Source organism: Hibiscus syriacus, unplaced genomic scaffold (assembly GCF_006381635.1).
Source record: "Hibiscus syriacus cultivar Baekdansim isolate YM2019G1 unplaced genomic scaffold, ASM638163v2 tig00117048_pilon, whole genome shotgun sequence".
In the NCBI taxonomy this organism is placed as follows: Eukaryota; Viridiplantae; Streptophyta; class Magnoliopsida; order Malvales; family Malvaceae; genus Hibiscus; species Hibiscus syriacus.
In genome coordinates, this window is record NW_024063538.1 from 1,263,641 (window position 1) to 1,335,729 (window position 72,089).

Sequence of the window (72,089 nt, forward strand, 5' to 3'; positions counted from 1 at the left end):
ATTTCTGAAATATACCCTCAATTTGTCATATTTTCTTCAGCTGGATCTCAATCGATTTATGTTTTTCTTCTCGTCGATCATCTGCAATCTGATTGAAAAGGTAATCTTCTCGAAACCTGTTCTTGTTATCCCGGAAATCACCATTAAACACATTGAATCCCCTAATTCAATCTCTATGTACTATATTTGTTTAGAAAAAAGAACATGAAGCTTGACACCACTGGTCTAGAATCGGCGGCGCCGGTCTGGAGTTTCCTAGTGAGCTTGTCGATGGGTTTTTGGCTGCTCCGTCGTTCGAGCTCCCGATTACTACTGATGTGAGATAATATGTTGTGCTAATTAATGACATTTTTATGATTGGAAAGGGGAAGGTTCGCGGCTTATTTTTATGATTGGTCGGTTTTTGTGTTGCAGTTTGATGGGTTTCAAAAGGAAGCTATTCAGATGGTGAAACCTGCTAAAGGAACCACCACGCTTGCCTTCATCTTCAAGGAAGGTGTCATGGTTGCTGCTGATTCTAGAGCTAGCATGGGAGGATATATATGTATGTGCAAGAGTTCTTTAAATTGCTTTGCGTGATGTGTTTATTGTTTCTATCTGGAATATCTTTGTGGGTATCATAATCAAAGGGGTTGAACTTTGTAGACCTCAGTCCTCATCCCAGCAGCCCATAACGTGACCACTATTTGTTTTCCTACCAATGACGCAAAAAAGATAAGGGTGCATGTTAACTTTTATCTAAACATATCACAATTGTATTATTTTAAGTGTAAAGTTATGAAATTAGCTATAAAAACCGAATGCATGTATGAGCCAATGGGAGGGGAGGAAGGGAAACAATTGTAAGGAGAGTCCTTTGATTTTTTTTAGAGGAAATAAGAATCATAACTTTATCGGTATATTTTTTGTGTTTATTTTCTGATATTCGAAATATTAGTAGATAATATTTTTTTTGTTCAAAATAAACAAAAAACCATCATAAATAAATTTTAGTTTTATCCTAATTTTAAAGTTTATTTGTTTAAATTCTTATATTGCAACTAAAAAATCAGTTAGTGTAATTTTTGTTCGTGGTTTACATACAAAATTTTCGTTTTCTAAAAAATATATATATGAGTTAGGGATTTAAAATTACCTAGATGCCATGGTGTTCGTCGGGTGGTGTTGACGTCGCCGGAGTTGAGATGTCATCGTCGTCGTGTTTAAGAGTCGAAGCGATGAAGGTGGATTTGTTGGGCATGCTGTCGTGACGTAGATTAGCAAATAAAGAAAAAAGGAATGAGATATGGGGGTTTTGGAAAGCCACGGCAAAAATAAGAATTTGGGGAAGAAGTGCTTTTAATTTAGATTTTGGGTTAATCTCACTAAGGGTGCCTATATTTTGTCATCTTTTACTTTGGTTACTTAAAGTATTGGTTTATTCACATTCAAGTCCCCTCAATTCCTGTCGTATTTTGCATAATGACCCCTAAATATATGTGTAAAAATTACATTAAACCCCTTGAAATGTTGTCTTGTTTTTACATTCCAGTCCCTAAAACTCCACATTATATTTATTTCATTTTTGACACTTTAATTTTATTATTTAAAATTTAGTCATATTCTTGTTTTGTTTATTTCTAATTGACACTTTATTTTATGTCTATTTTATTTTAGTAACTATTTATTTTTAATTTGGTATTGCTTTTCTTATTTTTTGCATCTTTATCTTTGCTTATTTTCATTTTTAACTATTATCTTATGTATTCTTGTATTTTATATAGTTATATTTTACTATAATTTGTGTCACCCTGCTATTTTAATTCTATGTTGTATCTACTATTTTTTAACCTTATTTTAGTTTGATAAGTAATGTTTCAATACTTTTATTTTATTCCTGTTATTACTTATTTTGCTATTTTTTTATTAGAACTCGACTTTGGTCATTATACTTTCAAATGTTTTATTTTAGTCATTATTCTACATTTGGTTTAATTATTGTTTGGCCTTTTAATTTTTTATCTTTTTTGTTTAGCTATTTTAATACTTTAAATTTCTATTTTTTTTAATTTAATCTCTTAATTTTATGTTTTTATTTTGCAGCCCATTTTTAGAATTAATTTGATCCATGAATTTTAATTTTTTCCAATTTAATCTTGTTTTAATTTGAATTTTTTTATTTCCTTTTTATTTTTTATACTACCTCTTTGTCTTTGTTTGTTTTATTTTTAACTTTATTTATGATCTTTTTTTAGGATAATTTTAATCAATCAAATGTAAGTAATTTGAATCGAATCTCTAAATTTTAATTTTAATTTCAAATTTCTCAATTAAGACAACCGACAAATTAAATGGTACTGAAAGGGCAGTTCAAGGGTGCTAATCATTCCTTGACCGTAACCGATTCCCGAACTCAACATATTTATGGTAAAACGCAGATCATGTAAGATGATATCTGATCAACCAAATTTTTTCACGAAAAATAAATGATCGGTGGCGATTCCCAACATATTTTATTCCAAGTCGAAGCTAAATTCCGGGCCCACCCGAAAGGCGGTTGCGACAGCTTGGCAACTCTGCTGGGGACAGGTAAGTGAGTCAGGCCAGAATTAATTTTCGGTTGTCTTTTTATGCGAAAATAATAACTTTTAATTTTAATTTATTTATTCGATTCCAATTATTTACCTTTGATTATTTTTCAAATAAATAGTTGTACTGACGTTTTTTTCAATGATTTCAGATTTTCAAAATTTTCATCTCAGACTCTATACCCGAGCTCCAAACCCTTTTTAAGTGGGAGTGAAAGCGACGCCTTCGTGAGAATTTATTCTCCGTACGGGCCTAGCAAAGTAACATTCAGGATTCATATGCCTTATGTCTTTGTGTGGATTTATTCACCGTATGGGCATAAGGGAATGTTTCCTCTCGAGTTTAACTTAGTCCACACAAGCTTGTAATGGGCTTAGGACTAAGGGTCTGACAAGCCCAAGGGGGCACCATCAAGGAGAACTCGGATACTGTTTTTTAGAACCTAAACCGAGAGACTATAGAGAATTACAGCCTACCCCGAAACCTCATTCCAAACCCTAGGCTACTTTCTTTCTTGCTTTGCTTTCTGTTCAAAGCATGCGAACTAGACAAATATGCGGTTAGGATTTGTTTGAAATTAGCATGCGGGATAGAGATCATGTCCGGGTATGAATAATAAGCATGTGGGGTAGGACTTTTATTTTCATGATTGTTTTGATTATTATCTTTACCTCACTAACTCTTTTATTTTTGTTATCTTTTATTTTATTTTCATCATTTGTGTCATTTAAAAGAGGTGTTGATCCACAAAAACGTGTTTGTTAAACGTAAATAGTTTGCATTAATGGACAAAGGGGTTGTAATACAAGAGATGAGAATACAGAGGACAGTCTACAAGGTGACTATATGCCACATTCAATCCAGAAGACGTGGTACCCACAATTGAAGAGTATATCACTTTGTTGTATTATAAAGGACTCAGAATAAACCGGATCTACATCAAGCACAATGAAAGTCTATCTTTCAAGAACTGACTGGCAGAAGTTACAGGGGCAAGATAAAGGTTATTGATCTTGGGAGTCCTTTCAAAGACAACAATGGCAAAATGATAGCTGAAATTGGAGACCATTGCTGACGAATTCAAGAAACAGACAAATGAACTTCACATAGTTCCTATCAATTGAGGGCTCCAATGACGTATCTGTCGGGAACAGGTTCATCAATGGATGAAAGTCAGAGATGCAGCAATTTGAAACTTCTTGGACCAGTACAAAAAGCAACTCAACATTTGCACGGTTCATCCAGAGAAGCCAGAGCGGTTCAACAGGTTGTTCAACCGGTGACAGACGAAGGCAGAAGACTAGTCAACATGTTAGAAGCTGTCAGGATATTTTTGTCTCTTAAAAGATAAAATATTTTTGTCCCTAATAAGGATTATTTATAATAACAAACATTCTTTCGGATCAATGCCTCGAGCATTTCTTGCATTTTTGCATATACATTTTATATTTTAAGCATTTTCATAAACATGAAATTTCTTCATGGAGGATTCGAGGTAGTGTTCTTAATCACGTGACACCACATGGAAGCAAGATTTGAACAATTAAAGAAAAAATTGAAATCAGTACAGTTGGAGCTTGTTCAGATGATTGTAGGACTGAGCCTTCCAGAATGATTTGAGAAAAGAGTCCACATATCTCGAGGGTTATGATGTTGTCGTACACAGTTATCACATAGGAAGCTCCAGATATTCCTATGAGAACTATTGTAACATCCCAAATCAGGGTCAGTGACTAAATTGCAAACTTTGAAAGTTTTGTGTTCAATTTAGAAATGAAATTAAAAGTCTCGGGATTTAAGTAAAAAATTTTAATATTGGATTAAATAGCAAAGATAGATGAACTAAAGGGGCAAAGTGGTCTTTTCATGGGAAATATTTTTATCTTCCCTTTTTGAGTATTATATAAACGTGGGAAATATGAGAGAGTTCCAGACTTCTCTTCTTCATTCTCTTCTTTTCCACCGTGAAGCCATAAGCAAAGGTAAGATCTCTTGTTAGTTGATATTTTGCTGAATTTAGGATTTGATTATGATTATTGGATGATAATTAAGCTCAAGGAAAGCTTAAATCATCTTAAAAACAAAGGATGGTGGAATTAGGAGAGATTAAAGATTTTGAGTTTTTGAATGAAATCTTGAAATAAAGTTGATAAGTTGAATTTTAAGTTGAATTTGACTTGTCAATAGTTGAATTAAGAGATTTGGAGTGATAGAAAAGAATTTAGAACATGTTCAAATTTGAGTATAATTATTGAATTTCATTAAGAGGAGAGGATTTTGAGAATTAAGATTGGTTAAATGAGTACAAATGGGCTTAAGTATGTGTGTTTGAGTTTAGCATATGAAAGAGGTTGAAATATGAAGTGTTTAAGATGAAATGAAGTAAATTTCGTGTTGAAAATATGATTTCTGGGCTAGGAGAATCGGTACCCATTCAAGGGGAATCAATACCCCCTCAAACGAACCAGAAATTCCAGAATCTCATAGGGGAACCGATTCTCCCACAGGAGGGAACCGATTCCCCCTAAAGGAAAATTGTGAATATGAGTTTAATAAGTTCGTTTAAGTTGCTAGTATCCAATTAAAAGGTGTAGGTATCTAATGATTGCCTCAAAATGTACATTTATGTAGATTCTGCGCGTAAAGCAATTCCGAAACATTTGGCAAGTAAGATCGATCAAGGGAAAGATAAGAGATTGGAATTGACTAGTGAGGCCAAGGTGAGTGCATACTAGTGACATGTAGTGTTTAATGGAAATAAGACTTGCGATGAGTCTATTTCCTAGAGTAATATGCATGAAGTCATAGATATGATTATGTGTTGGTTATAACTATATGTGATTATATGTATTACATTGATTGTATGTATGCATGACTAAGATAATGATATGCTTTGTATATGCTATATGATTTATGTAAGACTTTTATGTAATAATGGAAGAACATGGAATAAGTTATATGATAGAGTCATAAGAAATGAAATGAACATGAGAGAATAAGATAATCAAGTATAAGTCATATGATATGGTATAAGTGATTATACGAGAAATGTTAGGATACTCTAAGAGAATAGTATGAATTCGAGGGCATAAATAAGGATACATAAGTTATATAGAGAAGATTGATAAATTAAAGGAAACTATGGTTTATGTATTAAAGTGAAGAGCTACAAAGTTTTATTAAAGAGTATTGTGGAAGTCATGAGAAATTGAACTAAATAAATAGATGGTTTATGTGAGTGAAAAGGGAAAATGATATAAAATAAGTGGAAATTATTTATAGGATAGAATTATACTAATTGAACCTGTAATATAAACTTTATAAAGGAGTACTTGGGTAAAATCATTATATGATACAATTATAGAATTTACTATACAAATTATATTAAAATAGTATATATGAGAATATGAGTAAGTTTATAGGTTATTGATAGGACATATAAGAGTATATAAATGTATGATAATATGAAAAAATGAACTAAGTTTAATAATGTTGAACCCTATGAGTAGAAGTTATGTGATTATAAGTAACATGATTATATGATGATCACAAGATATGATACATGATATGAAATATATGAAAGAGAAAATATATGTTATATGAAATATTATATGACTATGCGATTATATGAAAATGTTCTACGCGTAAGTGAACCATGTGTTTATATGTATATGAGATATGTGATTTATATGACGATGAGCTATGTGAAAGAACTACATGACTATGTGTATATGTGAATGTATGTTAACATAAATATTAATGCCCATGTTATGTGTCATGAGAGCTAGGGGTATAGTTGGCATGCCAAGAGTCGAGGGTCTATGTGGTCATTCGGGACATATATGTATTCTTTGGAATATGTGTAAAGTCTGGTGAGACACATACTTGATCCTTGGCATATGTATATGATTCATAAGGAATGATATGTGGTCCTTCAGGACATATATATATGTATTATTTGGAACATGTGTGAAGTCTGGTGAGACACATACTTGATCCCTAGTATATGTATATGATTCTTAAGGAATGATATGTGGTCCTTATGGACATTATTATATGGCACTACGGTGCAATTCTACGCGGCACTCCGGTGCAATTCTACGTGGCACTTCGGTGCAATTATACGAGCTGTGGTGACAGCATAGTGCACAACCTCTATAGACTCACATATCTATAGTTCTCACATGTGTACATGGGCTTTGAAAAGAGAACATAATTTGATATAATGATATGTGTATTTCTCGTGACATGGTAGAAGTGCATATATGTCATGGTGATATGAGATGCTATGCGTTTATGTATTATATGATTATAGAAATTAGTAATGTATTGTGGCATAAATATATATAATATGTTTATATTCATTATATGCTCATATGACGGAATTGAAGTAATGACAAGGGAATTAGTAAGGATAAACATGTTGGTGATATGAGAACAATGTATGTGATATATGTATATGATGTGTGATATGAATTGCATGATATGATATATGTGTGATAGGGGTTTTGGTATCTGTTACATAATATACATGAATATATGTTGATGTATATGTAAATGAGTTGTATAATTTGATAGCATAAAACAATCATGCATGATTAGTGGGTATGAATTCCATTAGATGTGTTTTCTTTATGCCTCACTAAGTCATCGACTTAGCGTGTGAGTGTTTCACCCGCAGGTTACCGAAAGTGAATATAGAAGCTGTGAGGAGCAATACAGGTAAGCATCTCCCTTATAAGATTTCAGATCAGAAAATAGATGAGTTAAATGATTTTTGTTATTTTTGAATATAGTTGGCATGTACTAATTGATTGAGTTAAATATGCTCTGATCGATTTTGGTTATTGTGGTCAAATTATGTAATTAAACTGCTTTTACTTTAATGAAAGTTTTAAATTTTCTTTGAATTTTGTCAAGAGTCAAAGTTTGAAAAGTCAATGTGATACCTCGGACTCGTATCCGGGTCGGGTACGGGTTGGGGGTGTTATAATTATAAGGAACTGAAGCGCAAAATCAAAAACCTGATAGATTCAGGGACATGTACAATCGAACAAGGGGGCATTGCATCTACCATTTGCACTGAGAGCATTGTTTTGTTTGAACACGTTTTTGATCTTTCATGTTCGCTTAATCTTTTAAACGACTGAATTTATGCTACCTTCTATGGTCAAATAATTGAACGAGTTTAAATCTTTAGTTCTTTGAATATTAAATGAATTAAATATTCTTTTAATTCTTCAAAAATTATAGATTTTTGACATATGGCGTGATCATACCTTTCTTATCCTGTTCCAAAAAAAAAAATCCTTCGATTTCTTATCCATTGTCCTTTTAGACGTAAACCCAACATTTTTTTTACCAATAAAACCTAAGGCATTAGGTACAAGATGTTCACTTGAACATGAACATTCCTACCAGAAGACACAACTTGGGGCATCACTCATCAATTTTCTGAAGACGACCTTGTACAATTGAGGCATGCTGGGAACAAGAAGCAGAAAGGAGAATTAATTTGAAATAATTCTGTCATGCATTAATTACATTGTTTTCATGTGAATAAAATTAATCCTGAAAATCTATCCGCCTGGGGATACCTTTTCTGTGAGGACTTCCATGTATGAAATGATGAACGACTTTATTTCTTTATCCATTCACAACAGAAGAAAATATATATCCCTTGTGTCCCCTTTTGAGCCTATAATATTTTTGTTCTGATTCAACCCTAACTAAGGATCACCCTCCACACTGGGGGGCAAGGTTGAAGAAATCTGCTCACATAAGTGAAGATATCAATCCAAAGGAGATACCAAATGCGAAGATCCAATCAGAACAAAAAAAAAAGAACAAAAACAAAAACAAGTAAAGAAAAAAATAAAGACAATAAGCACACATAAAGATTCCCTCGAGTCAAATGACACATCGAGCATCAAACTATGAGATTGATCAAGCACAATTATTCCAGAATCACTTCACTCGAAGATCATAGAGCATCAAGAGAGAAACACATATGAGCAGATTCAAATTGCGCAAGACATGATTGAAGGCATCAGAATGAATTGATCTTTGGTTCAATACCCTGAGACACTTGTTTGGGCCTATTTATCCTTTTCTTTCATAACCATGAACTTTGGCCTACGTTACGTACTTTAAAAAGTCCCTTATAATCATACATGGATTTCTAAACATAAGAGACTATCTTCAGATTTCATTCAGCCCATCAGGATTAATCTTTATTTGCAAAAGGTTTTCTAAAATCTTTAATGCATGATAGAGAAAAATAACAAAGGGGGGTTCATGACGTAAATTCTGAATGACGTCTTGAAACCAAAGGAGGATTCGAGTTGAAAACCTGAAAAGGCGGCTCGAATGTAAAAATTGTATAGCTGAGGCGATCGCACAAATTCCTTGATAAAGCATCGCACAATCCAAGCTTAACCTTGAAGGCTGGGAGTTGGAAAACACTTCCAGTAGAGAAGCATACAAGCTACCCCATCAAACCTTTGAGCATCAATGTCAAACCTTCGACCAAACACAATAACCTGAGATTTTTTTTATCCTTTCCTTACTTAACCATTTCCCAAAGATAGCTTTGATCTTGACACTTGTCAAATAACTATAATTTATTGAAGGATTAATAGTGTAATTAATTCTTTGATGTCTAATGAACTCTAGTTTTATGATTTGTCTCAATTATGAAATCGAAAAAGGGGCAATATTTTCAAAACTTTTGATTAAACATTTTTCAAAACTCTTCTAATACATTTTCAGAACTTTTGAAAATAAAAAGAAAAACACTTTTCAAACAAGACAAGCTCTCTACAGTGGATTTTGGTGTTTGACATGTGGTTCTCAGACGCAAAGCTCATGTTTGAAATCAGTGCTGAAGCAATAGAGGGCATCTTTGAGATTCAACATCGAATATTGGGCATCGTTGGAGATTCAACATCCTGATACAAACAATCAGACCTTCTGAAGGCATTTCCTCCACATGTAGGAACAAGCAGACAAAGCACGAGAAGATAAAACTAATTCATGTTGTAAGCATCTTAGACATACTTAAGATCATAACATTCATCAATTTTTATATACATATTTTTTTGCAGCTTTTAGAGTCAAGTTTTAACTTCAAGAAGAAAAATACTCGATTCAAAAGCACATTCAGAAATTGATGGTGGATACTCGACTTCACAGCGAAGGAGCGTCTGTTAACAAACAACTTTATAATTTCATTCAGAGTCAATTTCAACTTCACAGCGAAGGATATTGTACTCAACAAACAATTTTCCAGTTTCATTCAGAGTCAATTTCAACTTCACAGCGAAGGATATTGTACTCAACAAACAATTTTCCAGTTTCATTCAGAGTCAATTTCAACTTCACAGCGAAGGATATTGAACTCACAATTTGCTCGAGAGAAGATTTCAACTTCACGACGAATGATATCTAACTCGAAGCCAAACTTCACAACGAATGGGTCATCCACAGTTTCAACTTCACGACGAAGGAAATCGTGTCCACCCACAACATATAATACTTGGATTTCAACTTCACGACGAAGGATATTCAAGTCAAGGCTCAACTTCACGAGGAAGGGGTCATCCACGATTTCAACTCCACGATGGAGGATATCGTATCAACGAATCCACAGTTTCAACTCCACGATAGAGGATATCGTACCAACAGATCCATGATTTCAACTCCACAATGGAGGATATCGTGCCCATACATCCACGGTTTCAACTTCACAACGAAGGGAATCGTATACACGAGCAATATTCATTTTTTGATTGGATTTTAACTTCACGAACAAGGATATCAAACTCAAAGAATGAGTGTCTGTCAATAAAATTTCCAGTTTCAGAGCCAATTTCAACTTCACGGCGAAGGATATTGGACTCGAAACAACACAAGCTTGGATTTCAACTTCACGACGAAGGATATTCAAGTTGCTCAACTTCACGACGAATGGGCCATCTATAATTTCAACTCCACGACGGAGGATATCGTACCCACGAATCCATGATTTCAACTCCACGACGGAGGATATCATGCCCACACATCCACGGTTTCAACTTCATGACGAAGGGAATCGTACACACAAGCAGCATCTATCTCTAGATTGGATTTCAACTTCACGACGAATTATATCCAACTCAGAGAGGGAGTGTTTGTCAATAAACTTTTCAGTTTCAGAGTCAATTTCAACTTCACGACGAAGGATATTAGCCTCGAAACAATGCAACTTAACTTGGATTTCAACTTCTCGATGAAGGATATCCAATTCAAGGTTCAATTTCACGACGAAGGGGACATCTACGATTTCAACTTCACGATGAATGATATCCAATTCGAGGCTCAACTTCACAATGAATGGGTCATTCACGATTTCAACTTCACGACGAAGGATATCATGATCATTTACAGCTTATCTTAAGGCAAGAAGGGCTATCTTCTAACAAAAGACCTTCGAGTTCGATTACACTCAGCTCAAATGCACATCATTTACAACATAACTCAAGGCTAGAAGGATTATTTGTCAACAAAGACCTTTGAGTTCAATTATACTCAGCTCAAAGGCACATCATTTGCAGTATAGCTTAAGTCGAGAAGTGCTATATGCAAACCAAAGACCTTCGAGTTCGACTACGCTCAGCTCCAAGGCACGTCATTTGCAGCATAACTCAAGGCTAGAAGGGTTATCTGTCAACAAAAGACATTCGAGTTCGATTATACTCAGCTCAAAGGCACATCATTTGCAGTATAGCTTAAGTCGAGAAGTGTTATCTGTCAACCAAAAACCTTCGAGTTCGACTATGCTCAGCTCCAAGGCACGTCATTTGCAGCATAACTCAAGGCTAGAAGGGCTATCTGCCAACCAAAGACCTTCGAGTTCGACTACGCTTAGCTCTAAGGCACGTCATTTGCAGCATAACTCAAGGCTAGAAGGGTTATCTGTCAACAAAAGACCTTCGAGTTCGATTATATTCAGCTCAAAAGCATATCATTTGCAGTATAGCTTACGTCGAGAAGAGTTATTTGTCATCAAATACCTTCGAGATCCGATTTTATTCAGCTCCAAGGCACGCCATTTGCAGCATAACTCAAGTCTAGAAGGGTTATCTATCAACAAAAGACCTTTTGAGTTCGATTATACTCAGCTTAAAGACATATCTTTTGCAACATAACTCAAGGCTAGAAGGATTATCTACCAACATCAAGACTTTTGAGTTCGATTTCATTCATCTCAGAGGTATATCAACCGCATGGTAGCAACGATGAGCTACATTCTGGAAGAATTTTCAAGTCGAAATCTTCAAACCAAGAAGAAGACCAAGGCCCAATTCTAGGTTCAAGCTGAAGCCCAATTACAACTACTCCCTAACAAATGTATCAAGTCTCAAAACAAAAAAGGACCGGACAAAAACTGGTTGTCTTTTTCATCTTTGCCTTATTCTTGTTAACACAAGAATGTGCAAAGAGGGGCAGTTGTAGACCCCAGATTTTGTCCTCATCCCCAGCAGCCCATACCTCGCCCAGCCTGGCTACCACAAGACCACAATCACTTGTTTTCCTGCCAATGCCAACGCAAAAAGGATAGGGGTGCATGTGAACTTTTATCCAAAGCATCATCACAAATTGCATTATTTTAAAGTGTAAAATTATTGTGAAATTGGCTATAAAAGCCGAATGCATGTATGAACAAATGGGAGGGGGGAGGAAGGGAAACAATTGTAAGTAGAGTCCTTTGGTTTTTTTTAGAGGAAATAAGAAGCATAATTTTACCGGTATATTTTTTGTGTTTATTTTCTGGTATTCAAAATACTAGTAGATAATATTTTTTTTGTTAGAAATAAGCAAAAAACCATCATAAATAAATTTTAGTTTTATCCTAGTTTTAAAGTTTATTTGTTTAAATTCTTATATTGCAACTAAAAAATCAGTTAGTGTAATTTTTGTTCGTGGTTTATATACAAAATTTCTATTTTCTAAAAAATATATATATGAGTTAGGGATTTAAAATTACCTAGATGCCATGGTGTTTGTCGGGGTGGTGTTGACGTCGCCGTAGTTGAGGTGTCGTCGTCGTCGGTTTAAGAATCGAAGCGATGAAGGTGGATTTGTTGGGCATGCTGTCGTGAGGTAGATTAGCAAATAAAGAAAAAAAGGAATGAGATATGGGAGTTCTGGAAAGCCACAGCAAAAATAAGAATTTGGGGAAGAAGAAGTGCTTTTAATTTAGATTTTGGGTTAATCTCACTTAGGGTGCCTATATTTTTAGTCATCTTTTACTTTGGTTGCTTAAAGTATTGGTTTATTCACATTCAAGTCCCCTCAATTCCTGTCGTATTTTGCATAATAACCCCCAAATATATGCGTAAAAATTACATTAAACCCCTTGAAATGTTGTCTTGTTTTTACATTCCAGTCCCTAAAACTCCACATTATATTTATTTCATTTTTGGCACTTTAATTTTATTATTTAAAATTTAGTCATATTTCCTGTTTTGTTTATTTCTAATTGACACTTTATTTTATGTCTATTTTATTTTAATAACTATTTATTTTTAATTTGGTATTGCTTTTCTTATTTTTTGCATCTTTATCTTTGTTTATTTTCAATTTTAGCTATTATCTTATGTATTCTTGTATTTTATATAGTTATATTTTACTATAATTTGTGTCACCCTGCTATTTTAATTCTATGTTGTATCTACTAAATTTTTTTACCTTATTTTAGTTTGATAAGTAATGTTTAAATACTTTTATTTTATTCTTGTTATTACTTATTTTGCTATTTTTTATTAGAACTCGACTTTGGTCATTATACTTTCAAATGTTTTATTTTAGTCATTATTCTACATTTGGTTTTATTATTGTTTGGCCTTTTAATTTTTTATCATTTTTGTTTAGCTATTTTAATACTTTAAATTTCTATTTTTTTATTTTAATCTCTTAATTTTATGTTTTTATTTTGCAGCTCATTTTTAGAATTAATTTGATCCATGAATTTTAATTTTTTCCAATTTAATCTTGTTTTAATTTGAATTTTTTTTATTTCCTTTTTATTTTTTATACTACCTCTTTGTCTTTGTTTGTTTTATTTTTAACTTTATTTATGATCTTTTTTTAGGATAATTTTAATCAATCAAATATAAGTAATTTGAATCAAATCTCTAAATTTTAATTTAAATTTCAAATTTCGCAATTAAGACAACCGACAAATTAAATGGTACTGAAAGGGCAGTTCAAGGGTGATAATCATTCCTTGACCATAACCGACTCCCGAACTCAACATATTTCTGATAAAACGCAGATCAGGTAAGATGATATCCGATCAACCAAATTTTTTACGAAAAATAAATGATCGGTGGCGACTCCCAACATATTTTATTCCAAGTCGAAGCCAAATTTCGGGCCCACCCGAAAGGCGGTTGCGACAAACTTAAAGCAATTCCTGAAAGTATTGTATTCTTTTTCTCCATTGCTCGGACTCTTCATTTTGCTTGAATTATGTGGTCCAAAATGTTTTTGTTCGGATAGGAGCATTAGAATATGAATGACTATGCTACTGGTGCTTGTTGGGTCTAGCAAGATGAGGTGTTAGGTCTCTTAAGCAAGGTCAGTGATTCGGATCCCGACATTGTTAATAGAGCAAATTTGATTGGGAAGGTCGCCTTCATAGTGGGACTCTGCATTAATTGAGCTAGATTAGTCTACCAATAGGTTGAATGTTGGTGGTTGTACAAAAAAAAGGAATATGAAAGAGTACACTCATATCCGTATCGAGCAAGTCACATTATTGTCCGAGTAACTTTGTTCTTCTACCTTTCATTTTGCTTAAACTATCCAGTCTAACACATACTTGGGACGGGAGTATTAGGATATGAGTATGACCCTCCAAATACATATGAACAAACTTAGGAAAAATTGAATAAAGTCATCTTGGACAAGTATTTGTATCCGACGCTCGCATCCAAGTTCTAGGAACATAGTTCTTTTGTTTCTTTTTGTTGTTTTTGGATGGTAGTGTTATCATCATATATTTTCCTTTAACTTGGCAGCCTCACATTCGGTGAAGAAAATTATTGAAACCAATCCATACATGCTTGGAACAATGGCTGGTGGAGCTGCTGACTGCCAGTTTTGGCACAGAAATTTGGGAATCAAGGTACTGATAAAGAATTTGCCCTCTTTCTGATTGATACCATCCGGGTCCTATTTTGCGTTAGCTTTGTTTTGTTTGCTATGTGCTGTATATTTTTTGTACATTGCTTGTTATGTATGGAATTGTATATCCATGGCTTTAATGCTGAACAGTTTATATCAGCGTTGTTTTCTCTCGTTACCTGTTATGTATGCAATAGCATCTCAAAGGTTTCAGATGATGAGAAAATGGCGTTTTCCTAACACCGTTATTATTCTAACCTTTCATTTTTCCTAAAGCACTAGTGTCTTCCGTATATTTGGACATGGATATGGCATATGACCCTCCAAATACATAAAAAAAACTTGGAAAAAATGAATATACTCCTTTCAGATACATACCCCATCCAACATTCACACCCAAGTTTGAATAATCTGATGCCGTTGACCATGACCTATATGAAGTGCTAATGGATTACCGTTTACCATGACCTAGTGCAGGCTGCATGAACAGGCAAACAAGCGCAGAATTTCTGTTACAGGGGCATCAAAACTGTTGGCAAACATTCTCTATTCTTACCGAGGAATGGGACTATCAGTTGGAACCATGATTGCCGGATGGGATGAAACAGTAATTGAAACTAGATTTTACTCTTTTTCCCTCCTCCCACTCCCTTCCCCTTGCATTCTACGCATATTGCCGCATGTTTTAATATGCCACCTAATGTGAATTCTATAATTCTTAACCAGTTTATTACGTGGGATCAAATGGTTGGAAGAAGCTTTCCAGTGATGATGTCGGAAAACTTCACTACAAATACTATCCAGTGATGCCGAGCACGGTAGAATAAGAAATGGTTGAAGTAGCCGGGGCCTAAGATGTAGTCCTGGACCTAGACCTAGACCTAGACCTAGACCTAGTTGAAGATATTTGTCATTATTGATCTTTTAACCGGGTTGTCATTGTTCGTGTTGAATTTTCTTTCTTAATGAATCAAATTCCCCACTTATGAACAACGCTTTAATCGGTTGAGCTCGAGTTGGTTAAGTTTTAAAAGTTGAACTCGAATCTGAATTGAGTTAATCTCTAATTATGAAAACTAAACTCGATTCATCAAGCTTCAAACAAAGCTCGGAATTTGAAACAACCAATCAAATACCCATTGAAATCCACATGTCGATCACTTCATTTTCACTTTTCTGCTGCCACTTACCACCTGACTGCCACCTCGTTATGATCTCCGCTAAACAGACCCAACCCAACAAGTCTCGTAGAAAAACAACTACTTTTCAGCCCCCGTCTTTGGCCCTAATGAGTCCCCGCCCTCTCCAATTCCAATTATAGATTAAAAACGTATATAATAGTTAACTCTTTATCCTTTAATGAGTCCATAAGAATCTCCGGTCCAGTGGCAATCCCTAATCTATGTAATCTTTAATGGTGATTAATACGCATTCAATTCCTTAAGTTACCGGGCGTTTAGTTGTTCAATTAGTGCTATTAAAGCTCAATAAAACTGCACTCTGCCTGGCATTTAATCAAACAGCAAGGCCGTGATTTATATAAATAGCTTTACAACGACAGCGAATTGTACCTGAAATAATTTTGCAATGGAAGTCTCGAGCTTGAATCATAAGTCCCTCATCGTTGATGCCCCAGTTCTAGAGGTTATTTCAGACAATTTTTTCTGGATTTTTTTAAAAAAGAAAAAGAGTATTCATAAAAATTTATTTTATAAAATATTCACGTTCAACATTTTTTAGAAAAGATTATTTAATATTATTCGAATTCAAATAACAAAGAAAAGGCTGATGAGTATTTGTTTTGTAGTACATCTTGGAAAAAAATGCCTACCCTAAAGAGCACGAGCAACTCAAGGAATTAAGAGAAATCACTGCCAAGAAGTGTGAAGAGAGGTATGTTCATATCTCTCATTTAAGTAAGGATTATGTTATTCGGATTCGAAATATGAATCGGATACCGATTTATTGTTAGTGGTGATATCTACAATTTCACCGTATCTAAATATGCATCGAGTGTCGATGAAGCCAAAAATTTAATTTTATTTGACTTGTATCGTAGGAGCTTCATGAGTGTACCAGTTGATGAAGCGCAATTTTTATCTATGCTTTTAAAGATTATGAATGCCAAGAAAACAATGGAAATCGGAGTTTTTACCGGCTATTCTCTTCTTGCCACCGCCCTCGCACTACCCGATGATGGTCAGGTATTTCAAAGCTTCAATCTCTCTCGAGTTATGATTCAAATTCAATAATCTTGATCAACGAACAAGTCTACTTCGTATGAAAAATGTTCTTCTTTATAGATAACCGCAATCGATTTGGACAAAGAAGCTTATGAAATTGGATTGCCATTCATACAAAAGGCTGGAGTTGAGCATAAGATTAACTTCATTCAATCAGATGCCTTCTCAATTCTGGATCATCTTATTAAGAATGTAAGTATACCATTAACTTGAGATAACGCTGACAGATGGATTTGAACAAATAAGGGTATGGATCTTAATGGGTGAGTCCGGCCAACTCGAATCGGATCTAAAGTAGCATTTTTGAAATACGAACAATATAGGCAAAAATCATTTTTGGGTCTTGTATAGTTTTAATCCCTCTACGATGTTGAAATATAAGAATTACTCATCGTACTTTAATGTGACATAACTTCATATTTTATTTTTATAACGTTATTAGTAAGTTCAAAACAGATGAAATAATTGGATGGCAGGAAGAAGAAGCGAGTTTCGATTTCATATTTGTTGATGCCGAAAAGGAAGATTACATGAGATTCCATGAGAAAGTGATGAAATTGGTGAAAATAGGAGGGATTGCAGCTTACGATAACACATTATGGCTTGGGTCTGTGGCTTACGAACAAGACGACGACAAATATAGCGCAATGCCCGAATCTATATGGAAAAATAAAGATTATGTAATTCAATTCAATGACTTCATAGTATCTGATCCTCGAGTTGAATCCTCTCTTCTTTCCCTTGGTGATGGTCTCACCCTCTGTAGGCGCCTATATTAATCAATTTGAGATCTTGAGAAGCATAACACGTCGTCAATTTGAAATTTCATTCTCTTCGATTATAATATATTGGGTAAATTACGCATTTAGTACCTAAACTATCAGTTTTGATATATTTTAGTACCTAAATTTTCAAAAATTTCAAATTCATACCTAAAGTTTACTTTTAGTTTCTCGTTACAAAATTAACGCGTTTAGTACCTAAACTATCAATTTTGATCCGTTTTAGTTTCTAAATTTTCAAAAGAAAAACTACAAAACTTAAGTATGATTTAGGTACTAAACTTGTTTTGGTACTTAGACTTTTATTTTTTTCAAAACTTAACGGTGGGAACTAAAATGAAACAAAAATTAAACTTTAGATATGATTTTTAAAAAAAGTGAAAGTTAAGGTACTAAAACGGATCAAAACTGATAGGTTAAGTACTAAATGCGTAGTTTACCCTAATATATTATTCTTTCGGAGTCTTTTATAATTTTGATACTTTAAATATATTATTTATACTACCATTTCCTATTTTCAAATGAAAAAAATTATTTATTATACTTAAATATAGTACGAGTGATAACACTTTCTGCTAAGCGTAAATCTTTGTCATTTATCGTGAATTGATTACGATAAGTAATGATATTTTTCAAATGAAATAGCTGAATAATCATATCGTTAGCTAAAGAAATAAACTAATATAAAAATTAATTCAAAACTATAAAATTAAAGGATCAGTTATTCCATTAAGAGGTTGTAAATATCAATTATTCTATTCACGGATGATAAAATATTATAAATAATTATAATTAAATTTGAAGAGAAATTCGAATAACTAGACTCGATTCATCAATTCAACTGATTTATAAAAATTTACCTCAACTCGACTCTATTAAATACTCATCCCCAAACAAAACTTAAGCACATGCATTAAACTTTGTATAATTATCATTTTTATTACATGTTTAAACTTCGTATGATCACATCTACTATATGCTCCACTAAAATTAGAGTAAATATCAATCTTTTATCAAAGTTTGATATCGTAATATATACAAATCAGAAGAGATGCAAGCCTTCCTCATGCATTGGATATCATATTTTATACAAATCATAAGTGACTGTAATGATTCGTTGGACCATTCCTCAGCCTTCAACTTGACGTCTTTAGACACACTCTATTCCATTGAGCCATGAATTGTGCTTAATGGTTGACCTTCGGGTTCATTGGAAGGACTTTTCATTTGCATCCTATGGAACTCCTAAGGGCATCCCAATACCTACAACTTTTGTACATTATAAATAGGCCTTTTATGATACAAGTGGTCTACATGTTTAATTTTAGTGGTCGAAACACCGTTGGTAGAAAATGTTCATTGCAATAAGAAAGATAAGAAGAGCACACAGATTGGCATATAGAATTCTAAACCATAAAAATCACATAAGAGAAGATTTCATTGTGGTGGGTGACAAATTATAAAAATATTATATAAGAGTACATCAAACCCTAGAGTATTGGTTAATATCTTTAAATTTAATTAATTAGGTATTTAAGAGATTATATTTAGTTTAAAAATGTAATAAAAGAACATTTTTCAAACAAATATATAAGGAATGTATATATTAAACTAAGGCAAAGCTAACAAAGCATTCCACTTGATATATAATATTATATACGTGTATATATATATGTATGCATATGTGTGTATGTATTGCCAAATATATCATCTTTAATTGGTTCTTTTGCTAATTGATATTCAATATTATTTTATACAAAGATTTGCTTTATAGACGTGTATACAAATGTATGCATATGTGTGCTATTAGATTTGCTTTCGATAATCTAATATGATCATTGTTGGTGATATATAATCAAAGAGTATTATCTATTTTTCTACATATTTGGATTTTATTCATTCATATAATATTTCGATTTTATTATAAGAATTATTATCTGTTGTAAATTCCAAGTGGAGGTAGATAGACATTTTATAGATATTCATTATCAGAATATACATATTTATTCGTACATAAATTTAGATATTTGGATTCGATATTATAATATGTAATTTGAAATTTTATAATGTAAATCTATTTGAGTCTTGATAATACAACTTGTAATTTTAAATTTTACGGAATAATTAAGGACAAACCCAAGATTTCACGCTAGTTGTGAACCTATAAAATTTTAAGATTAACGGATTTATAAAATTTTAGAGAAGATAAAAACGGCTTTTCAACTGACGGAGATTGGTTTAAGTGGTAAACAATTTTATATCATTTAAGTAGGTCTCGAATTCGAGTCTTTGTGCATGCAGAAAATCTCTACTCAGAGGCTTACTCACCAAAACTAAGTGTGTAACATGGGTCGGTTCGAATTAATCAAAATGATACCTTAAAAACGGAAAAAACAATAAAACAATTAATAACAATATTATATAAATTTAAAATTTTCAATAACGATACACCTATCCAATAACAATAATAATGAAACAAACGGGTGGTCAAAAGGTTGAGACACAAAAGACTATTATGTCTCAAGCAAGTGGGTGAGTTTTATTATACGGGTCGATGCGCTGCCACCGTTATTGACTACCCCTCTGCTCACCAATCAGTCTATATTTTGGTTAAATCCCATACAAGTTCCTCGTATTATGTATTTTTACTATTTTCATCATTCATAGTCTTTCTAATTTTTCAAATATTTATTTTCGATCCTAAGATCAACTCTTTATATTCATATAAATAATATAATATATTTTATAAAAAAATATGGAAATAGGACATAAATATACTAATTTTTATATAAAATCAAATAAACATTATATTTTTTTTAATATTTTTCTCTCCTCTTGTTTCCATGAAAAAAATCAGGTAATCGTATGTTTTAATAATTAAGTCATATCAAATTATTTTATCTTAATTCAATGTAATAATTAAACTTGTGAATGAATTAGATCGTAATTCGAGTAAGGGCATATGGCAACAAGAGTTAAGGGAGTTTTGGCACTCTAAAAATTTTCGAAAATTTATATTATACCCCTAGAATGTTTTTTAAAAATTTTAATTAAATCTCTTAACATTATTAAAAATTATTTAATTAGACCTTAAAATTTCTTCAATTTTAATTAAATCCTCAAACTTTACGTTCAAAATCCGCAACTAATTATAAGAAAAAACTAATAATTTAGTCAATAGAGAATTGATGATTCCCAACATATGATAATGTTAGTGAATTTTGTTTCTAAATTAAAAATTGATCTCTTTCATTTTCAATGTTTGAACATAAACCTTCCACGACATATTTTCAAATATATAAAAAAAAAAGGAAAAGCTGTAACCTAATGGTTAAGCATGCTTTGGTCCATTAAATTAGGAATTCTTTAATTATTGACCTTATAGTGTGCTCTTTTAGTGGCTCATAGGCTACCTTCAACTCATTTCTAAGTTATTTAAATATTGAAAACGTATCTACATTAAAATAATACCATCCTTCCTCAAAAACGTTATTATATTCTTTGAACTTTGTGTTTGTTTTAGTTTATGTTTGAGATTTGTAATAAAGTTAATTTATTTTAGAACCTATGTTGAGTACTTAAATGTTATGTATGTCAGACAATGAACTTGTAATGTTTTAAGTTTGTTGGATAAAATTATTATGTTTTATGGTTATTGGATATTAAAATAATTATGTTTTTAAGTTTGTTGTATATTAAAATTATTATGTTTTATGTTTACTGGATATTGAAATAATTATGTTTTAAGTTTGTTGGATATTGGAATTGTTATATTTAAGTTTGTTGAGTTTTGGAAGTGTTATGTTCTAAGTTGATGGTTATAAAATTTGTTCTAATTAGAGTTTTGTATTTTTTTGATATTACAAATTGTTGGTTGAAGTTTTAATTTTATATTGAGTTTGGTGGAATTTGAACTATTTGAGATATGATATTATTATTGCATTTGTTTTAAATTTTTGCTGCTCATATACTTACTCTTTTTATACGATCATTAATGTAGATATGAGTAATCTTAAATCAAGCAAAGCAGGAGGTACGCCAAAACAATTCAGATGGACTATACCAATGGAATGTGTTTTCCTTGAAATACTTGCAGAGGAAGCTCAAAAGGGAAATATGTCGTCTAATAATTTCTGACCAGGTTCTATAGGTCGAGTAGGCACAACTATTTCTGAAAGATTTCAAGTTCAATGTGACACAAAACATATGAAAAACCATTTGAGGACAGTGAAAATGCTTGGAAAATCACATGTCAAATTCGAGGAGAGAGTGGATTCGGGTGGGATGACAACATGAAAATGATAACATGTGACAGAGAGACATACGGAGTTGCAGTTACGATAATCTTTACATACTCTTCCTTTAATATATTAAGGTTCTATTTTATTTGTTATTATAATTGTGTATGATACCTAATAGGCACACCCAAAATATTCATCATTTTTTAACAAAAAAAAATTGACAATTATGATGAGATGGTTGTGATTGTCGATCAAGATATGGCAACAAGAAGTTTTGCCAAAACATTTATCGATATAGACTTGGATAATGATGAATATTCAATGTCGGTTAAAATTGAAGCTGAAGATTTCGATGAGGAAAGATCAAAATTTTCTTCATCTGGAACATCAAAGCGCAAAAGAAATTTTTTTTGAGAAAATACTGATGATGATCACATTCAGTTTGTGGGTGAGAAACTTGGTGAGATTGTTGAAGCATTAAAAAAATTTACTGAGGATAAGTCGCCACTTCTTTACGAACAATAATGTTGATGGAGAAAGAAAGATTTGATGACGAATTTCTTTGCAATGTATTTGATTTTCTAGCAACAAAATGAGTCTGGGCAAAAGCTTTATTGGCTAAGAAAACGGATCATAGAAAACTTTAGCTTCAAAAGTTTCCTCAATGTTAAATATATGTAGTTTTAGGGTCTTTTTTTATTAACAAGTATGCACTTAAACAAATATTAATGTATTAATATGTTGTAGTACTAACTATATACTTTGAAATTATCTTTGTATTATTATGGTGTACTGCTAATTATGCATTTCGATAATATTAATATTTTAATATGATGTAGTCTTAATTATGCACTTGAATAATATTATTATCATTGTGTATTATTAATTATATAGTTAGAGAATATTGTTGTTTCTAAATAATATTGTTGTTTAACATTGTGTATTCGCGAAAAATATTTTACACATCATCAACCATAAAATGATTTCTGGAATTTTTTTCCATGAATGTAATTTATGTTCCAGAATTTATTTTTTAGAAAATATTTTCAGTCTATCAAACACACAATCATCATGAAAAAAATAATTAATCGATGATTTTTTTATTAAACTATAAATTAATTATTTTTATTCTTAATTGTTATCAATGGTATCGTGTTTATTGTGATCATAGACATAATATCATGATATTATTGATGACAGAGGGAAACAAAATGACAAAATGGTGTTTGTAATATTATATTGAGATCTCTAATTAAATCCTTAACGAACAATCGGAGTTTGTCGGCTGTAATTTGATAACTTTACACACCTAATTGATTAACCTGTCATTGAAAAGTAACTGTATTATGTGTCAGTAAATCATTTAAAACAACTACCTTTATTTTCAAGTGGAATCCAAACATCTATTTGAAGAACAATTGTTTAAGATTATTTCGTGTTTGTCTGTTTCGATTTTGGATCATTTTGAATTAATTTGAGTATATAGGTCATTTTAGTTTTTTTTTTATTTAAGGTTGATATTTGAATTAAATATGAATATTTGATTCGAATTCAATGGGTTTGGACTTGATGAGTTCTATTTTTGTATATAAACATTTGAGTTCTAATCATAGTTTCAAAAAAGAATAAGGTAAGAGATTAGGTTTAGATCATGTTTATGATGAAAAATATTTGACCCAACTTAGAAAATAATGATATAATTAATTTTTATATACTTAGGGATAATTGTTATAATATTTCTTTGTCTATATTTTCTAATAAAAATGAGAATTATATGTGTTGGGCCGATATGGGTGCTAGTGATGGTTCTTACATTAAAAATTGGGTTAGATGAAACTCATCTAAACTCAAATCAGATCAGAAAACAAAATAAGGAATATTATATTCGGGTGCACCAAAAATTTAATTCCAATCCAAACCATGATCATCTCTAACTTGAACGTAAGTCTTTTCGAGGGTAAATTAATTCAGATAATTTAATCAGGGTTAGCATCTAACTAAACCCTCAACCACAGTCACACTCCCACTACCCTATATATACAACCTATCCCAAATGCAATCCTTTCATAACAAACGTTCATTATCTACACAATTCCATTCACTTTCCTTCAAAGATGAAGCTTTTGATGCTGGGAATTAACCTCTCTTTGTTGTTGTTTTGTTACATTTTCACAATGCACCAAATCCCATGGTTTTTCACCCTTATTTTCTTCTCCTTCTTCTCTCTTTCACCTTTCTTCTTCGCCTACTGGGTCGTCCCCGGCGGCTTTGCATGGAGGAACCACCACGTTTCCTCTCCAAACCTCCACGGTCCAATCGGTTGGCCTTTGCTCGGAACTTTAGTATCAATGGGTCCGCTCGCGCACCGTAGCCTAGCTGTCACGGCAGCATCACTTGGTGCAACGAGGCTCATGAAGTTCAGCCTCGGCGCCACCCGGGTGATAATCACTAGCCACCCAGACACCGCCAGAGAAATCCTCAGCGGGTCCGCATTCTCGGACCGACCGGTCAAGGAGTCGGCGCGTTCGCTCATGTTCGAGCGCGCCATCGGGTTCGCACCCTCAAGTACGTATTGGCGCCACCTACGTCGCATCACCGCGAACCATATGTTCTCCCCGAGGAGAATCTCCCACCTCGAGCCGCTTCACCAACAAGTAGCTGACTCCATGGTTGTTCAAACCCAGCTCGCGATGGAAACCAAAGGGTTTGTCGAGCTAAGGGGAATACTTCAAAAAGGATCTTTAACAAATATCTTAAACACAGTACTTGGGAGCAGTTTGAGCTCGGACATGGAGGACAAACTAGGGTTAATGGTGAAACAAGGGTACGAGTTAATCACCATGTTTAACTTGGAGGATCATTTTCCAATGAAGTTTTTGGACTTTAATGGAGTTAAAAGAAGGTGCCATAAGCTATCGAGCAAAGTGAGAAATGTTGTGGATCAAATCGTGAAGGAAAGACTAAAACCTTCGGATCAGAGCATCAAAGGCGGAAATGACTTTCTTTCTGCTTTGTTAACTTTGCCTAAAGAGGATCAGCTCAGTGATTCCGACATGATTGCTGTGTTGTGGGTAATAATTCTTTCCCTCCATCAAATATACATTTAGAAGCTAACATATATTATAAAAAAGCCCTAATAAAAAGATTTAAGTTACTAAACTATTTTTTTGGTCAATTTAGGTGTTTACCATTATAAATGTTACTATTTTAAATGCATAATCGTAACGGTCGTTATGTAACATTTGTCATATTTTGGTAATTTTAAAGATTTGTGAACGACCATTACGATTGGACACTTAAAATTGTAATATTTGTAACGTTACATACATTAACCGAAATATAGTTTAGACACCTAAATAGAAAAAGAGTATAATTTGAACCCTTGTTTTATATTAAGCTTAAAAGAAACCTAAAGTATCATGCACCGGCAATATATAAATTTTGCGGCTTCTTTGGATGTAATACACACAATTTATAATATATATATATATATATATATATATATTTATAACCGAACCTAAAAATAATTCCTAAGATCATAAGTAAACTATAAATTTTTAGTGAATTAAAATATAAGTTTATAATTTTTAAAATAATTAAAAAATAATTTATCTTACATGATTATAAGATAGTATTTTTTTCAAAATATTTCTTAGCTATCGATAACGTACACACTCTAGAAATGTAACTACTCAAACTCGAAACATTTATGAAGAACAATACTCTTTTCTATATTATAAGAGAATTTTATGAAATTTAATTCCTAACATGACTTCAAAAATTTTAATAAAAAAATAATTTTTCTTATGTAAACTTGATTTATATTTTTGAATAAAAGAATATATATGTCTGTAACTTTATTTTATAAAAATTAGATAGAATTCAAATGATTTACTGAAAAAATAAAAGATTTTATATCGAAAAGACTGGATTTTTGTAACTCAAAACAATCATATTCTCCTTTGATAAAAGTGACCTTAGGTTTCAATGATTGGGATAAAAGAATGGTAGTGATATCACTGCAATGCTTAATTCTTTTTCAAAGTAGATTTTTCCCTTTACAATCTTTAGATACTTCAGTCTTATCGATGAAAAATACGATAATTTGACAACTTTATCTTTTAATTTTTAAAAAAATTAAATTATTTAATGAATGCTATTGTAACTATTAAACATAGAAATTTCATAATAATATATACATACTAAAGAGTTTTACATTGTGTAAGTGGATCCTAAATTATATATATCTTCCTTTTGTATAGGAAATGATATTTCGAGGCACTGATACGGTCGCTATACTACTAGAATGGATCATGGCGAGGATGGTTATGCACCAAGACATTCAAGCTAAAATTCAAGAAGAGCTTGACGATTGTATCGGTCGACATTGTGACCGTCATGTTTGTGATTCCGATATCCCGAATTTACCGTACCTTCAGGCGGCGGTGAAAGAGGTCATTCGATTGCATCCACCGGGTCCTCTACTTTCATGGGCTCGTCTCGCCACCCACGACGTCCACGTCGAGAAGTCCTTCATCCCAGCTGGCACGACAGCAATGGTCAACATGTGGGCCATAACTCATGACCCATCGATCTGGAAAGATCCCTGGACTTTTAGGCCAGAAAGATTTTTAGAAGAGGACATTTCCATCATGGGTTCAGATCTTAGGCTCGCGCCTTTGGATCGGGTCGAAGGGTGTGTCCCGGCAAGGCACTAGGTTTGGCTACCGTGCAACTGTGGCTTGCACGGTTGCTCCATTGTTTCAAGTGGCTTCCGACGACGACAACAAAGCAAGTTGATCTATCGGAAATGCTGAGGCTTTCTCTTGAAATGAAGAAGCCATTAACGTGTCGAGTCATTCCCCGGACAACACAACACGCTTCGTGATTACAAGAAAATATAATTAATAATTATGTAGAAAAATAGTATTATAAATTATGAATAATAATCAACCAAAACTATGTAACAAAAGGGTGTGGATTCATGGAAAGAACTAAAACCATGAGTTAATTATAGTTATTAATTTGAGTTTTATAAGTACTTATTTTCAGTTAATTATTAAAACCTATATATATATACATATCTCTTTTTAATAAAAGAAAAAAAATATATAATAAAATCACACTCTTACAAATCGAGAGATGTACAATCTCTTAATATCATTTTCAAGCAGCTTTAGAATTATTGACGGAAGATCTATGAAACTAATACTTTCATATGTAAGAATTTAGTAATATATATATATATATATATTATGATATCATTTGTCGTCACATATAATTTTTTAAATCGACCATTGTTACATAAATATGATTATTTTATAAAAAGATTGAACTTGTTACGAATAAATTTTGATGTAATAATGGGACAAGTTACATTTTAATTCATATTCAAATTTTAAATGATGTTATCAGAAAAAAAACGAATATGAATATACTGCAAAATAGATATAAAGAATATATATTTTTTAAAAAAAACAACAACTTTAAGCATGATAGGTATCCTAAGATATCGGCTTTTAAAAGGTCCATAATTCCAATATCTTCCTATGCTTTGCACTATACTTCTAAATACTCACGCAATGTCAAATGCAAAAATCCCTTTAACTTCTTTTTCTGTGATTTTAAACGAGTAATATTGAATAATATATAAAATTTTAATAGTAATCATTTATTTATATTTATTCAATTATTCTATTTTCTTGTAAAATTAATCAACTTTATATAATGCAAGGGGATCGTGTATGTAAAAATAAAAATAAATATTGATTTAGAATCATCGGGTGAGTGCAAATTAATGATTGAGATTACTTTTTTTTTAAACTCCGTTATTTCTAATTTTTAATCACATACATCAATTTACTTTTATTTGATTCTATCATTTAGTCTTTTTTTTGCTTTTTTTTTAGTGAAGATGACTCCTTGAAAAGCCAAATAACATTAGCAAGAACCAAACTAATAATTTTGTGATTGGGGATTGGTATAAACTTTAAAAAATTGAAGGTTAAAGTAAAAATATATAATAAAACGGATTTAAACCTTATTATTAATATTTAAGAGGGATCAAAAAAATATAATTTTATGTTTAATAAAAGGAAAACAAAAGAACTAAATCGAATTATTTTCATTTTAATATGGATAAAAAGGAAATTGCATCATCAACCAACACTCGTGCCTTCCACTAGTATGGTCCGCAACATATATGTTTTCTAAAAAGGGTTTCCTTTTCTTAAAGATGAACTCAAATGATTTCAATTATCAATCAAGTCAACTTTAAAATTAATTTGTTTTTTTTTTTAATTATATTCAAATTTTATTCATATCGATTCTTCTATATAGTCATTCTTATAAATTATCAATCAGTTTAGTAAAATTTAGATTTTAATATTATAATAAAGGATATTAAATTATAAGATTATTCTTATAATTAATATTGATTTAATTTAAATTAATTAATTGAATATTGATAATTGTTGAATGAAGTAGCGTGTAGGTGAAGGCTTAACAGCTCAGCAGACTCTGTTAGTGGACTGTAGGTTGTTATGAGGTGCTTATCGCCAACTCGTCATTGTATTTTGTGTATAAAGCTGAGTTTTAATGAATGAGAAAAGCACCCATTTTCTGTAGCATTTGTTTAAACCCTCTGCTCCACTTTCTCAACGTTGATAATTATATGCGCATTTAAAAATTGATTTGTTGGCGGCTTGACAAACATGGCCATCCTCTTCGGACATTTTGCCCTTCATTATCATATTGACATGATTACTTTTAAAATATGAAAGGTGAATTGTTAAAATATAAATAATATAAACATATAATTGTGTTTAAGTTAATTAAACATATAAATATTAAATTTATGTATAGATTTTGTTTCAATTGTAATTCCATACATGCATTATAATTATGTATAATCATGGAGGAGGTGAGGGGAAAAATAGTGAACACGGAAGAATTAAGTAAGGGGAGTAAGTATAAGCACATATGGCACGAAAAAGAAATTGGATTTCAATAAGATTTGAGAAGAATCGTAGTTCATATTCAAGTCGATTCAATGAGGGTGATCGCGAAAGTTACTGAATGGGTCAGTCTTTTCCTTCTGCTTGTACTATTATATAAATACAATAAAAGTTTTACTTTAGTTTAAATATATTCATAAGATTTTTATTTTAAGTCAATTATATATATTTAAATAAATAAATTACTAAGGTTGGGTTATTTTTCCCACAATATTGATGTGTTGCAGTTTTTTTTTCATACTCGGCGGTTGTAATATTCCTTTACATTAAGAGTAGTGATCGTGACTTTTCCGGCCACTTCCCTATCATTTATTTCCTTCATTTTATCATTTTCCGGTTAATTGTAGTTTGATTTTTTTTAAAATTTTAGTCATATTTTATTATATTTATAGTAACACGTTATTTTGTTCCTTTATCTTGTAAAAAGTATCATGGCTACTGGTATTTTTAGATTTTTGGTGCAGGTTTCCTCTATTGGTCTTCTTCTTGGTTTGTGATTCTATGAAATTTCTTGGTTGCTTGCTTTCTAGATGTATAGTTTCTTCGTTCATTTGTATGTGACATTCCGATGGTTGTAATATAAATGTGTCAAATGATACTACAATTATAGGAGGATTGATTTTTCATTCATCAGCTATGGATACTCTTCAAGTTTTCCTTCTCTATGTTAGGTGCTCAAGAATGTCGGAGTGTTTTGTCTCTGTGTGTTGTTGGTTCAACTGGCTCTTGCTCATTAGATTATCATTGGTTGCTCTTTGTTATATTTTATTTATGATAGTTATAAATGTGTTTATCTCATATGTATATGGTAATAGGTTGTTATCCTACTTTATTTGGCTAATGAATATATTGTAGTTTTATTTTTTTAAAAATAAAAATAAATTACTCAATTTTTTTTATATATGATATAAATATAATTACTTAATTTAAGTAAAAATTCAAATGATGTTACATGAATAATAGTATTTTTAGTTTTAGAAAAATTAATTAAATAAAAATTTATGTATAAAATTACGCAATATTAAAAATTCATAAGATTTTTTATATTTACATTTTTACCATATTAGTTAATTAATGACAAGACATATTTGCATAGAGACATATTTAATTAATTAATATAAAGAAATTCAATGAGTAATCTTAATCTTTAAAGAGAGTTTGTTATTTTTTTGAGATAATAAGTTTGAATAGTTGTGTCAGTAGTATGTGTGTGTTGTCAATAATTAAGAAAGATTGTGAATAGATATTATCTTGTAATCACGTCATATTTTTCAAAAAAATTAATACAAAAAACTCATCAAGAGACTTCAGTGATAAAAAAGAAATTTATTCTCCCTAGATAATCTGAGTTCGAACAGTTGATTCTGTATAGTACATACACATTGTCAATAGACTAATAAAATTCTAAATAAATATACCTTATAATTATTATAAACTATTTAAAAAATTAGTACAAATTCATAATATATATATATATATATATATCAGTTTTAATTATATTTAAATTTATATATATATATATATATCGCTTTTAATTATAATTATTTGGATATGTGTTAATCTTATATATCGTGTCAAACAATATGGATAAACGTCTTATAAAAAATATTTTATTTGATTTTATATTCTCCAGCTTTCCACGTGTCCATCTGGAATCCTCTATTTCTTCTATAGAACCCCCACTTCACTCTGAAGATTCCCCCATCATCCTTAAATCCAATATTGGCCGTTGGATCTTATCAACTACCCCACATTAATTAATCTCTGTGCGTACCTCTATAAATTAATGCAAATTTCATAAACTTTTTTAAGAAGAAAAAGAAAATCTACCAAGAATCATAGCTGAAGAAGATGGTAAGCACGGAAACGATGGTATTTCTATTTTGTTCCTTTTTTTTATTTTCTATGATTGGAATAGTTAAGGTTATTGTTTTCGAACTTTTTTAAAAATATTTTTTAATTTTTAGGAGGTAGAGTTTGAGAATAAGGAACTGAAGCACCTAGGATTCGTGAGAGTGGCTGCGATCCGCACCCTGGTTTACGTTTCGTACCTTTACGAGTTCGCCAAACAGAACTCCGGTCCGTTGAGATCCACCGTAGGAACCGTCGAGGGCGCCGTTACGACCGCCGTTAGTCCCGTCTACGAGAGATTTAAGAATGTTCCTGATCTTCTTCTCGTCTTTCTTGATAAGAAGGTAATTCAGTTCTTTATAATTCCTTGTTCTGGATTTAAAGTGTTCCTGGAATTCACTCTTTTTTCTCTTGTTTAATTTCATTAAGTAATTGAATGATTGAACTTGGTAGCTGGATTTTTAACCTAATTTAGTTTAGGGTTGAGTATGAAAATCGAGCTTTATCTTAATAAGTAAATGAATTTGATCTAGTCGAATGAGTTTTAAACCTAGTTCAAACATTAAAAATAAAATTAAATCAAGTTTGAACTGAGTTTCGATCTTCGAGATACGAATTTTGAGTTGAATTCAAACTTCTTAGAACTTCAGTTCAACTTGGTTTGATTAAGCTTAGTAGTAAACCTTTTCTGAAACTGAATTTGGGAACTGTAAAAAGAAATGTGAGCCAATCTGTTTCCGACTTTGAAACGAGATTAATTAAAATAACTGCATGTAGATGAGGTTTCACATGATTCGAAAATCATTTTCGATCGAGTTTGATTCAAATTTTGAATCAAATTTGAATTTTAAAACTTTAGCTCGGCTCGATTATGCTCTTGGTAGTAAATCTTAGCTAAAACGATATTAATTAAAATAATTGCAGGTAGATGAGGCTTCACAAAAATTTGAGGATCATGTTCCAGCAAAAGCGAAGCAAGCGATTTACCAAGCCCAAGATTTGGTTCAGAAGACAGCACAACATGCTCGGAAGCTAGGCCACGAGGCTCGAACCAATGGACCGCGAGGAGCGTTGTGCTGCGCCGCGGGGGAGTACAAGCAGCTCGTTGTGGTATACTCAACCAAGTTGTGGGTTAAACTGAATCACAACTCCGCTTTCCACGCGATGGCTGAGAAGGTTGTTCCGACGGCGGCTAATTTGTGCGGTAAGTATAACGGTTTCGTTAATGACATGAGTGGGAAAGGGTACCCTTTGTTTGGATATCTGCCGTTGATACCGATTGATGAGTTGAGTAAGCAAATTAAGGTAGCCGAAGCAAAGGAAAAAGAACATTTAGATGATGATAAATCAGATTCTACTTCTGATTCAGATTAGGAGTTCTTTTTTCTTATTTGGAAAATAGAAATCTATGTAATTTTGTGGGGGGTTTTGTTGACGTGTTGATAGAGGCAATGCCAAGTTTGCCGTTGTACAAACTCTTTCCTTATGAATCTGAGTATAATATGTTTAATAGACACGAAAAGTGATACATACTAAATACAATGATTGGTAAAATATTATTTGTTAGATAATTGATTAAATTTTGGGTAAAGTACATAAATAGTTAATCGATTATAGGGTGATGTTTTATTTAATCTTTTGACTATTAAAAGTTGCAAAATAGTCCCTTCGATTATAAGATATTATTTTGTTGAGTCTCCGACTATTAAAAGTTACAAAATGATCGTTCGACTAATTAGTATGTTCTAAATTCGTTCTTTTTCGTTAAAAAATTGACAACAGTTTGGGTTGGATGTTAACTTGTTATTTGAGATTATGATATAATATTTTATCATATCTCAGTCATCAGGCTATCATCTAGCTCAAACTGTCATCAATTTCTTAACGAAAAATGACGAGTTTAGAATATACTAAATAGTCAGTTGACAATTTTATCTTTTAATAGTTAGATGACTCAACCAAGCAATACCTTATAATCGAAGACCATTTTGAACTTTTAATAGTCGAGGGGCTCAATAAAACATCACCCTTATTTGTATACTTTACCCTTATTTTTTTTTACAATGAATCTTGTTTTTGATCTACCTTGTATTTCTCAAATTCTATCGAGAGTCACACAAAAAAGTAAAAGAAAAATTAAAGGTCACATCGAACGAACCGATAAAATAAAAGATCAAACACATTTAATTTTTAAATCACTGACCAAAATTGGTCAAATAAAAAATAAAAGTAACTATTCATATAATTTACCCAAAATCAAAACACCTCTCATATATTAAATTAAAGGGTTTATATTTGATGAGACATGAACTCTTTATCTTAAGACATTTTTATGAGCATCTAAGAAATTTCAGTTAGGATTCAATTGTATACTTCAAAAATTAATATATTTGTTTTCATATTTTATAAATATGACTGTTTAAATAAATAATAAGTAAACATGAAATTAATCAGTTGATTTAAGTAACATAAAGAGCTTAATAATTCAAATACATAACCATGCATGCTAGATATCTACAAATTCGAGAAAAGTTTGATGTGTGCAAACAACAAATTAAGTTAGTTCATGTAACATCCCAAATATAGGGCTAGTGACTAAAATATAAATTTTGGAAACTTTGTGTTCAATTTTGAAATAAGTTAAAAGTTCAGGGATTTAATCGAAAATTATGTGAGTAGGATTGATTAGTAAAGATGGAAAGAAAGAAGGATAAAATGATCATTTAACAAGAATATTTTTATCTTTATTTTGTGGGCTATAAAACACGTGGGGATTAAAAGGAAAAAGGAAAAGAAAAGTCAGGAGATGGGTGAAGCTATCTTCTTCTTCTTCCCGTGTCACCATGAATAAGGTAAGTTGGTATCAAGTTAAGATTTCCTTTCATTTTTAAGTTGGTTTTGATTCTAGAGATGATAGAAAAGCTTAAGGGAAGCTTTAGATTACTTAAACTTAAAGAATGATAAGTTATGAAAGATTGAATATAAGAGTTTTTAAGTGAATTGTTGGAAAATAGGTTGTTAATGGATTTAGAAGTCATATTTGACTTGTCAAAGGTATTATTAAGAAGTATGAAGTGATAGAAATGAATTTAGAACATGTTGAATTATTGGCTTGATTATTGAATTCAAGTATGTAAGTGGGATATTGGATATTAGGATGAGTTAAAGTGATCTAAGTTGATTAGAATAAGTGCAGTTAAGCTTAAAGACTTAAAGGAGGCTTTAATATAAGATATAAGTAAGTTTCGGTGAATTTTCGAGCTAAAAAGATGAATTATGGACATGGGGTATCGGTATTGTTCATCCAATACCGATACTTCCAATAGAAAAAAGGGTCAAAATTTGAGTGAGGGAATCGATACCATATGATTGAGTTTCGATACCTTAAGGCATAAATTTATAAATTGTTCTTGGGGTATCGATACCTGGGAAGGTAGTATTGATTCCAAGGGTACCGATACCATAAGATCAGTATCGGTACCGGTTTTGAAACAAGGATTTCGAATGCAAAGAGGGTATCGATTCCCAGGCTTGGTATCGATACCACAACTAGGGAAGTATCGATACCCTACAGGGGTACCGATACTAATCGAAGTAGAAAATAGAATTAAGCCTTTCTTTTGGTCTAAGAAATTAAGGATCGAACTATGAGATTTAGAATGTTGATATGTATATTATATGTATGATTATGTAGATATCGATCGAGAGCAAAGTCCGGACAAGTCAACAAGTATTATTCAAAGAGATACGATTGATCAAGAAAGAGTTATAAGTGCTCGAATTGACTAGTGAGGCTAGGTGAGTGCATACTAGTGATGTATGTTGTTTAATGGAAATAGGACTTGCGATGAGTCTATTTCCTATAGTAGTATGCATGAATTCATGAATATAAACATGAGTTTGAATATGTGTTATTGGTTATTGTATATGTTACATGATATATGTGAGTATATGTGTCAGTGTATATGTGAATGAACATAGATGATACATGTGATGATATAAGAATAAGGTATTAATCATTTGATATGAGTTATATGGGAAATATATGTGAACATGATATGACATATATGTTTAGGTGAAACCATGCGAAGTAATATGAGTTATGTGACATATAAATATGAAAATATATGAAAAGTGACATGAATTACACGAAAATAAACTACGTGATTACATGTATATGTGAGTATGCTTATGTGACAAGAATAAATGAATATGTGACAAGTATAAAGATAATGCCCATGTTACGTGTCATGAGAGCTATAAGTATAGTTGGCATGCCAAGAGTCGAGAGTTACCTATGTCCTTCAGGATATATGGTGTAACATCCCGAAATTTGGGTCAGTGGCTAAAATGAGAATTTTGAAATTTGGGGATCAATTTAGGAAAATTGAAAAGTTTAAGAATTTAATAAGAATATTTCAGTGTTGGATAAAAGGGTAATTATGAAAGGATTATAAGGGTATTATAGTAATTTAGCTTGGAGGATATTTTTATCTCCCTTATTTAGGAAGATAACACGTGGGGATGGGGAGAGTTTTCTGGAAAGCTTATTTCTTCTTCTTTCTTCTTCACGTTGGCTTTCATTGTTAAGGGTAAGTTTGATTTTAGTTGTTGATTTCTTGAATATTAAGTAGATTTTGATTATTTGGGTGTTATATAAGCTTAAGTAAAGCTTATATAAGCTTAAAACACCAAGAAGATAAAAATAGAAAGGAATTTCTATTAAGAGTTTAGAAATGAACTTTTGTTATAGAAAGGTTTTTGAAGTTCTAAGGATGAATTTGACTTGTCAAAGGGTTAATTAAGAAGTTAGAGGTGATAGAATTGAATTAAGAACACATGGAAAATTTGATGAAATTATTTTATTCAAGAATTATGGTGAATTATGAGAGATGGTGAAGTGTTATAGTGTTATAAGAAGGTTTATATATGTATATATAAGTTTTAAGGTATAAGGAGGGGTTAATAAGTAGAATTTGAAGACAAAGTAAGACATTTTCGTGCTCAAATGGAATTTATGGGTTGTGTGCATCGATGCATCTTCAATGTGTATCGATGCACTCTCAAATAAATAAACATCGAATGCATTTAGTGCATCAATGCATAAGGAGTGCATCGATGCACCCCTTAAAATGAAAACATCGAAGGTGATTTGTGTATCGATGCATGAGTAGTGCATCGATGCACATGTTAAGGGATACATCGATACACTATATAATGTACCGATGCACTTCAATGGGAAATGGAATAAATCTTTCTTTCAGTCTAAGAACTGATGGATTATAGTATATCAATTGGATACTGATAGTATAAATATATGATTGTGTAGACATCGATCGAAAGCAAAGTTCGGATAGGTTGTTAGAGTAAGATACGCAAGAAAGAGCAAGAGCTTGGTAGTGTTATTGGATACCAGGTGAGTACATGATATTAAGTGAACGCTATGTTAAGGAATTAAGACTTGCGATAAGTCTAATTCCGATATTATATGATATGAGTACTAAAGCATAAACATGTAGTGATATGGTGTTAGATGTATGGTATATGGGTAAATGTATATGTCTAATGGTTGAATGAATCTTTATGTGTAAACTATATAAATGCATGTATTTATGATAATAGGTCGTGTGATCATAAGATATATGATAAAATATATGTAAAAATAATATGACTCATATGAGTTTCTATTAGAATGTCATATGATATATTATGTATGTGATAATTGAATGAAGGGATTGTATGAGAACATGTATATGCAAACATGTGTTATGAGATAAGAATCAGGACTATGAGCTATGTGAAAAAGAATACAAGTAAAGGTGAAAAGCTATGTGATAAGTGAATATGAGTTACATGGAAATATGTTATGTAAAAGTGAACTATGTGCCTACGTGAAGATGTGAAAAGATATAAAAGGTAATGCCCATGTCGTGTGTTATGAGAGTTATAGGTATAGTTGGCATGCCAAGAGTCGAGGGATTATCAGTGGTCCTTCGAGACACAGTGGTCTTTTGGGACACAATGGTCATTCGGGACAAATTTCTACGCGCCCCTAGTGGGATTTATACTAGCTGTGGTGACAACATTGTGCACAACCTCTATGTACTCACATATCTTAAGTTCTCAAAAGATGGCATGAGCTTTAAAGATAATAAATATGTGTTATGATAATATATGTGTTCTTGGTGAAATGATATTTGTGCTATATGACTGTTATAAATGATAAGCTCAGAATCATATGATAATAGAAAAGAAGATAATGATAATAAGTGCATATGTGTTTTGTGATAAGAGATGATATGTGATTATGCATGATATGACATTAGTATTTATTCATGTATTATTGTGTTTTGGAGTTATATTATATGTTTATGTCAAATATATACTCAGATGATAGAATAAAATTAATGACAAGGAAATAAGTAATGATAAATATGTTAATGATTGGTTCAATAGGTATGTAATTATGATGTGTATTATATGATATCTGTATGCATTAGTTAGTTTGCATTGTGCATTTACATGTCTCACTAAGTCTATGACTTAGTGTGTAAGTGTCTTACACGTAGGTGTGGATAAGTCAGAAGATCAACCTTCAGATCTGTAAAGCAACATATCTTCGCGCAAAGTTCAGATCAGAAATATTTTGTAAAGTATGTATTGTCATATAATTTAGTATGTTGGTATGTAACTAAGTCATTAAATATGTACGCTCTGATGGATTCTGTTAAGGTTTTAACATGTTTATGTAAAAGAATTTGTTTATAGAATAGAAGTTTTAAATTTTCTATGGTTTATTTTGTAAAAGTATGTACTTTGACTAGTCAATGTGACACTTCAGATTCATATTCGGGTCGGATACGGGTTGGTGTGTTACATTTAATGGTATCAGAGCTAAGGTTTAGCCGATTCTAGGCTTAAACCGAAGTAAAAAGTGTTTTGAAAATGTGTATATGTCAACAAAAAGTGAAAGTTTCTGATCTGATAGAGTCATGAGTATGTTCTTTTCTAATAAAGTTATATTGTTATGTATTAGATGTCTGATCGTGAGAGTCCTTGAAGTGAAAGGAGAAGTAATAGACTTGAGGGTAGTAGCAATTCACCTGCCCTGGCCAGGCATGGTGAAGAGCGAACATCTCCAAAAGTACCAGTGAGAGATCGAGGGTTATTTTTGGGACATTAAATGTTGTTTTGTCGCGTTTTCAACCCTCTGTGCCCTCAGCTCCTCGAATGGATATATCTAAAGAATTGAAAGGTTTAGGAGCACCTGAGTTTAAGAGTAAAGCTGAGGAAGATCCGGTTGCTGCAGACCTTTGGTTGAACGATGTCACGATAATGTTAGATGGACTCCACTGTTCTGATATAGAAAAATTAGGCGGAATAGTTTCCCTGTTAAGGGGTCAAGCTAGAATATGGTTGACCAATGTCACCATGAGATTAAGAAGTGATCAAGTGACTTGGTTATTCTTCTTGGAAGAATTCAAGCGTAAGTACATTGGTGATCAATATATCAGACATATGAAACAAGAATTTTTGAGTTTGAAACAAGGGAATTATACAGTGTATGAATATGAATGTGAATTTAATAAGTTAATTCATTTTGCTGCTGAACTTATTCCGACCGAGAATGATGTGTGTGACTAGTTTGTAGAGGGTTTATGCCCTAGGCTAAGAGAGTTGTTGATAGCCTTGAATTTATCATCATTTCAAGAAGTGGTTATTCGAGCTAAAGCTCTAGAGAGAGCTCAGAAAGAAATATTTAAAGAACAGAAAGTTTAGAAGTTCAAAAGAATGGGTTCTTCGTCAAGTTCCTCGCTATCAAAGAAAAATAGAGAAGTAGATTCTCCAACTCATAAGATGTTGTGTAACACCCCCAACCCGTACCTGACCCGGATACGAATCTGAGGTGTCACATTGACTATTCAAAACCGGTACTTGTACAAACTAGTGAATAATTTTAAAACTTTTATTAAAACAACTGACTAAATTACATAAACGATATTCATATGGTTTTAGAAAAACTAATTAGAGTATATCAAATTCAAATCTTTATTTACATGCCAACTACCATCCGTATTATAAAATATATATTATAAAATGCTTTTCTGATATGGTCTTTGGAAAGGAGAAACTGACATGTCTTGCTTAACTTTTATCATTCTTCCTCTTCTTGGTACCTACGTGTGAAACAATCACACGCTAAGTCGTTGACTTAGTGAGGCATATAAAACATATAATAGAAATCATAGTACATTTCATATATCAAAATACAATTATATACATATACCATCATTATCGAAATCTCTATTTATCATATGATCTTGTATTTATCATTTCTATATATCATATAACACATTTATCATTTCACAACTAAACATGCATAATATCATATAATTTATGGAACATATTCCATATCACCAAAAGCATATGCATCATATGTATTAAATTTGTTATTGTCTTTTTATTAGTCCATATACACATGTGAGAACTTAAGGTATGTGAGTACATTGAGGTTGTACACTAATGCTGTCACCACAGCTCGTATAAATTCCCTCATGGGGCACCGAACATTTGTTCAGTATTCTTCCCGAAGGACTGCTATGTCCCGAAGGACCACTGTATATGTCTTGTAGGACCATTACGTCCCGAAGGACCACTCCTTAAAAACCACATACATAATATCATGGCTCCAATAAGTGTACCGAAGTACCACATATAAGTTCCATATAATTACATATATGTCCCGAAGGACCACATAGAACCCTCGACTCCTGGCATGCCAACTATACCACTAGCTCTCATATCATATAACATGGGCATTATCATTTATACTTTTCATATCACTTGTTCTTTCTCTTCTGTCACATACCATATGTATGTGTAACCATATATTTCATATCATATCACATGTATCACAAGTGCATATATTCACGTAGATAGTTTCATATGACTTATATTATTCCTCATTTGTTCATGTAAACTCGCATGTCATATCTTGTTCACATATGTTCATATATACATCACATAGCACATAGTATAACATATAAACTTATACATGTATCCATATACATACTTTCATATACTTCGAATAACAATGCCCTATAACTTCTCACAGTTTTACCTAATCTCTTATTTCACATTAATTATATTCTAGTTTCATATATTACTTAATTCAATTTCTCATAGCTTGTTACCTATATAAATATTTTCTCATAACTTATCATCATATAGTTCCTATAACATTTTCCTATAGCTTCATAAATCTTTTCCGTATAACTTATTTTACATGTTCATATAATCACTTCTGTCAATGTCTCCTCATTTATATATTATTCTTATATTGTCTTATAAATCAATGTTATTTAACTTATCTCACTTTTCATCTAATCTCATAAGTTGGTTATACAAATTCCTATATATATATATATATATCTAACTCATGTAATTTATATCCTTTATCTTGTTATCATATAAATCATTGTTATTTTACATAGTTCGTGATCCTATAGTTACTTATAATAGCATGTGTCTATCTTATCTCATATCATATAGTTCTTTAACTTATGTCTTAAATCACATATTTATTTTACATAACGTATATAATTACATCCACTACTTAAACCAATTCACATAACTCATCTCACTAACATTTATTCACTCAATTCATGTAACAGATGCAATACATATAACATATGTACCCATTTTCATGTACTCATGCAAACATAAGAATCACAATTCAAATAACATTTTAGAAGTCCATTCTTACTATAGTAACTCCATCACTGGCTCATCGCAAGCTAATGTTTATTCGATACATAAGTACAATTTAAATTGCACTCACCTTAGCTTTACTTTGATTCGATTCTAATCCTTCGATTGTTCTGGAATGAGATTACGCTCTAAATCTACATAGTAATACATTGATACTTATCAGCATACGAATTGATATATTTCAAACTATAAATCCTTAGGCTAAAAGAAAGCTATTTTCATCTCTTATTGAAGGTATGCATCGATGCACTACACCATGTACCGATGCATCCCTTGACGGGTGCATCGATGCACTACCCATGCATCGGTGCATAAATCCTATTCGATGTTTGTATTTTAAGCAGGTGCATCAATGCATTAATGGCATTCGATGTTCATTTAATTTAAATGAGTGCATCGATGCACTCCTTATGCATCGATTCACCTTCAACAAATTATGGGATTTAACCATGATGCATCGATACACATTGAATGTGCACCGATGCACTCTACCCATAAATCTCTTTTTAAACCCGAAAATTCATCCATTTTTGCTTAAAACCTTCATGTTTCATCCCCTTTTTTATTCTTAACTCCAATATACATACTTAAACCAATCTATACTCATTTATTTCATCTTAAACGTCAAAATCCTATCATTCATATGAAATTCAAGAATTACCTTAATTTTACAACATGTGTTAATTCCACTTCTAACACTTCGTATGTCTTAACTAGATTGATAACAAGTCAAATTTAACTTTCAATTCTTATTATAAACTCTATTCCAATATTTCATTCAAGGACCTCTAATCTTTAATCTCTTCTAACTCCATCATCCTTTGATTTTAAGATAACTTAAGCTTTCCTTAAACTTAGTTATCATCTAATGATCAAAACCTATACTTAAAATCAACAAATAATCAAACTTACCTTTGCTATGGAGACACGGGAGGAAAGGAAGAAGAATAAGAAAAGAGAGTTTCTGGAGAAATCTCTCAAGCTTATCCCATATAAATCATTATCTTATCCTTTCCAATTCAAATGACCACTTTGCCCTCTAATTCATCTAATAATTACTAACAACTTTTAGGATATATTTCCAAATAAATCATTGAACTAATCCATTGTTCTTCTTTAGTAACCAAATTCTGAAACTTTACAATTTGATCACTAACCCGGTATTGAGGATGTTACATGTTGGAATCAGATGTTTTTCCTGATAGAATATCAAATTTCAGTCAAGTCAGACAATGTTCATGTTGGAGTCTGTAGAGTGATCTCAGGAGCTTTTTTAGATATGGGGATGTTGGACATTTTATTATAGATTGTCCATTTATGACTGAAGAGACGATACAGAGAGAAAGATCTACTACAGTATCTCAACGAAATAGAGGTAGAGGTCGTAGAATAAATCGATCGGAGTCATTCACTCAATATGATATGCAACCACCTACCCAAGTTTATAATTTAATGAATGATGAAGATTTCGATGACCCATAGATTTTGGCAGGTAAATTTCGATATCGTGGTAAAATAGTTTGGTTTTAATAGATTTGGGAATCATCATAGTATTCAGTAAGTGGTAATTAGAAAGATAATTGGAAGATTTGATTAGAAGCAAAAAATAATGAATTGTTAAGAATTAATAGTATATGGTTTCCAAGTAAATAAGTTATATGAATGTTGTTTATGGAATGAGTAAGAAAGATATAGATATATTGAGTATCGAAGGAGAATTGTATATGAGTATAAGGTTAATAGTAAGGGTAAGATAAGAATTGTTGAGTATTATAAAGAATTGCTTCATTTAAGGTAAAGTGAAAATTTGAGGATGAATTTTCTTTAAAAGATGGGAAGATTTGTAATATCCCGAAATTCAGGTCAGTGACTAAAATGAGAATTTTTTAAATTTAGGGATCAATTTAGGAAAATTGAAAAGTTTAAGGATTTAATAAGAATATTTCAATGTTGGAAAAAAGGGTAATTATGAAAGGATTATAAGGGTATTATGATAATTTAGCTTGGAGGATATTTTTATTTCCCTTATTTAGGAATATAACACGTGGGGATGGGGAGAGTTTTTTGGAAAGCTTATTTCTTCTTCTTCCTTCTTCATGTTGGCTTCCATTGTTAAGGGTAAATTTGATTTTAGTTGTTGATTTCTTGAATATTAAGTAGGTTTTGATTATTTGGGTGTTATATAAGCTTAAGTAAAGCTTATATAAGCTTAAAACACCAAGAATATATGGTTAGAAAGGAATTTCTATTAAGAGTTTAGAAATGAACTTTTGTTATAGAAAGGTTTTTGAAGTTCTAAGGATGAATTTGACTTGTCAAAGGGCTAATTAAGAAGTTATAGGTGATAGAATTGAATTAAGAACATGTGAAAATTTTGATGAAATTATTTGATTCAAGAATTATGGTGAATTATGAGAGATGATGAAGTGTTATAGTGTTATAAGAAGGTTTACATATGTATAAATAAGTTTTAAGGTATAAGGAGGGGTTAATAAGTAGAATTTGATGACAAAGTAAGACATTTTCGTGCTCAAAATGGAATTTCTGGGTTATGTGCATCGATGCATCTTCAATGTGTATCGATGCACTCTCAAATAAATAAACATCGAATGCAATTAGTGCATCGATGCATAAGTAGTGCATCGATGCATAAGGAGTGCATTGATGCACCCCTTAAAATGAAAACATCGAAGGTGATTTGTGTACTGATGCATGGGTAGTGCATCGATGCACATGTTAAGGGATGCATCGATGCACATGTTAAGGGATGCATCGATACACTGTAGAATGTATCAATGCACTTCAATGGGAAATGAAATAAATCTTTCTTTCAGTCTAAGAAGTGATGGATTATAGTATATCAATTGGATATTGATGGTATAAATATATGATTGTGTATACATCGATCAAAAGCAAAGTTCGGATAGGTTGTCAGAGTAAGATACACAAGAAAGAGCAATAGTTCAGTAGTGTTATTGGAGACCAGGTGAGTACATGATATTAAGTGTGCGTTATGTTAAGGAATTAAGACTTGCGATGAGTCTAATTCCAATATTATATGATGAGTACTAAAGCATAAACATGTAGTGATATGGTTTTAGATGTATGGTATATGAGTAAATGTATATGTCTAATGGTTGAATGAGTTTTTATGTACGAACTATGTAAATGCATGTATTTATGATAATATGTCGTGTGATCATAAGATATATGATAAAATATATGTAAAAGTAATATGACTCATATGTGTTTCTATTAGAATGTCATATGATATGTTATGTATGTGATAGTTGAATGAAGGGATTGTATGAGAATATGTATATGCGAACATGTGTTATGATATAAGAATCATAACTATGAGCTATGTGAAAAAGAATACAAGTAAAGGTGAAAAGCTATGTGATAAGTGAATGTGAGTTACATGAAAATATGATATGTGAAAGTGAACTATGTGCCTACGTGAATATGTGAAAAGATATAAAAGGTAATGCCCATGTCATGTGTTATGAGAGCTATAGGTATAGTTGGCATGCCAAGAGTCAAGGGACTATCAGTGGTCCTTCGGGACATAGTGGTCCTTCGGTACACAATGGTCCTTCGGGACACAGTGGTCCTTCGGGACACAGTGGTCCTTCGGGACACAGTGGTCCTTCGGGACATAATAGTCCTACGAGACAAATTTCTACGCGCCCCTAGTGGGATTTATATGAGCTGTGGTGACAGCATTGTGCACAACCTCTATGTACTCACACACCTTAAGTTCTCAAAAGAGTGCATGGGCTTTAAAGATAATAAATATGTGTTATGATAATATATGTGTTCTTGGTGAAATGATATTTGTGTTATATGACAGTAATAAATGATAAGCTCATAATCATATGATAATAGAAAATAAGATAATGATAATAAGTGCATATGTATTTTGTGATAAGAGATGATATGTGATTATGTATGATATGACATTAGTATTTATTCATGTATTATTGTGTTTTGGAGTTATATTATACGTTTATGTCAAATATATGCTCAGATAATAGAATAGAATTAATGACAAGGAAATAAGTAATGATAAATATGTTAATGATTGGTTCAATAAGTATGTAATTATGATGTGTATTATATGATATATGTATGCATTTGTTAGTTTGCATTGTGCATCTACATGTCTCACTAAGTCTATGACTTAGCGTGTAAGTGTCTTACACGTAGGTGTGGACAAGTCAGGAGATCAAGCTTCGGATCCGTAAAGCAGCATATTGCCGCGCAAAGTTCAGATCAGAAATATTTTGTAAAGTATGTCTTGTCATATAATTTAGTATGTTGGCATGTAACTAAGTCATTAAATATGTACGCTCTGATGGAGTCTGTTAAGGTTTTAACATGTTTATGTAAAAGAATTTCTTTATAGAATAGAAGTTTTAAATTTTCTATAGTTTATTTTGTAAAAGTATGTGCTTTGATTAGTCAATGTGACACATCGGATTCGTATCCGAGTCAGATACGGGTTGGGGGTGTTACATATGGGCATGTACTTATGTCCTTCGGGACATAGATGACGTCCTTTAGGACATAGATTTCACATGCCACTCAGTGGACCCTTATAGGATCTGTGTGACAGTATATGTGTACACAACCTCAAAGTACTCGCATACCTTAAGTTCTCACATGTGTACATGGGCTAATAAAGAAATAATATAAATAAATTTAATATGATTGTTATGTGGTTGTGTACTTGGATATGAGTATGTTGGTTGCATGTATTGCATATGTTATATTATCTATGTAAAATTATGTTTGTTTGATATATTTGAATATAAGAGAATATAATGAACTTATATGATATGCTACAAGTAATTACATGAGAAATGTTGTGAACTCCATATGTGTATGTAATAAGGTAGTGGACTATAGAATTATATGAATAGAATAATTATGATCATACCATGAGAATATACTTTGTGGGTGAACTAGTATAATGGAATTATATTAATAAATGAGAATAGAGATAAAATAAATAGTATATCAAATTGGAAACATGTACATAAGTAAGTATAAGAATATATGAGATAAGTTGTATAAGAAGGTCTATATGTTTCAATGAAATTAATCTAAAACTTGTTAAATTCTTAGTTGATATGAAATATATTACAAGGATCTAGGAAATGAAGTCATATGAGAATATCATAGGAATTAGATCATGATAAGTTATGAAAATGTATGTTTATGTGACAAATTATATAAAAATGAACTAATAGAATATAAGGAATTAATATACAAGAATATGTAACAAGAATCTATGGGTTATATAATAAATAGAAGCATATAGAAAGAAGAGATATGTGACTTTGAGATAGAAATTATATGATTAAGAATTATGTAAAAGAAATGATTTAAATGATAATAGGAGAATGTGATATAAGCTAAGTGGGTAAATATACAGGATTATATGGACATGAAATAGTATACAAACATATATGATATGATGATATATACATATATATATATAGTTATTATGTGAAAGTGCATATGAGGTTGTTTGATATGATAGTTTGAAACATGCATTCATTGTTAGGAGTTATAGTTTACCTTATATGTTTTATATGCCTCATTAAGTCATAGACTTAGTGTGTGAATGTTTCACACGTCGGTTTCGAGAAGACTACAGAGCATAGAGGAGCAAGACAAGTCAGATTCTTCTTTCCAAAGATCATATCAGAAATGTACTTGAATACATGTATTTTATTCCATAGTATTTAGTTGGCATGTAGTCTAAAGATTTGAATTGTATAAGCTCAGATATGTTTTGTAAAACCAATTGATTTTAATTAGTATAAAGTATTCATTATTTTAAATTGTAAATTTAAAATTTTCCTGATTTATAAAAGAAAATATTTTGAAAAGTCAATGTGACACATCATATTCGAATTCGGGTCGGATACAGGTTTAGGTGTTACAATTCAGGTTCATTTGAATGAAGCAACACGAGATTTTAAAAAAATTATATTCTAATTATTAGAGTTTGAAACTTCAATTTTCCAAATGGGCTATAACGAGTTTGGATAATGTTATGTTCGAATCATTTCAATTTGTTAATTTGTAACTTTTTCCGCACTGTATTCAACAAGATTCACCAATTCCATCTACATGCAAAACAAAACTATGGAAATTAAGACAGAAAATATGGGTGACTTATGAAAAGGTAAATTACACTTTGATGTCCCTGAACTAAAATTATATGATTATTTTGTTATTATATTTTTTGAAAATATAAAATTATCATTCAATTTAACAAATTTTATAGAACGATCATTTCAATGTTATAATAACAATAATAAAATTTGATAAATTTTAATGAAAATTTTGTAATGATTCGATAAATATCAAGGGAAAGTCAAATGATTCTTTTGATCACTAAGATTTAGAAAGTTACAAAATAATCATTAAATTTTCAAATGGTTATGAAATGATTATTAAACTTTATCAAACTATTATAAAAATTATCATTAAGCTATTACAAAATTGTACTTAAGCATATAAATTTTTTCACTATTTTATATTGTGCATTGATTATTTTGTAATAGTTCGATAAATTTAATAATCATTTTGTAACTTTTAAAGTTTTATAACTAAAAAGATCATTTTAGCAATTTAATGACCATTTACATATTTTTATCCTAATTTCAATAATATTTTTAAAACAGTTTAATAACTATTTTATAAATTTTGAAAATTCAATGATTAAAATAATTATTTGATCATAGTTAAATGACATTCCATGAAATTTACTCGGACAAAACGTCAAAGGGAAAGATAAAACTTGGAATTTCATATATTCATAAAAATTTCAAGCACAGAATTGTTAATCTGTTACAGCAGAATTCTTCAAATTCATAATATAAACTCACAACACAGTTCGTTGTAAAGATTACAATTCATTCAACTCTTTGTTTATAGGCAAGAGTCAATACCCGATGACTTAAAAGCCACGGTTCGTCGGTTGACGAACGGAAATTTGGACCGGAAGGGGTCGGCCGGTACCGGACCCACCGCAGCTGCTGCACGCCATGCGACCCGACCCCGCGCAAGTCCGACAGCCGACATCTCCATCGGACCAACGAGAACAAATGCATGAGATGCGACCCGTGCCGTTGCAAGTCGGGCATCTCTGAAACGGGCCGGCCATGGGTTTTTGATCCGCGACGGATTTGAATAAGACGGCGCCGGCCAAGACGCTCAAGCCGGTTGCCACCTGAGTCAAAACGGCCGGGAACATGTCGCCGGAGAAGTTTTTTATTTACCAATTCAACGGGTTATGAGCAGTGAGAGGAAGAAGAAAGAAACTAATAGCAGCCAAAGAAAATATAAGATTGAGTAAAAAAAGCGAAAAATCTGAATGATTGGTTCTGAATTTTAAGTAAAAATAAAATAAAAGTGGTTTTCCAATTGTACACGTTAAGCCTCTAGGATTTTGGTGGTGCATATGGGTTTTGAAGTTTTCATAATAATTGTGATATATATATATATATATTAATATTAATATTAATTTATCTAGAGGTAAGATTTGATAAAAATAGACATAGTAAGAAATTAAAAGTTATTCACTAAAAAACAAGACGATTATCTCAATTATCGATTTCATTCATCCAACAATCCTAAATTAATATAAACTTTTTAAATTTATATTGTGCGACTGAATCCTAATTTATTTATCTACTCCTATTTTATAATGATTGATTATAAATGTATATCTATAAATATTTTTATTAATATTTAAAATTTAAAGATAATTTAAATTTAAAATTTTAAAGAACTAAATATCTTATGTAATTAATATTTAAATTAAAGATAATTTAAAATACTATTATACTAAAAAAAATTAGAAGGGACAAACAGTTAACTCCACAACCGAGAAGAATTTAAATATATTCATTTTTGAAATTATTACATCAACAAAGATATCGATTAATTGAATAATTATAATTTGTTGAAATAAAGAGTAAGAAATATAATTGAAAGGTAAAGATATATTGGCTTTTGGTGGGAGTTGATTGTATAAAGTACCCCTTGGCTTAGCGTATAAGCAATTCATTGGGAAGGCTTTTATTGCGTATAAGAATTAGGAAGAAAAGTTTTTGTTAGAATGGTAACTAGACGGGTCCATATGAATTTTTGATCGATATGAAATAGGTTATAATAATCAAATTTAATTTCAACCCAAATATCTTATCCAGTCCAAAAATTTAATTAGAAATTTAACTCTCACTCGCCCTTCTAGCAAAAACTTCGAAAGAATAAACTGAACTCCTCGAGGAAAAGAAGGCAACATTAAACTACCATTTTCCCATTGTTTTCCTGTCTCAAAATAAAATTAAAAGACTTGCCTGATATTGATGTTGATTCTTGAAGTTCTTATATAGTCTAGGAAACAACGATCGTCTTCATCCAAGAACTGGGATTCGAGATGAGTTATTTCGGCATTTTCTCAGTCTGTGAATATGCGAGGCACACCTGCAAGAATTGTATGCTGATTGGTTATATAGGATGCTAGAAAAGAAAACAATCAATCACATAAAAATCGACTACTGATGATTGTTATTAAAAAAAAAAAAAAACTATTTATGCATACAAGTTATAGCACAGATGTTTCTTTCCTTTTTTGGCACCAAGATAAAAAAAAAATCGCAGATGCTGGAATTTGAAACCCGAACTTTCTAGATAACACCTATGAGGGTGATTATATGAACCAACTAGACTAAGCCCGGAAGCACAAAAGGAAAATTCCAAGTATTTCTAAAACAATTTTGATTGCAGTATTCGGATCACTATTGATTGGTAGGCTGTTATAATCGAGTTCAAGTCTGGAAAATTTCAAAACCATAACAACAAAAGAAAGCCACAGAGATGTGACATCTCACCATGAAAGCATTCCCTTGCTTCTCCTGCCATGAGTACTACATCGCCACTTCGGAGAAACATTGCTAATGGTTCGTCCTCTCTGGACTTTCCTCCGAGAAGGAAAATAGCTTTGCAGCCAAAACTGAGAAAGAAAATAGAGTATAAAATCAAAACTAAGAGTATGGTTACTTTCTTCTTTCTAGTTTTGAGGGATTAAATGACAAGGAAATAGTAAATTACCTCATGCTTACAATAGGTTTACTCCAATCTGCTTCCATATCATCTAGGTGACCACCAAGTGCATCACCTGGAAATATAAAAGAGCATTCAAAAAGCACATGAGACAGGAATTCTTGCAACACACGACCTGGTGATGTAGAACATATGTGTGTGCGTGACCATGAGGGTGCGTAACAAAGAGTAACATTTACTGAAAATTGGAGAACATTATCAGCAATGAATTTAACCATTGTATTCAAAGAATACCTGACCCAAAATAGTTGACAATTGCAGCCTGCAGTAGGAACTCTTCTCCAATAGGCATCGCAGGCGCAGCCATTCTTTTAGCAAGCTGACAGAGTGCATCAGGTATTTTTTTATGAGGTAAAGACACATCATAGTTCCGCTGCACCATAAATACATTCAATTTAGAAATCGTCTTGGAATAAGCAATCTCCTTTAATTTTTTTTCTTAAAGAAAAGGAGTAATTACAAGCTTATCATTTTGCAACAGGTTAAGTCAGGAGTATGACCAACACAACATTGTACTTGAATAATAACTTATAGCACGTTCATGGATTTACAACATACAAGTTTCTATAACACATATCATCATGCATCGGTCAGAAAGGAGCATGATCAACACCGTCGCCCTACTTGGATGATACCTTATAACACTTTCACAAAGTTACATGATATAAGTTTTCTATAACAGAAGTTGAAAACGACCATTTTGTTTCAGAATTGGAATCCTAGAACAAAATCTAAAGCAAACAGCAAGATTAAATTGAAGAACCCTCAAATTCTGTCCGGTAGTCATTCGATCAGGATTGAGGCACCCTGTGCTTTAAATAGACAGTAAACATCTCACGAACAAAAGATACAAGGAGATGAAGGACTAAATGAATGAATACCTACATTGGACCAGTTAAATTGAAGGCCAAGGGTACTCCACCGTAGCTTTCGAAGCAAAACAGAAGCAGGGACCAATTTGCAAGTCTTTCCCCTTGATCGTGAGATGCCTTCCTCGTAAAACTTCCATCTATGAGACTCCCCATTGCTTACAGAAGCACTTGAATCAGAATCCAAATCATTATTGGACCTTTCCTCCACGAAAACTTTACCTTCCTTCGCCGCAGAAAACAGGTTACTTATAGGCCTATAAATAACATTATGGTTTGTTCTGTTTGGAGGTTGTGGAAATTTCATTAAACTTTCCCTTATCCATTTACATTGTTCGTCCAAGGTTAATGCGCCGGGAATAAAATAGAACCCTGCATTTTAAACGAAATAAAAAATAATTAATGCAATTTAAGAGAACATGATTTTTGAAGATTTGGATTTCAGATTTCATTTGCTAAACAAATTGTGAGAAAGATATTTAAAGATTATGTATAAATTAGTTGCAATTTAATATGATTAGATATTTGAAAATGTATAAGAGCATGAATTTTGAATCCACAAGTATCCATACGAAACTCAAAATTCATTATCAAACAAAAATCGAACAAATTCATTAATTTGAAAATAATCATGAATGCCAATTACTTTTGAAATCCAAATCCAATCTTTTCAAGTTCAAATTCCCAACTGCTACAAAAAAAAATGCTCTCTATTTCGTAACTAATTGAATTCAAAAGGGAAAAAAAATACATACCAGGGAGATTTTCCAAGCCAAAAACTGAACGATCAAATCCACAACTTACATGTACAACTCCCGGAGGAAGTTCACCTTTCAGATTGAATAACTCAGAGATAAATTTGAAATCCAAAACCTCTGATAAATCGACTTGTTTAAGTTGCTTCTTCCTGAGAAAAAAAATCAATCAAAAATATGTCTTTAAATATTAAATTGAACTAAAATTTAATATTTGAGCTGAAATTTTGATGTATTTTTGGAGGATTTTGGATTATTTTCGTAATAAAGCTTGTATTTCTTCTTTGACTTCCTGAAAGCAGTTCGCTCTACATCGTCGCCGGCTCTTTCGGATCCGTACATCTTGCCTGAGCCGATGGGTTAACTAAGAATCACTCGGAGTAAAAGTACACAGGTAATTCAAAATTAGGGTTTCAATTTAGTTTATTGAAAATTAGGATCAAGTGCGCTCGCTACCACTGGAAGATATTTAAGTCGTTGGCATAACATCCTCATTTGTTGACTTATCATCCATGGGCCATGATGGCGGCAAAGTATTTGGAGCACTCTACTTATTTTTTGTTAAATTATATGGTTAGTGTTCGTATTCTGTATAGATTATGGATTTCATTTTCATATTTATGTTTTTAAAATATTTGAGATTTTGATCTTAATCTTGATATTGTTTGTGTTTGTATTTTCGTATTTGAAATTTTAATTGACTTGAAAAGTACATATATTTGTTTAAGCGATTATATTTTAAATTTTAATTTATATTCATAATTTCTTAAAAATTTAGGCGATTAGTATTTTTGAAATGACGGGATGCTTCAATCTTTTGTACGTGTATTCGATTTTTAAATTTGACTATAATCTAAAAATAGATCATATTTATAAATATTTGATCATACCTAATTTAAAACAATCAATGATAATTTTAATCGTATTACAAACTTTTTAATAATCAATAAAAAAATTGAACCAAATGCCAATGGAAATTACATTTTTAATAGCTTCAAGTAAGATAGAGTCAATAGAACTATACCTTAAGGGTGCGTTTGGTTCGCGGAATGTAAGATTACCAGTGGGAATAAAAGATTACCGGGGAATAGGATTACTGAGAATGTTATATTACTGTGTTTGGTTGGTTTGGCAGGAGTGTAATATTACAATGTTTGGTTGAAGGAATAAAAGATTACTGGAATGTATATTTCACCAAATTATCCTTGTTCTATAGTTTTTAACAAGTGAAATTCTAAATATTTAAATAAAAATTATTTATATAAAAATTCTATTTGTTGATAATATATTACTTGAGTATTTAAATATATCATGTATTATTTTAATTAATATTAAATTTTACATAATTTATGTAAAAATATATTAAAATTTTACATAAACATTTAACTAAATGTTTACAGTGTGAAAATTCTTCATAGATATTCATAATACTAAAAAGATGTAAATGATTTTTGTTATCTAAGAATTTTCGAGTCAAGTCGAGCTCCATTTCATAATTTTCGAGTCGAGTCGAGTCGAGCTCAATAATATTTGAGCTCGACTCGGTTCGTTTACACCCCTAATATTAGTTGATAATACAGAATGGGTTTTGATGAATTCGTTTAATTGGTCCATTAATTAAGTTCTACTTTTCCATGTTCGATTTTGCACCATAGACCTTAATTTCTATAGACATTTTAACTTTGGACATCCCAAAAATTGAAATTGAGGTATATAAATAATGTATTAGTTGATAATAGGGGATGAGTTTTTATGGTTTTGTTTAATTGATTCATTAAGTAAACAAACTCAACTTTCCCATGTTCAGTTTTGCGCTAGAGACCTTATTTTCTATAGAAAAATTAACTTTGGTAACAATGGCTGATGATATGATGCTTCAACAATCATTGCAGGAAAGCAGTGATCATGACATCCCAATGATTGAAATTGAGGTATGTTAGGATATGTTTTGCTTTAGGTGATATGAAACGCATGTGTTTGTTTTGCCTTTTTACTCGTAAACCGGTAATACCGTTTGTAGAAGTTGGTAAGTCAAGTGCAATGTTCAAATACTAGCATGTTTTATGTAGCTTAGAGGTTACTTTCCAGTAAGATCTGTTGGTTTTAGACAAATAAATGTGGCATGTCAAGAACACTCGATCTAGTAATCTTGTTATTTATCATGGCTAGTGGCATGTGCTGAATATAGGTTACCTTAACTTTGTTCGATATGGTCAAAGAGAATCTATTGATGACTGCCTCATTTACGTAACGTCACAACTCACACGCTGATCATAAGCTGATGTATTTTCTATGGTCATAGGTTAACTGTAACGTAACATATTTTAACTTTTGAATTTTGAAGCTAGTACAAAACTAATCAGCAAACACAACAGGATTTGAGTCGAGTGGATCTATATAGTTATTAAGCCAATGCAAAGGATGGAATACCTCAACAGCTTAGGGCTTTCAGTACTGTTTTAAATCAATGTGTATGTATTAGGTCTCACAGTTATAACAAACACATAATGTGCAGTTAACAAAGCATCAACTTAAATTGATGAAACATAAAAATTACTTTGTTTTTTATGATAGAACACAAGAATTTGGTGCTACGTTTTTTTCCCAGTCTGCACTAATATCTGCCTACTTCAGTTCCAAAATCTAATTTGTAATAATTCTTCATCGGCAGACTTGCATAACAAGTATATATGGTTTCAATGCATATACTACATAACAAAGACAAGGTTTTTACTATCAATAAGTTGCGATACACATGAAAGCGATAACTGTTAACTATCAAAGACAAGGTTTCTACTACATAACAAAAACTATCAAAAGTAATTACATATTCAAAAACTAGCACATTACTTGCAAGTCGTATACTACATAAAAAAAAGAAGTATAATATTAACCATCAAAAGTTTGTACAATGTTCAGACTTAGAAAAGATAATAGCCATGACATTCTATACGTAATCATATATGTTGGCTATATTATATACACAGAAAATTCAAGTCAAAACATTGACATATACTTGGCTAAGCTACACAAAAAAGTTGGGACCATATTCTAAAATCATAATCAAAAAGAGATCGACATAATTGTAAAATGACGACAATCAAAATGATGGTCTAAATTGACGACATTCAACCAATTGCTTAATCACATAATCTTGCTTGAATTCTGTCGCAACCGTCTTTCGGTTAGGCCCCGGAATTGGGCTCCGACTTGAAAAAAGTGGATTGGAGTCGCCACCGATCATTTATTTAAAAATAAATGGGTTGATCGGATACCCTATTTCTTACCTGATCTGCGTCTTACTAGAAATATGTCGGGCTCGGGAGTCGGTTACGGTCAAGGAAGGATTAGCACCCTTGAACCGCCCTTTCGGTACTACGTAATTTCCAGTTGTCTTTAATTAAGAAACTTGTAATTTTAAATTAAAAGGTAAAAAAAAATGTCGATCCAAACTACTTACCTTTAATAGTTTGCGGAAATACCCTTAAAAAGTCGTGAAAATAACATTAGGGAAAACGGTGAGGAGAACAAATAAAAATGAAGACAATAAGATAAAGAAGGAAAACGAAACGCATAATCAAAAGAAATATTGAAGATAAAAAATAAATGGCATAATTAAAATGAATACAACAAAAAAATGACAGAAATAAAAACAGAGGCAAATATATATAAAGTAAAATAATATAAAATAAAGGGGAAGAAAGAAAAAAAAAAAAAAAGTAAAAGGGGGAAATAAATAAAATAAAAATGGAATAAATAATTAATGAATGAAACGAGAAATATATATATTAAAGTATTAGAAAGGAAAAATATCAATAATAGGTAAAATGAATATATATATATATACATACATAAATACAAAAAATAAAATGTTAATAGAAATATAATTATAAGATAAAATGAGTAAGGTTGGTAAATAATAATAAAAAAAATACATATATAACATATAAAATTATAAGATGTAGTAGCTAGATAAAGAAATGACCAAAAAGTTAATTAAAAATAATATATATGTATTAATACTAAGTATATAGATGAAATATATAGAAAATACGTATATATATATATATATATAATTACATGATATGAAATAAATAAAAAGGGTCAGTATAAGTATTAAATTGAATCAAAAACAAGTTGGGTGGCTAAATTGAAAGAAAATCAGAATTAGAGACCAATTCAAAAGCAAATTCGGGGTTAAAATAATTCTTTAAAAGTAGCGAGGGACCAAAAGGGTAGTTTACCCCATTTTCTTTAAAAACATGCGGGTTCCGGGGTGTATATGTGTCAAAATCTGGTTTTAAAATTTTATTTCTTTCCTTCTCTCCAAACAGAACGCCCTCCCCTTTATTCTTTTCTCTCAACTGTTCTTCAGTATGAAGAACAAGGGCCGTGGTTCCCAGAATACGGCCACCGCATCGCCTCGCCGCCGCCGTTGAACGGCGACAGCCGCCGTTCATCGGCGGTAAAACCAGATTTTTTTCTTTGTTTTTCAAAGCTTTTTAAATCTAGTTTTCAAAAATCAAAATATTTTCTATAAAAGATGAGCCTCGGGGGCTAGATCTACAAAAGAAGATCCTAAAAATGCCCCTTGTTCATCGGCTAAAACGCTTCTTTTGGGTTCTATTCGAACCAAAATGACGAAGAGACCATGCATGCAAGCATCTAAAGCGATAAAGGTATAAACTTTTACCTTTTCCTTCCGAAAACTTTGCGAGAATTCCTCTGTTTCACTCTAATATTTTCTGCGAATTTTTGCTAGGGTTTTGTATCTATTTCGTGTGAAAAATCTCTCTTGTTTTTTCGTCCCCCCTCAATGGGTTCTGATTACATATATTTATAGGAATAAAAATCATATTTTTAGGTATTTACAACCGAATAAAACACTAATGCAATTTGTTTGTATTTGTTGGTGATGAATGGGTTTCATTCGCCGGACGCCTCGGGGCTGTTGGAGGTGAGAGACGTGCACCGTGAAACTCGGAGGGAGAGTCGTGAGGCATGGGACTCTCGGCCATGCGGCGCTGTTGGAAGCAACGCGTGGACTAGGGTTCTGGAAACCCTAGTTTCCAGGTGGGTTGCGAGCTTTGGGTCACTGCTAGACCAGTTGTAATATTTGGGCCTGTAGAAAAAAGAACCAAAATATGTATTATATTTATAATATTACATAGTAATATTATAATTCAATTTTCATAGTCGAAATTAAGTGTCTTCAGTTGCCCCTCTTTGCTCATTATCATGTAACGACAATAGAGCAAAGATTAAAAGACACAAATTTCGTCCATATCGAATGCCATCAGTTCGGGAGTTGAAATCCGATATTGAAACTGGTTTGTCACTGTAAATCGAGAAATGACTCCCTCGTCGCGAGGTTGAGTCTGAGAATTGGATATCCTTCGTTGTGAAGCTGAAATCCAAGTATTGTTCCGAGTCCAATACCCCCCACTGTGAAGTTGAAACTGGTTCTGGAACTGGGAAATCGTTTATTGACAACCAGCGGTCCCTTCGTCGTGAAGTTGAACTTGCGTTGTCTGGAGTCCAATATCCTTCGTTGTGAAGTTGAAATTGGCTCTGAAATTGAGAAATGTTTGTTGACAACCAGCGGTCCCTTCGTCGTGAAGTTGAACTTGCGTTGTCTGGAGTCCAATACCCTTCGTTGTGAAGTTGAGATTGGCTCTGAAATTGATAAATGTTTGTTGACAACCAGCGGTCCCTTCGTCGTGAAGTTGAACTTGCGTTGTCTGGAGTCCAATACCCTTCGTTGTGAAGTTGAAATTGGCTCTGAAATTGGGAAATGTTTATTGACAACCAGCGGTCCCTTCGTCGTGAAGTTGAACTTGCGTTGTCTGGAGTCCAATATCCTTCGTTGTGAAGTTGAAATTGACTCTGGGTAAGACCTGTTTATTGACAACCAGCGGTCCCTTCGGTGTGAAGTTGAACTTGCGTTGTCTGGAGTCCAATATCCTTCGTTGTGAAGTTGAGATTGGCTCTGAAATTGATAAATGTTTGTTGACAACCAGCGGTCCCTTCGTCGTGAAGTTGAACTTGCATTGTCTGGAGTCCAATATCCTTCGTTGTGAAGTTGAAATTAGCTCTGAAATTGAAAAATGTTTATTGACAACCAGCGGTCCCTTCGTCGTGAAGTTGAACTTGCGTTGTCTGGAGTCCAATATCCTTCGTTGTGAAGTTGAAATTGGCTCTGAAATTGAGAAATGTTTATTGACAACCAGCGGTCCCTTCGTCGTGAAGTTGAACTTGCGTTGTCTGGAGTCCAATATCCTTCGTTGTGAAGTTGAGATTGGCTCTGAAATTGATAAATATTTGTTGACAACCAGCGGTCCCTTCGTCGTGAAGTTGAACTTGCGTTGTCTGGAGTCCAATATCCTTCGTTGTGAAGTTGAAATTGACTCTGGGTAAAACCTGCAAAGATATGCATATATGCGATGTTAGGGATGTCATGCTCTTAGGTATGCCTAAAATGTATAGGCAACATATGTTATTCTGGGTTCTGGAGAGAAATCTTGATCTCCGGTGGCCTGTCGTTGTTGACTCTTGATTTTGAAAGCTTGAAGTTCCGATCTCTGATCTTGAATTCTTCAAATGTTTAAATCTGATGTGCACATTCTGTTTTTTCTTGATTTGGGAGATACTTCTCAACTATCTCAAGTATGTGCATGAGCCTTGATCGGCTTTTGGGTACCTGTACTTTTTAATGAATCTTTGTACAGTAATATGCGATTATCTTTCATAAAAATAAATAAATCATTAGGTTTAAATCTAATTCAAGATGCTCAAAATGAATTAGAGGAAAGATGGTCTTTATTCATAAGGGAGGAGAAGAACAAAAAATACATGGCAAACATTCTAGAAAATGAATACACGGTGATGTGTAAATGAATGTCTTAGATCTCGATAATGTGGGCACTTCTGAACTGAAAAGCCGTTTGATGACCTTGAATGCAGCATTTGCCAAAGGATCCTTGAAAATGCGATAACGTTTGGGAGAGTGCAACATTTCTCCGATTTGTTGAGTTCGTAGAAGATTCATGTGCCGGGATGTTTCCACTGTTAATATCCAAATCGCCCTTTCCGGGTTTTCAACTTGGACCCATCCTTGGTTGCAAGATGCCCTTTGCGGGTTTTTATCTTGAACCCCCCTTATTTTCTCTTTTTTTTGTTCTTTTTTCTCTTTTTCTTTTTTTTTTTCAATTTAGGGCGCCCTTCGGGTTTTCACCCTAAACGTTTTTCTCTTTTTGTTTTTTTTTTGTTTTTTTGTTTTTTTTTCAACTTAGGACGCCCTCTCGGGTTTTCATCCTAAGCGAAGTATTCCTTAACTGCGTCCGAGTTGATGGGATGTGGCAGTTCAGGTCCGTCCATTTCAGCCAGGATGAGGGCTCCTCCGGAGAAAGCCTTTTTCACGACATAAGGTCCTTTCCAATTTGGCATCCATTTTCCTCGGAAATCTTTCTGGACTGGCCAAATTCTTTTTAGCACTAGATCTCCCTCGCGGAATATTCTTGGGCGCACCTTTTTGTCATGTGCTCGGATCATTCGTTTCTGATAGATTTGACCATGATGAATGGCTTTCAGTCTTTTTTCGTCTATCAGATTAAGCTGATCATATCTGGATTGTGCCCACTCTGCATCATCCAGTTTGACTTCTGTCAAGACCTGGAGAGACGGAATCTCGACTTCAATGGGTAACACTGCTTCCATTCCATAGGCTAGTGAAAATGGAGTTGCCCCACTCGAAGTTCGTACCGAGGTTCGATAAGCGAACGAAGCAAAAGGCAACTTCTCATGCCAGTCTTTGTAAGTTTCAGTCGTTTTCTCCACTATCTTCTTAATGTTTTTGTTTGCTGCTTCTGCTGCTCCATTCATCTTTGGTCTGTATGCAGTGGAATTGTGATGTTTTATGTTGAACTGTTCGCAAGCAGCACTCATCATCTTGTTGTTCAAATTTGTTGCGTTATCGGTGATAATTCTTTCAGGTAGACCATACCGACATATAATTTCTTTCTTCAGAAACTTGTAAATAGTGGATTGAGTGACACTGGCATATGACGCAGCCTCTACCCATTTCGTGAAATAGTCAATTGCTACGAGAATGAAACGGTGACCATTCGAAGCTTTCGGATGGATTTGCCCGATAACGTCCATGCCCCACACAGAGAAAGGCCATGGTGATGTCATTACATGAAGCGGATGGGGTGGAACATTTATCTTGTCTCCATAAATCTGACATTTATGATATCTCCTAGCATAGTTGATGCAATCGCTTTCCAGTGTGGACCAAAAATATCCGCATCTCATTATTTGTCTTGACATCATATGCCCATTTACATGTGCTCCACAAACTCCATCATGTACTTCTTCCACTATCATTTTTGCCTCTTCAGCATCGACGCACCTTAACAGAACTTGGTTATGGCTTTTCTTGTATAAAACCTCTCCGTCAAGGACGTATCCAGCTGCCAACCTTCTAAGGGTTCTCTTCTCGATTTCAGTGGTTTTTTCTGGATAACTCCGATGCTTGATATACTGCAGAATGTCGTAGTACCAAGGCTTAGTGTCTTTCACTTCTTCAATTTGGTAACAATGACCTGGGTACTCATACGACTGCATGTTAATTAGCATCATTTCAGACTCCCCGCCAGCCTTGAATGTGGCTGCCAAGGTAGCTAAAGCGTCAGCCATTTGATTTTCTTCTCTAGGCACGTAGTGGAAGGTGACTTCGTCGAACTCTTCGAGCAGATCCAACACTAGTTTTCGGTACTCTAACAGCTTTATATCCTTGGTTTCCCACTCTCCTCGGAGCTGATAGATTACTAAGGCTGAGTCTCCATACACCCGCAAAGTCTTTATATTTTGCCCCAGTGCAGCCCGAATTCCCAAGACACAGGCTTCATATTCTGCCATGTTATTGGTGCAATCGAAGTTCAGTCTGCTGGTAAATGGGTAGTGATTCCCTTATGGGGAGATTAATATTGCCCCGATGCCGTGTCCTAATGCATTTGATGCACCATCGAAATACATTCTCCAGGAATTGTCTGTTGAAGTGTCTACTTCCTCTAAGGATATAGCCATTAAGTCTTCATATGGGAAATCAAAGTCCAGCGGCTTATAGTTCTCATCGGTTCTGCTTGCCAAGAAGTCTGATATGGCGCTTCCTTTTACGGCTTTCTGGCTCACATACTCGATATCAAATTCTGACAAGAGCATCTGCCACCGGGCTAACCTTCTAGACAGAGTAGGTACACCCATCATGTACTTTAAAGGGTTTAACTTGGAAATCAGCCACGTAGTGTGATACAACATGTATTGTCTAAGTCTCTTTGTAACCCAGACTAAAGTGCAACAAACCTTCTCAATGGGAGGATATCTGACCTCGCAATCTGTGAACTTCTTGCTCAAGTAGTAGATGGCTTTCTCCTTTCTTCCAGACTCATCATATTGACCTAGGACACAACCCATCGAATTCTCGAATATAGACAGGTATAAGAAAAGAGGCTTGCCCGGGATGGGGGACATCAAAATAGGAGTGTGTGATAAATACTCCTTTACTTTCTCGAATGCGAACTGATAGTTTTCATCCCATGCTCCAGGGCTATTCTTTCGGAGGAGACGAAAGATGGGGTCACACTTGTCGGTTAACTGAGAGATGAATCGAGCTATGTAATTTAGTCTGCCCAGAAAACCTCGGACTTCTTTTTGGGTTCGTGGTGGAGGTAGATTCTGGATAGCCTTAACCTTATCATGATCGACCTGAATGCCTCTCCTGCTGACTATAAAGCCTAATAGTTTTCCAGATGTTACCCCGAAGGTACACTTGCTAAGGTTTAGTCTCAGTTGGAACTTTCTCAATCTCTGGAAGAGCTTCCTCAGATTCTTGACATGTTCATTCTCGGTTTGTGCCTTAACAATCTTGTCGTCAACATAAACTTCGATCTCTTTGTGCATCATGTCGTGGAATAGGGTCACCATAGCTCTCTGATATGTTGCCCCAGCATTCTTTAATCCGAAAGGCATCACTTTGTAACAGAAAGTTCCCCACATTGTAACGAAAGTGGTCTTCTCCATGTCTTCGGGATGCATCTTGATCTGATTGTACCCGAAATCCATCCATGAATGAAAAGTAGGCGTTCCCTGTATTGTCCACCAGAGTGTCTATGTGTGGTAGAGGAAAGTTGTCCTTGGGACTTGCCTTGTTAAGGTCCCGGTAATCGACACACATGCGTACTTTCCCGTCCTTCTTCGGCACAGGCACTATGTTGGCCACCCACTCCGGGTATTTGGCTACTTGAAGAAAACCGGCATCAAATTGCTTCTTGACTTCTTCTTTGATCTTAAGGAGCATTTCTGGTCGCATTCTTCTCAGTTTTTGTTGCACATGTTTGAATTTTGGTTTGATTGGCAGTTTGTGAACTACCATATCTGTGTCTAGTCCCGGCATGTCTTGATACGACCAAGCGAACACATCTCTGTACTCCTGAAGTAAGACTATCAGGTTTTGTCTTGCTTCAGTCGAAAGAATTGTGCCGATTTTAACCTCCTTTCGATCTTCTTCAGTGCCCAAATTTAAGATTTCGATCGCCTCCTCATGTGGTAGTATTTGCTTTTCTTCTCTTTCTATCATCCTCAACAATTCAGTAGGCAAGTTGCACTCCTCTTCATTATCGCATTCATCAAATTCCCCAAGACAAATGGTTGATTAAAAATCCACTTCCTGATCAGGATCATCAGTGTCTACATTATCATTATCTGTGGACCTGAAAGAAGAAGAATGTGTATGTGTGAGAGGAAAGTATCCCACACGGAACAGTCAAGAATTAACTTCGAGGGTAAGTGGAAATAAAGTACTGGAATGAAGGAAATAGACAATGAATTCAAAAATAAAAGAAAAATTTGTTTGCCCTGGAAAAAGAAAAATGCATCTTTTATTAAACTTAAACAAAATGTTTATTTACCCTTACAAAAGATCACCTATTGCCCCGGGTATAGGCAAATAGGGATAGTTCGAATATTACTCTGAAAGACTCTTGTAAACCACAGGTAGTTCTTCCACCGACCAACTGCTAGGCACGAACCCAGGTGGCAGAGGGCATATCCCGGATCTATCTCCGTTGTCAACATCTTCTATGGTCACGGCATTGATGTTCAAATCTTCCAGAGCCATTTGTAACTCGGATATGGTGGTCTCAAACACATAACCACCTGACTTGAATGTTCTGAAAAGAGGTGGGAATGTCATAGGCTTCCATTTGAGTCCGTTTCCAGTCAATCTGGCTAATCTTCTCTCCCGGTTCTTTGGATCTCCTTTCTTTTTTCATGATAACTGGGCTGGAAACCGAGCCCAAACTGGTCTAATTTTGAAATCGGAAGGACATGATTAATCCTTCCTTGCAAATATTTCCCAAAACCTCTTCCAGTCCTGGCGACTCGGCCCAAGGTTTGCTTGATCTCCATCTTTGTGCATTTGGAGAGTCGGGGTCTTGGAATCTTCTTTCCTTCCGCCACGAATGTGGCATTCACAAACTCCAAGGAGCGGAACGAACATTCTACCGCTTCCTCGTCTACTTCGATGTATGGAGCCTCCGTGGTCACGCTTGCCACGATATCTTCCTCAGCGTTGATAATTACTAAGGCCCCATCAATGACAAATTTAACTTTTTGGTGCAACGTGGAGGGTACTGCACCGGCTTGATGAATCCACGGCCTTCCCAAAAGACAGTTATAGGACGGCATGATATCCATCACAAGGAACTCAACATCATAGGTGGCTGGTCCGATGGTCAATGGTACCTCGATCTTTCCGATTACCTCTCTTTTGGTCTCATCAAATGCTCAGACCACATTCTAACAAGCTCTCATATGAGAGGTATCTATTGGTAACCTCTTCAATATAACCGAAGGCATCACGTTCAGGGCCGAACCATTATCGATTAAGACACTTGGTAAAGCGTGCCCCTTACAGTAGGTAGTAATGTGTAACGCCTTTGTTCGGCCTCTTCCTCCAGATGGAATCTCATCATCTGAAAACGAGATGAGATTATCAGCTTGAATATTGTTCACCAGTCGATCCATCTTGTTGACTGGTATGTCTTGTGGCACGAACGTTTGATTAAGGACATTCAATAGCGCTTCTCGGTGTGCTTCCGAGCTTAAAAATAGTGCTAGCATTGAAGTACGTGTAGGTAAGTTGTGGAGCTGTTCTACAATGTTGTACTCGTTGTGCATCAAGATCTTGAGGAACTCTTTAGCTTCTTCCTCCTTTATAGGTTCATTGACAACTAGCACATCTTCTTTGAACGACTCAAGTGGTCTTTGCCCCATTTTACTATTACATCCTCCGGAAGTACTCACCTGACATTCGTACTTCCATGGCACTTGCCGATTGTCCTTATATTGAAAAGGCCGAGGTGCTGAGATTACCACCTTGGCTGGTGTTGTTACTGTCATGCTTGCCTTAGGGGTAATTATCAAAGGACTACCCCTACCAAATCTTCTGTCTGATGATTCTCCAGTGGCACAAATATCTGCTTCCAAGGACTCTTGAATTTCTTCGTAAAACTCCAGCTCCTTCCGATCCATCATGAGCTGGACTAACAATCTGAACTCTGGGCAATCTTGCACTTTATGCCCTTCTTTGTTGTGGTAACAACAATGGTTACCATCTTCATTTTCTGTCGTATCTGGATATGGTGCAAGAAATCATGCCTTTACCATTTGGCTCCATACCCAAGCCAAAGGAGATTTAATTTCTGAAACACTTGATTTAATTCTCCTTCCCCCTTCAGTAGTAATGGCATTGATTCCTGTCTCCTGATGATTGGGCAAGGGATTCTGGGCGACGTTTGGTGCTCCGGAGTTGAAAGTGATCCAATTCTTGTTTCGCATTCGTTGCACAAGTCTCTTGAATGTGAGACAACTTTCAATCGAATGCCCCTGCACACCGCCATGGTATTCGCAGTGAGCGCTCTTGTCATACCATTTCGGGTAAGGGGGACTTATTGGATTCATAGGATAAGGCGACACTGCATGAGTGTCGAAGAGCTGTTGGTATAATTCTTTATATGTCATGGGAATGGGTTCGAACTGCTCCTTTTCCCTTTCCCTTTCCCTTCTTGGTTCTCTCTGATTCTGTCTAGAAGTACCGGATAGCACAGCTGTTGTGGAATTTGAGCTTGAGATCGTAACCCCCTTGCTGACGTTGTAGGTGTTTACATTGTTGATCTCTCGCTCTTGTTTTTTTCACGGGAGGTTTTTACTAGAGTCTCATCCCTCAATCTTTCCTTGTTTAATGGCCAACTCGATCATTTCACCGGGCCATGACTAATCTGAGAAACTTCCCGACGTGATTGCTACCAAGTGCCTGAAGTAAGGTGCCTTCAAGGTCTGTACAAACAGCTTTTGTTCCTTTTCATCCAAGGGTGGATGAACTTGCACAGATAAATCCCTCCATCTCTGTGGTACTGTCGGAAACTCTCATTGTGTTTCTTCTCTAGGCTTGTAACATGACCCGGTCTGGTCTCATATCGTTGATATGCTTATACTGCTCCAAGAAAGACTTGGCTAAGTCTTTCCACGTCTTGATATGAGTCCGGCTAAGCTGGTTGAACCACCGAGTAGCTAAACCAGACAGGCTCTCTTGAAAGCAATGGATCAGGAGTTGGTCATTTCCCCCGTACCCTGTCATCTTCCGACAGAACATAGTGATATGGGCCGACGGGCAGCTGTTCCCATCGAACTTCTCAAACTCAGAACCTTAAATTTTGGTGGAAGCACCAAATCGGGAACCAAGCTTAGTTCCATCGCATCAACACCATAAAATCATGGTCTCCCTGGACCTCTTCATTTGGTCTTCTAACATCCTGATCTTTTCTTCCATCTTCTTCGCCTTATCCTCCTCGTCAAAATCCGGGATAGGGCAGTCGTCCAGATGACTGTCAGGCTTTGCCGCAGAAGATTGTAAATTTGCCGCTGATACAGCTTTCCCTCTAGCGGCAGATGAGTCACCTTGCAGTCCGGGTAAGGTCTCGGATGAGGCAACCACTTGTGGGGTCGGTGGTATGGTTATCCCCTCAGATGGAGCTTCTCCGGATGCACTTGTCTGTGTTGTAAACCAGATAACTTAGCCACGATCTGGTCGACTAGGGACTCCGTGCTTTTCTTTATGGACTCCATGGTACGTTGATTGTTCTGAGCCATCTTGTCCTCCAATTCCTTTTGAAGTCTTGCCATGTTCTCCTCGAGTTTGTCCATTCTGACATCCATTTGTTTTTTCTTTGCACGAGTGTTGTGAGGGTGATGCGTATCTATTGCTTGCGGTGGTAAGCTTGGTGTCTGAGACATGTTCTGTTAGTTAATACGAATGTAAAAACATGGAAAATATAAAATAACAGACATGAATATAAAATGCAAGAAATGCAATGCATGATGTATGCAATTGGAGGCATTGATCCAGAAAAGTGTTCATTATTATAAATAACCCTTGTTCAGACAAAAATGTCTTATCTTTTAAGAGACATAAAAACAAATTAAAGGTACATTCGGACTAAATCCTCTAGACCCCGAATAGCTTCCAATAGGTTGACAAGTCTTCTGCCTTCATCTGTCACTGGTTGAATGCCTTGTCGAACCACACCAGCTTCCCTTGGTAGGCCGTGAAGATGACGGGCTGCTTTTTGCACTTGATCTAGGAAATCTCGGATGGTTGCGTCTCGGGCCCTCACCCTTCGCTGTGCTTGTTCCCAACGGAAATGCCATTGTAATCCTCCGTCGAAGGGCACCATCTGAAGCTCGTTTGCTTGCCTCTTGAACCCATCTACAATAGCTTCTAACTCAGCTATTGTCTTGCCATCTTTCTCATGCTGTTTTTCTAAGTCAGCTACCCGAACTCAAGCGCTGGTTCTGATATTGACTATCTGCCAAGCGTCTTTGGGCAGTCTTCATCTGTTCCTTCCAAACTTTCTCATCAGGCCCCTCAAACTTCCTTTTCAGGCTATGAGCTTCGTCTTTCCAGTATTCAGAGGTTACCTTCAATTTGGCGTTATCCTTGACCTTATCTTGATACCCCTTTCTCAAGTCTTCGAACTCAAAACAGACTCTTTTCTGTTCTCTTTCCAGTTTATTTGCCCGGTCTTTCTGAGAGTCAGCATCTAGCTTCTACTGATAGCGCTCGGCTTCAAGTTCTTTATCCTTGCTTCAGCTCACTATTCACGGCTTCAAACTCGGTCTGGCTATCTCGAGTTCAGAAGGATATGCCTGAGATGTTCTTCCATGGTTCGGGTGTCATCACAGTCTGGCACAGGGATGTTGTCATTCTTTCTCAATCTTCGCCACTCCACATAATCCGGAGTGAGCATGCTTCTGGCAGCTACAACATCCATGCGGAATACTTTCCTCCACGAATCGGCTGCTTCTTTGATCATCTTCTTATAGCTGTCGCCGTGATACTCAAACTCTAACCTAGCCAACCCGCATGTTGCTGGGACAAACTGACGTGCTCCATACTGTCTAAGTGCTAATAACGGAGCATACCCGACTGCTCCCCAAAGTCCAAGTAAGGTCACAGTGTCAGAGTCACCACATCGGAAAAGAACGTCACTGAGAAATAGCCAGGGGGCTCTCCAGATAATATCCCGGTCCTGAAGATGCGTAAAGACCTTCATCCATTTTTCCTTCGAGGCGCCTTCATGCCATTTTAAGGTGATAAATTCACCTAGAGGTGAATAGGTGGTGCTGAAACGGCGGTAGGCAACCCCGTTAGTCTTCCAGAAGTGGCTGTGAATCCAGACCTGAAGGAGCTGAATGTACCCGGTGAATCTTCCTCCGCCAGTTCTTCGGCAATGGTTGAGAGATCGAAAGGTCTCAGCCAAGATGGCTGGTGCTGGGTTAACTCGTTTAGAAAGTTGCTCAAATAGTTCCACCACGGCAGCGTCAATGCACCCCAAAGCTTTCGGAAAGATGATCAAACCGTACAGACCCAGTGCAAAAAGGTCTATAGTCTTCCACTCATCAGGGTGGTTTTTCATTAGTTGCTTTATGTGGATCCATTCAATTCCTTCTCCACTGCCTCTACACTGAGTTCGATCGATTACCCATTTCTCATATACTCCTACAACTTTGGCCAGTGCATTCTTGAAGGGCTGGCTTTTGAGTGTTTAATGTAGGCTCGCTCAAGCTTGATGCTTTCACAATGCAGCAGTGTAGTGTATTCTTCGATGGTGGGCACCAGTCCTCTTGGTTAAAAGTGAAGCAATATATCCGGGTTCCAGAATTGAACCATGGCTCTGATTAAGGGCTCATCAGTCTAACATGAAGCAAGAGTGCAATGTCACCGTACGTTGGCTGAACTTCTGTCTCCGATCATTCTTCCAACTGTCCCAGATATCTCGAAGCTCTTGTACATTGTTCTGTTTAGTGATAGGGGTTAGCGAACCAACTCTGACACATAGCTTCCTGAAGACTGTCTCTCTTTCACTTTGAGTCTTCTCGGACCATAGTCGTGCCTCAGCGTTTTCAATCTCTTGTATTACAACATCTTTGTCCATGAATTCAGATTATTTGAGTTTTAATAAACACCTTTTTAGGGATCAATGGCCTCTTGTTATGATGCAAATGCTAAAAACAAATACAAAGGAAAAAGGTTAGTAAAATAGAAATAAAAAAATAAAAAAAAATAAGGACACAAAAAAAAGGTTAGGAAAGAAATATCCTAGGTTTTGGAATGTGGTTTTGGGGTAGGCTCTATTTATTCAAGGTCTCCCGGTTTAGGTTTTAAAAACGGTACTCGAGTTCTCCTTGCTGGCGCCCCCTTGGGCCGACCAGACCCTTAGTCCGAAACCCATCACAGGCTTGTGTGGACTAAGTTAAACTCGAGATGACACATTCCCTTATTCCCATACGGAGAATAAATTCACACGAAGGCATAAGGTATATGAATCCCGAAGGCTACTTGCTAGGCCCATACGGTGAATAAATTCACACGAAGGCGTCGCTTTCACCCCCACTTAAAACGGGTTCGGAGCTCGGGTTTAGAGCCTTAGATGAAAAATGTTTGGAAAATGAAATCATTAGAAAACGGTCAGTCCAACATTACTCGAAAAATATAATCAAAAATAAGTAATAAGGATCGAAATATTACCTTAAAATTTAAACTTACCCTTTTCGTTAAAAAGACAACTGGAAATTACCTTAGCCTGACTCACTCACCTGTGTCCCCAGCGGAGTCGCCAAGCTGTCGCAACCATCTTTCGGTTGGGCCCCGGAATTGGGCTTCGACTTGAAAAAAGTGGATTGGAGTCACCACCGATCATTTATTTAAAAATAAATGGGTTGATCGGATACCTATTTCTTACCTGATCTGCGTCTTACCAGAAATATGTCGGGCTCGGGAGTCGGTTACGGTCAAGGATTAGCACCCTTGAACCGCCCTTTCGGTACTACGTAATTTCCAGTTGTCTTTAATTAAGAAACTTGTAATTTTAAATTAAAAGGTAAAAAAAATGTCGATCCAAACTACTTACCTTTAATAGTTTGCGGAAATACCCTTAAAAAGTCGTGAAAATAACATTAGGGAAAACGGTGAGGAGAACAAATAAAATGAAGACAATAAGATAAAGAAGGAAAACGAAACGCATATCAAAAGAAATATTGAAGATAAAAATAAATGGCATAATTAAATGAATACAACAAAAAAATGACAGAAATAAAAAACAGAGGCAAATATTATAAAGTAAAAATATAAAATAAAGGGGAAGAAAGAAAAAAAAAAGTAAAAGGGGGAAATAAATAAATAAAAATGGAATAAATAATTAATGAATGAACGAGAAAATATATTAAAGTATTAGAAAGGAAAATAATCAATAATAGGTAAAATGAATATATATATATATATATATATATATATATATATATACATAAATACAAAAAATAAAATGTTAATAGAAATAATTATAAGATAAAATGAGAAGGTTGGTAAATAATAAAAAAAAAATACATATAAACGTATAAAATTATAAGATGTAGTACTAGATAAAGAAATGACCAAAAAGTTAATTAAAAAAATATATGTATTAATACTAAGTATTATAGAAATATATAGAAAATACGTATATATATATATAATTACATGATATGAAATAAATAAAAAGGGTCAGTATAAGTATTAAATTGAATCAAAAACAAGTTGGTGGCTAAATTGAAAGAAAATCAGAATAGAGACCAATTCAAAAGCAAATTTGGGGTCAAAATAATTCTTTAAAAGTAGCGAGGGACCAAAAGGGTAGTTTACCCCATTCTTTAAAAACACGCGGGTTCCGGGGTGTATATGTGTCAAAATCTGGTTTTAAAATTTTATTTCTTTCCTTCTCCCAAATAGAACGCCTCCCCTTTATTCTGCTCTCAATTGTTCAGTATGAAGAACAAGGGCCGTGGTTCCCAGAACGGCCACCGCGTCGCCTCGCCGCCGCCGTTGAACGGCGACAGCCGCCGTTCATCGGCGGTAAACCAGATTTTTTTTCTTTTTTTTTCAAAGCTTTTTAAATCTAGATTTCAAAAATCAAAATATTTTCTTAAAAGATGAGCCTCGGGGGCTAGATCTACAAAAGAAGATCCTGAAAACGCCCATGTTCACGCTAAAACGCTCTTTTGGGTTCATTCGAACCAAAATGACGAAGAGACCATGCATGCAAGCATCTAAGCGATAAAGGTATAAACTTTACCTTTTCCTTCCGAAAACTTTGCGAGAATTCCTCTGTTTCACTCTAATATTTCTGCGAATTTTGCTAGGGTTTTGTATATATTTCGTGTGAAAAATCTCTCTTGTTTTTTTCGTCCCCCCTCAATGGGTTCTGATTACATATATTTATAGGAATAAAAATCCTATTTTTAGGTATTTACAACCGAATAAAACACTAATGCAATCTGTTTGTGTTTGTTGGTGATGAATGGGTTTCATTCGCCGGATGCCTCGGGGCTGTTGGAGGTGAGAGACGTGCACCGTGAAACTCGGAGGGAGAGTCGTGAGGCGTGGGACTCTCAGCCATGCGGCGCTGTTGGAAGCAACGCGTGGACTAGGGTTCTGGAAACCCTAGTTTCCAGGTGGGTTGCGAGCTTTGGGTCACTGCTGGACCAGTTGTAATATTTGGGCCTGTAGAAAAAAGAACCAAAATATGTATTATATTTATAATATTACATAGTAATATTATAATTCAATTTTCATAGTCGAAATTAAGTGTCTTCAAATTCTTTTGGCAAAGAAAAGAAGAAATCTACCTTATGCGCATCTTTGCTAATATACTCTCCTGCAGTAAGCATTTCATCAGTGGACAGGCCTCAAATTTTCATGATTTCAGTGAAAATCGCCATTCTTCGATCATTTCTTTCTGTCTCATTTTTTAATAAAGCAGTAATATCCTTAATTTCTTTGGCAATTTCTCGATATGCATCACCGAACTTACTTTTCTCCTGTACAAACTCGGTTAACCCATCATCACTTCGAGACCTTTTCTTACTAGCTACTTTTTTCATTGTAGGGGTAGAGGCAGTAGCATCAGATGTTTGGCAAGTTCAAGCACCAACATCCTCTCTTGATTAAGAATCTCTTAGTCTCTTTTCTTCAAGTAATGCATCTATAAATGCATTGTCTTCAACATCAATATGTTCCACTGCATCAGTTACTGTCTCCGCTGCTGTTCATGTAGCTCTTTCTTTTCTAAATATATGAACAAAGTCATCAAAGAATGGAAATGACTTGTTTCTCAATCCAACAACAGTTGGATGACTCTACAATATAATAAAATCGCAAATTTAATAAATCTTATAAAGCTAAATAGATAACAAAGAGTATAGAAAGAAGATAAATTCAATTAAAATACTTACTCTAACTTAATCATCAAACACATCCTTTGGTGCAGTTAAACATTTTTCTTCTTCATTCCAACCGAATCCACTTCCAATATTCAACATTTCAGATAAAGCATTGTATTATCTTTTGAGTAGCTTCACTCTAGATTCAATATGTGGATGGGCCCTAATTTGTGATGTTGGAAGCTTAATTTCTAACATCTTTTCAAGGTTAGATAGATAACCTGATCTAAATGTTCCATTATCAGCTTTTCAATGTGGGTCTTCAGCTAAAATGTGTAAACATTCAACAAGTACAGCATCTTCATCTTTAGTCCATGTCCTTTTAGCTACTAAAGACTTAACATTTCTAGATGCTGGTTCCCCCCCCTTTGAGATTCCATATTTGATGTTAACATATTGCTCTTCGAAACAATCTAAGAAGATGTATAAAAAAATGTATAACATAACATAAAACATGTCATCATTGTCAATACTAATCATAAATGAAATTTAAAATATTAACATAATATAAATCAAATGTAGTGAATGACATAAGTAATGAATGTCCATAACAAATAAAATTCGAATTTTATAGAAGAGAAATACATAAAATTTAATAAAGTTTATGCCATAAAATATAAAGATCTCAAATACATGAAAGTAATGACCACTAACATTAGATAAAATATAAGGTGAAAGTCATACATAACATAAAATAACATCTATCCTAAAGTACGTGACGCCAACCAACTAGTAAACATATCTTCTACTAATTTGTCTCTCCACTCAGTCCAAGCACTGCTTGGCTCACAATGTCTAATCAT

General features: G+C 33.6%; 4 protein-coding genes, 1 long non-coding RNA gene and 2 pseudogenes across 7 annotated transcripts; 5 read left to right on the forward strand and 2 right to left on the reverse strand.

Annotated features, from left to right (window-relative positions):
• Positions 1-204: 204 nt before the first annotated feature.
• LOC120197471 lies at positions 205-15,445 on the forward strand (annotated as a pseudogene).
• Positions 15,446-16,298: 853 nt separating this feature from the next.
• LOC120197407 (caffeoyl-CoA O-methyltransferase-like) lies at positions 16,299-17,764 on the forward strand. Its single transcript, XM_039198948.1, has 5 exons — positions 16,299-16,383; positions 16,547-16,632; positions 16,799-16,943; positions 17,043-17,174; positions 17,459-17,764. The coding sequence occupies exons 1-5, from the start codon at positions 16,327-16,329 to the stop codon at positions 17,759-17,761; spliced, it is 723 nt and encodes a 240-aa protein (XP_039054879.1). The 5' UTR covers positions 16,299-16,326; the 3' UTR covers positions 17,762-17,764.
• Positions 17,765-24,085: 6,321 nt separating this feature from the next.
• LOC120197558 lies at positions 24,086-27,038 on the forward strand (annotated as a pseudogene).
• Positions 27,039-30,777: 3,739 nt separating this feature from the next.
• On the forward strand, positions 30,778-32,388 carry LOC120197424 (REF/SRPP-like protein At1g67360). 2 transcript variants are annotated; one of them, XM_039198957.1, is made up of 3 exons: positions 30,778-30,893; positions 30,989-31,216; positions 31,797-32,388. In XM_039198957.1, exons 1-3 carry the CDS (start codon positions 30,873-30,875, stop codon positions 32,244-32,246), a joined length of 699 nt encoding a protein of 232 aa, XP_039054888.1. In that variant the 5' UTR covers positions 30,778-30,872; the 3' UTR covers positions 32,247-32,388. The 2 variants fall into 2 exon arrangements, with proteins under 2 accessions (XP_039054888.1, XP_039054889.1); XM_039198958.1 differs by having other exon boundaries at positions 30,798-30,875.
• Positions 32,389-42,966: 10,578 nt separating this feature from the next.
• LOC120197746 lies at positions 42,967-49,096 on the forward strand. The gene is made up of 3 exons (XR_005523293.1): positions 42,967-42,977; positions 45,507-45,510; positions 48,963-49,096. It is a non-coding gene; the product is annotated as an uncharacterized LOC120197746 (long non-coding RNA).
• Positions 47,443-48,047, reverse strand: LOC120197745. Its single transcript, XM_039199160.1, has one exon. The coding sequence runs from the start codon at positions 47,914-47,916 to the stop codon at positions 47,620-47,622; it is 297 nt and encodes a 98-aa protein (XP_039055091.1). The 5' UTR covers positions 47,917-48,047; the 3' UTR covers positions 47,443-47,619.
• Positions 49,000-51,857, reverse strand: LOC120197744 (alpha-ketoglutarate-dependent dioxygenase alkB). 2 transcript variants are annotated; one of them, XM_039199159.1, is made up of 7 exons: positions 51,650-51,857; positions 51,415-51,566; positions 50,676-51,031; positions 50,025-50,163; positions 49,779-49,845; positions 49,559-49,680; positions 49,000-49,151 (listed from the first exon to the last, which is right to left on the reverse strand). In XM_039199159.1, the coding sequence occupies exons 1-7, from the start codon at positions 51,754-51,756 to the stop codon at positions 49,126-49,128; spliced, it is 969 nt and encodes a 322-aa protein (XP_039055090.1). In that variant the 5' UTR covers positions 51,757-51,857; the 3' UTR covers positions 49,000-49,125. The 2 variants fall into 2 exon arrangements, 1 of the variants encoding a protein (XP_039055090.1); XR_005523292.1 differs by lacking the exon at positions 49,779-49,845.
• Between the last annotated feature and the right edge of the window lie 20,232 nt (positions 51,858-72,089).

Excerpts from the sequence above, each read along its gene's own strand:
- LOC120197745 (XM_039199160.1), bottom strand. The coding sequence starts at position 47,916 with ATGTTCCCGGCCGTTTTGACTCAGGTGGCAACCGGCTTGAGCGTCTTG.
- LOC120197407 (XM_039198948.1), top strand. The coding sequence starts at position 16,327 with ATGGAAGTCTCGAGCTTGAATCATAAGTCCCTCATCGTTGATGCCCCA. Across the intron at positions 16,384-16,546 it reads TTGATGCCCCAGTTCTAGAG|TACATCTTGGAAAAAAATGC; the intron begins GTTATTTCAGAC and ends TTTGTTTTGTAG. Across the intron at positions 16,944-17,042 it reads CACTACCCGATGATGGTCAG|ATAACCGCAATCGATTTGGA; the intron begins GTATTTCAAAGC and ends TCTTCTTTATAG.
- LOC120197744 (XM_039199159.1), bottom strand. The coding sequence starts at position 51,756 with ATGTACGGATCCGAAAGAGCCGGCGACGATGTAGAGCGAACTGCTTTC. Across the intron at positions 51,032-51,414 it reads TGGCTTGGAAAATCTCCCTG|GGTTCTATTTTATTCCCGGC; the intron begins GTATGTATTTTT and ends TTTAAAATGCAG. Across the intron at positions 49,846-50,024 it reads TGTCAACTATTTTGGGTCAG|GTGATGCACTTGGTGGTCAC; the intron begins GTATTCTTTGAA and ends TTATATTTCCAG.
- LOC120197424 (XM_039198957.1), top strand. The coding sequence starts at position 30,873 with ATGGTAAGCACGGAAACGATG. Across the intron at positions 30,894-30,988 it reads TGGTAAGCACGGAAACGATG|GAGGTAGAGTTTGAGAATAA; the intron begins GTATTTCTATTT and ends TTTAATTTTTAG. Across the intron at positions 31,217-31,796 it reads TCGTCTTTCTTGATAAGAAG|GTAGATGAGGCTTCACAAAA; the intron begins GTAATTCAGTTC and ends AAATAATTGCAG.